Source organism: Dufourea novaeangliae, unplaced genomic scaffold (genome assembly GCF_001272555.1).
Source record: "Dufourea novaeangliae isolate 0120121106 unplaced genomic scaffold, ASM127255v1 scaffold343, whole genome shotgun sequence".
NCBI classification, from domain to species: Eukaryota; Metazoa; Arthropoda; class Insecta; order Hymenoptera; family Halictidae; genus Dufourea; species Dufourea novaeangliae.
The window spans coordinates 971,245-1,031,197 of record NW_015374236.1 but is presented as its reverse complement, the minus strand read 5'-3'; the positions used below and the strand labels follow the sequence as shown (position 1 = coordinate 1,031,197).

The window sequence follows — 59,953 nt, the reverse complement described above, 5'->3', positions numbered from 1 at the left end:
TACACGACGACCTCTGGCATTGTTAGGAAAACGTTCTACAACTGCAAGAAGGTGAAGCAGATCCTGAGGACGCATATGGTCAAGTACGACGAGTTGGATCTGTTCGGCGACGCGGAACTTCAGGCAGAATTGAGGGATCGTTTGGGGCTGAGCACGATACAATTGCCGCAGCTTTTCATTGACGGACAACACATTGGGGTATGTGGACTTCCGACGATATTATTATTATTATTATACCGGATAAAAACATTTTCGATCGGACTGCTAATAACAGAGTAATCTCTACTGATCACGATTCGTGGTTCGCCCTGTGGATAAACAGGAATCCAGTGTAATAGCGTTACAGACAATTTTCCATAGAATCAATAGGTGAGTGTAAGAAGTGACGCTGAACCGTACCTACATAAACGAACAAGTTACACATCCTTCACGTCCAATTAATCCAGTCGACGATAACCATCGATGCTCGACGGAACCTCGTATCGGGCTGCAGCAAATTCACTTCCTTAATTAGCCTGAAAACTCCGTTCTTCGTTCCCCCGTAGATTACAGGAGTAACTCCAAGCAGGCACGTGTTCAGTTCTTCTCGATAAGGCCGCGGTTTTACAGTTATCACCCGTGAACACAGTTGAATAATGAAACGTGAGCATCTGTCGTTGATCGTCCCGCTAACTGCGTTCGACGTTCGTCAAACCGGCTAGTCTGCACGGAACCATTCTCGTTATCGATTTCTCATCTACGGAAAAATGTAGATTTCTGTAAAGAAAAAACAAATGAACCTAACCCTTACCTCACCTCCGTCATACCTCCGTTCATCTTTCACGACGCATTCTTACACGCGTCTCCACTCGAGCGGTCAGCTCAGGTGATTTCTCACAGTCGACACGCCGCGAACTTCTCGCAAGGCCGATGTCGTGTTACGCAATCGGGGCGGCTATTAAACGATCGAGAAAGTCGAGGAGGATGGCCAAGTAAGAAGGGACAGACCGCGAAATGTTAAAGACACGACTCGTTTTGAACGGGCCTGTAGCCGGAAATCTGCAACCGCGGTTACGTAATATCGTGTTTGTACGGGAGAGCCTTTTGTAGACGGTTCTTCATCGATCAAACGGATTTCAACGGGTTGTAACGATGTTTCCACTGCCAACGGCGTATGGACGTTCGACGGAGCGCGGGGCCGATTCGCAACGGTTTTCGCAATTCCAGATTTCTTTCGTGCCACGTCAGCCCCATGTCGCGAGTTGTATGTTTTTGCAACTCTGTGATTCTTTGGCTACTATGAATACCAAATGAACGTTCGATGGGTTTAGTATTTTCTTCGAGCTCTGCATTACTGAGAACGTGAATTTTATTGTCGAGAAACGTTCGAAGGCGGTGTTGGGCACAGTTTTATTCGATTAATACACAATGAAACGCAGACAATTTTTTCTACGTATTTTTCGAGGACAATTGTTAATTAAATTATTCCCATCGTTTCGGGAATGGATCGTGTGCTTCGTTGCGTTACTTCTTTTGGAAATTGAATTCTGGCACACTTTCCACGCGATAACAAAAGTAAAATCATAATGGAATTCTTTGCGGAGATGCAACGAGGCCGCCACGTGAATGTACGCGGTACAGTTAGGTTTTCGTTTTCGGTGTTGCGTTCACCGGAACAGATTACACTTTGCTGCGCGCCATTTGTCACACGGAGCATATGCGATAGTCATTTTGCTGATTATTATACAGCGGTCCCGTGCTGGTTCTCGGGTACGTTCACAACGATCCTCTTACTCGCTCCGTCGAGTGCACAAAGAAAGTTCTTCTGGCTGATTTTACGTTCCAATTTTCCTCGCTAAACACTCTGGTAATGCACACAACGAAAGATGCGAAAACGCTTTTAAACTGGATAAAGATTCGGAATGTATTTTTAAACAAATGAGCGCATACAACGAGGAACGAAAGTATTCAGACGGCAGAATACACAGTGTGCATTATCGTAGGGTACTCTGTGTAGTTTATATACCATGTTAATTGGATCTTTTCGTAAGTTCGTATGAATTTACCGCCTGTCTACTACTACACGCGAACCTTTTTCTATCTACTGCAATACTATGTGGAATTTTAACATAGTACACCTACAAGTAATCTGCGGGTCTGAATTCATTCTGTAGCTTATCACGTGGGCGTCTAAGTAAGAAGATCACAGTATCGGATGTCAAGCATGAATGAACATTTTTGAAACATCACATAATTATATCCAACATATTCACAAATAGAATTCTATCTACAACTCTATTGTATTCTGTCTAATTTTCAATAATGACTTCTGTAATCTCCACGGCGAATAACTTGACGGAATAACACCAGACAGTAAGATTGATGGAAAGAAGTCTTACGCAAACCCCGGAGAAAATTGTGCTGTTGTCCAAGTTTCGAAAAAGAAAATCGCGAACGGGGCACAACCGTGTAATGGGATTCGAAGTTGGCAGCCGTTACCTTGCCCCAATTAACGGGCCGCGTTAGGAACCGTCTAATTAATACATTCCGCGGAGCTGCTCGCCTCTCGGCGACCAATGTTGGTCAATGGTAATAAATGATAACGCAGGATGCTCGTTCCGCCCGTATACACTGTTCGCTACGGGCAGTAATGTTAAAATATTCATAAGAGGCCGGTTTGCATCGAGTCGCGCTCGCGATTCCATTCGCGATGGAATTCTTTCGTAATGGAAATGCGACACAATTACGCGAGTAGCGTTCAGCCGTGTGTATTCACTTTTTCTTTCTGTTTCTTTTTTCTTTGTCACTGAATACGATGTGGTTGTTGCCGGCGATTCGTCTTGCGGTCAAGGTTGCACATTTCCGCTACGTAGGTTACTCCAAATACTAACATTCTTTTGTTGTTACTTACAACAAGAATTGATACTTTCGCATAGCATATAATAGAAATGTGTACTAAATTTAGGAGTGTGCTGTACTCGTTTTAACGTCACGTAAAAGATGTTGAGATGTAGGAGGTTATCTAGTATTTCCAACATTGTTTAAATTCTCTGGGTTTGGTAGACAAACGTCTTAAGACCCACAGTTGTTATCTCCTCCACCAACCTCAGTTACTACACACCTACCTTTATCAAACGTTGATGCGTGGTGCATACGGAGTTTCGAATGACTTCACTAGCATCATGAGTGAAGAGACGCATTAAATTTGTTCACCACCAAGATGAACGAAGTAGGGTCCCTAAGCTTGTCCACCCATTTCCGTTACAGCCTGTACACAGATAAATCTCCTGAGCCTCGCTCAAAAGAACTACGTTTTCCCAAAATATGACACAACACACGAGTAAAAAATATTACACACTTTTACTCACTCTCCCGCGAAGAATCACCCTCATCATAGATCGTAATCCTGCTTCTGTAGCGACCTGTAGAAGCTGTTTAAATCCGATTACAGTAACCCGGTCGCAAAGTTCATCCAATCCAATCGCCGTCTCTCATTTCAGCCGGAGACCAGTTTTATTTCCTCCAACGCCAATAAAATCTATATCCCCGCCTTGTGCCCATTTCATACACCGCTTCTGTGTTCCCGAGGATTCAATAGCGATGGATCCTCCCGAATTAATTTCGCTTGCCGGACACGTACCGACGCCGGAGCTGTTGGAAAGTCGGCGCAGCGCCGCGTATTCAATCATCGCCGCCGCAATTGCCCAATTGCTCAGGACGTCGGGCGGCGTTAACGGCCAACGGATCCTCGTCTGGATCGCGGCCGACGATCGTCAACGGCGTAGATAACCGCGCGTAAAAGCGAAATGACAAACTGCTCCAAGGCCGGGGGTTGTTGGCGAGCTAGAGACAGAGAGAAAAAGGGAGAGAGAAAGGTGAGGCCGCTGCTTGCGTTACACGGCATTACGGCCCTGCTGTGGTTTCGCGCGAGCCAGAGAACCGCGCACTCTGGACTGCATTCCAGCTCGACCACGCCGCGCGCGCGATTTCCATGCATTCGATCGTCCTGTTATGGACACCAAGACCGCCTAAGTTTAACACACCGTTTAGATACTCGACACACACTACCCAGTGTTTGACGTTTCTTTCGTTCGTTTCGAGTTTTGCAAAATTTCGATTACACATCGATCAAACCTGTAGATATCCTGTGTACTCGGGTTCTGAATCATCCTGTACCCACGTACAAGGCATTGTAGCGCTGCAATTCGAGGTGCAATCGACGGTAGGGCAGGCAATTATTTTGTTTGTTGGAAATTTCGCATTGTTTCCATCGATTCGCCGTTCCATTCGCGGATTTTTTTCTTTCGGGGCGGGTCGTTGACGGATTAGAAACTCGCGGGCTCGCCGTTCGGTGAAAGGCATCAATCGTTCCTTTTCGTAATGCCGTTGCGACAGCCGCGCGCGCGAACATCGGACGATAAAGCGCGGCTTTGGAAGTTTCTTTGGCTCGACCCGCGACGCAGAATATTGTATACACCCAGTGTCCTTCGGGTCGCTTTTAATTATGGTAAAGGGGACGAGAAACTTTTGCTAGGGTCGACGAATCGCGCGGCTCAGACGTAGATACCGAGGAATCGTGAAATGTTCAAGGATTCGTGAACTTGGCCTGAAAGGATCATTTTGTGTTTACGCTTGCTTTATTTGAAATTGAAGCTCGATAGTGACGTATATTCTATGGTAATTGAGTAGATATACAATCAAAATGAATACAATACCGGACCATTTAATAGCTTTATTTTCTACTATACCGATCATAATGACTGTATAGAGTATGGAGCACTCTTAAAATTACTGTTCAAAGAAAAGGAATGTCTGGAAAGGAGAATGTCATAAAACAGCTGTATTAAAGTTCGGTTTTCGAACTGTAGATTACTTTTCCGTGATTCGAGTGGATTACCGATCTAGGACTTAAATCTTTTCAGGGACAAAGAAATAAATTTTATGGCATTTTCCTTGGTTTCGATTGAAATTGCATTTAGTTTTCCTTAAAGTTAGAAACATTTAGAACTGCGAGTAAAGCCTGATAAAACCGTTCGACTACACATAACCGTTTGTGAACCACGAAGCTTCATAAAATGTTCATTATCGCTACCGCTGTCGCGTTTACGCGATGCCGCTAAATGGTTAACGATAAAGTGCCGTGAACCAGTGGAAATTGCTTGACAGCAAAACCAAAGTGATTACGGTACTTGTTATCTGCGTCATAAATACTGTAATAGGATTTTCCTCTCGTGCACACGTTAATACAATGTCGACGCGCATAATACGCGCGTCTCAGTTATCGCAACAACGATGTACCACCAGGAGCAATCAATTATTACATATTTTATTAATATAACAGGAATAAATACTGTCACATTCTAAAGAACTGAAGCACAAAAGATTCTTATTACTTTTTTCATTACACTGACTTCTACGCCGGATTACACGGTCACCAGAACTTATTTCTTGTTCCAGGGATTTGACACCGTCGAGCGGCTCAACGAATCCGGAGAGCTGAGGGATATGCTTAAGCCTTACCAGGTAATTAAAACTTGCATAATAATCCTGGCCTTCCTTAAAGAAACCAAATTCTTCTATCTCCATCACCGTATTAACAAACATAAGTTCGAATCTAAATTCAAATTTACTCTACTCCATGAGAGAACAAGTCAGAAATCAATTACATTACCTGGTTTAAACCAACTAATCGATAAACATGTTTCCTCGCGGTTATAATGCCGCTCTCCGGTTACCTTCTGTATCCCCATTAAATCGGAACTTAAATCTGAAACACGAATACAGCTAAATCTTGCTCGATCCTCTCCTGAATTCTTCCCCTGGATATAACTTCGCGTCGACGTGCAATTCACGAAAGACAGCTGTGTCGGAGGCGGCTGTCGATATTCCACCCGATGGAAGAGTTATTTGACCCTCCAGGAATTCCGCGCCGGTTCCGAGAATTCTCCGCGTAACTATGTTCCACGTCTTCGGAATATTTATGCCGCGTAGAAGAATGGAACCAGCGGCGTCGGGCATATATGACCACGCGGCGTAAAGGGAGCCGAGGAGCTGGCTCGCGCTCGTGTACCGTAATCCGTCGCGAACGCAAGGTTGTACGATCCTTTCACTTTTATCCGGCGATATCTGCCTCCACCTTCCTTTTCCAACGCGATCATAAATTTCGATGTCGTACAATTGAGGTTTACCTTGCAGCGTGTAAAGGTCGTTTACACTGTTGCCCGACACTATCACTTTCCTGGGGTGCTCCTTCCGTCCTCGAACCGACTACCTACATGTGGCCCCGCCTTTATAATATTCTTCGTGTACCGAGGACACTGAACTCATTCGATTCCAGGAATCTCGAATAGGTCCTTTGCGAGGAAAAGCGACATTAGAGCGTGGAAACACAACTGAGTCAGCGGGATTTCATTCTTTTCGAACCTCCTACACATTTCATTAGAATTTCTCCCGGCACCTCTTCATTGATACATCGAAGCTGGACGTGTGATGGAGAGAGAGGTCCAGAAGGAATGTAAATGGAATTTAACGTAGTAAAAGTTTCTCACGGAAAGAGATAAAAATAAGTATTTCAAGAAGAATTTGCTTGACTCAGTCGTACGACACGGCACGAGGTTTTTAATGTTGAATGGTGGCGGCAAGGACTAGAAAGTTGTCAACTTCAATGTCTTTTGAAGTAATCGTGCCGAAGGAACAATCAACTTGTCCTGCAGTAATGAACTCTGAAAATTCAGCTAATTAATTTCTTCGGTTCAGTAGTTTTTATTGAGAAAATCTAGAGAATAAGATGGATTGAAGGGGAACGTCGGCAATTTTTCATTCCTCGTTATCGATTAATGATGAAAAAAGAATGAAATCTACGTTATCGTTCCCTAGAATAATTATGCGGTGGACCGAGTGTGTCGGAAAAATACGTAATCAAACGATGCATCCTTTCCCCGGCAATCTTTACGCAATTCTTGCGTAACCTATCATCGCCATTCTCATCTTTCTTCGCACAATAAGCACACACTCCGAGTCGTATATACAGTTTATTTCATTAACGCGCTGAATGCCAAGCGTATCTCGTCATCTAAGCTGTGGCAAAACTTTCGCTGAAGAACCGTCCATTGATGTTATGTCAATACTATTCTGAATTCAATTGATTACACAACGATTCTCCATCGGTTTCGAGAAATCACATCGATGTATGTTTTACCGGTACGCCAGAACAGGAATGTTAGCTTTAATTACAATTCCATTCCAACATTCATGGGAAAAAGAAGTATGTAAATTCTTTGTAATGGAAAAAAAAAACAAAAATTTGCTTCACTTACTTTCCTCGTACGAAGTTTTAGGCACAAGCAAAGTTTCGTGAAGCTACTTGTGGCACACATTATTTCAATGTCAGTGGAGATCCACCGCATTATATGCACACATTGTATGTACTATTAATAGATAGCGTTTTAATGGGTTCTTGCAGACTTTGCACTAGTTATTTCCTTTCTCTAAGAATTAAGTTTTGTAACTATCTGAACATCATTCTACTTCCTGTAATGTCACTTCTGAGGTCCTACTTTTACGAAATAAAATGGGTGATAGGAGGAATACTGGAATAAAAACGTCGAGAGTTCATTGATCCAAATGTCGAAACTTGAATCGAGGAAACATCGCCCACATCGACGTGCGTTTTTCCCGAAGAATGCAGCTGAAAATGTATAAAAGTGAAAGCCAGAATTGCGCAACCGCGTCAGCTGAGCCGTGCACGTTGAAAATTAACGTGGAATCGAGATTGTCACGCTCGTTTTATGGTCCTCTAAACAATTCCACCCTGTCGACCGCAGAACCGAGTCTAGCGCAAGGAACAGCTAAATCTCTCTGTCGGCTCGTTCGACACCATGTTGCCTCCTTCAACTCGTTATCCATACAAACTTGCATTAAACTATATTACTCGCTCTTACGTAGCATTCTACAACTTCGATAACGATGTTATTTCACCACCCTTTTTCAATAATTATCCCGCCCACCAGAACAACCTGACACACCGAGCTACCTACTCGAACGAGATCTTTGATCTACATCGTTCATAATCTTGCCAGTCGACTCTCTCGTTACCGTATATTTTCCTGCCTTTTTATTGTACTAATACTAATTTGCCTATACCTTTTCATGTACCCTCACCCCAATCAATCTACTCGCTCAAATATTTACCTCCGTTTCCTTCAACTTTTCCAAACGTTTTTACGGTATTTATTTCTCTTGTTATATACAGGACATTCGCGCTATTACTAGCTAGCGTTTTTCTTTGAAATAGTAAATATTATAAAAAAATAAAAGAGAGAACAGTAGTACTGTGTTTTGCAAGTAACATAATAGCGTATGTAATTCTTTGCTTTCATATGATATAGAAAAATATATAGCACACGATTTAAAAAATTTAAGGTCACCTGCATTTCCAATAAAAAAATAGTGGAAACGACAAAATTACATACGCCATTATGTTACTTGCAAAAAGCAGAGAACATCCTGTATACTATTGTATGTATTTCCTTGTTACCTTTCGTATTAATTCGATTTCTGTCAGAATCTGGTTCCAAAACAACATCTGTTCGTTTATGTAACGTAATACAATACCATTATCATTGCATATTGTTACAATCCTGCATAAGCCATTCAATCTACGTACTATTAATACCTTGTACCATGGACTTCCAACCAAATTGTATACCAAATACACAATCGCTATTCTATCAACTGACTCCCTCATAAGAAAGTCGTCAGACCACCATTTCCGAGGTACAGGAATAGAATGAATTAGAACGAGAAATATGACTCGTGTCTCAATTTTCAGAGCGATGACGCGTGCACCGTGTGCCTATTCTGCGGTGGCTACCAATGGCAGCTATGCCCGATTTGCAACGGCAGCAAGAGGTCCGTACACCGCAACGACTTCACCGCGGAATTCGTCGCGCTGAAGTGCGCCAAGTGCGACGTGAACGGTCTGATTCGCTGTCCCCATTGCTGAAGGACGAAGGCTCCACACGCATCTCTTTCTCTCTTTCTCTCTTTCTCTATTTAAGACTAAGGTGCTACGAGAAGTAATAAATTTCATTACACAAGTTAAGGACGACGCGCTGACAGAACAGATCCATATCTACGTTTCCAGCGCGATTTTCGTCGAGCGTGTAAGCGTTGTCCCCCGGCTCGAATTCCCTTTTCATCCTACAGATGCGGTTTCGGTGTGTTTCCGTCGTTTGAAAATCTCCACTCACGGGGGGAAAAACGAACGATTCGTAAATTCGAGATAAAGGGGTGCTTGTATGCTCGACCTCGACCACTGAACACGATTCGCAGATACTAATTGCGCGACCCCCGTCAACTGTAAAATAACAGCTAATAAAGCTTATCTAATGTTTTGTAATATGCAACCGATCCGATCGTCGTTCGCTTTTTTTCGCCTCGTCTTCTCCCCTCTTTACTATCGATTTTTACGATTTCTGCGGCGCTCTGATTGTACCTATTGGATGGTCTGTATTTATGGACCGAATTATTATCAGTAAGTAGCCAAAGAAGATACAGGTAAATATAGGATAGTTTCGATAAGGTTGCAGATCTGAAGTTATTCTGTTACAGGTGGAGGTTCTGTTACAGATTGACCATCTGTGATCCACCATTATTCTTCTAGACGGATTCGGGGACTTTTTCACCTTTCGAACTGTATTACAATCTCAAGATACAATGTCAACTTTCAACATCGAAGAAATAACCTAGATTCACCTTGAACAACCCCATCCGTCGAATTTCCCACGCGATAGCTACGCATCCGATCGAGAAATTCGCGGAATCTCATAAAAAGATAAAAACAAAAACAACCCCCCAAGCTACAAAATCACTTCCAGAAGCAAATTATTCCGACCACGATACTTTCCACCCTCTCCCTCTCTCTCTCTCTCTCTCTCTCTCTCTCTCGTGGACGAAACAAATCGTAGATCATCCCTCTGCCATTGGAATAATTCATCCCCGAGTCTTTCCCGACCGACCACCGGTAGTTACCGAGATAATCGTGCGGAAGGAATAAAACGGGGGGACAGCCGAATAGCGAACGATCGAGCGGATTCGACGTTTACGACTCGGCGAGAAATGGAAAACTCTGGGCAGTCTTCGGACAAATGGATTATCTGTTAAACGGCCGCGGTAATCGGAGCACAAAGAGTTAAGCGGCATAGTTAGCGCACTTTCGCTACGTGCATGATCTGATTACTAAGCAAACGAGCCCGCGCAATTAACTCGAAGACCGACCGTTTAATTCATTACAGACGGAGATTTGAATCTTTTCTCGCGTGTACACGCGGAACGAGCGCCGCCGGCCCCGTGATTTATTCGACTGAACTTTTTCCTACGATCCGATTTTCCCGCGGACGATCCAGCGTGTCGAGCACATTTCACTCGCGACAGGAGAACAGTTGTAGGCTTCCGGTTCTTGGAAAAAACTCCTGAACATAGCTTAACTTTTTCGGACGTCAAAGTAGAATGATCCCTTAACGAGCAGACGATGTACACATGGTGAACCACGAATCGTGATCAGTAGAGATTACTTTGCTATTAGCAGTCCGATCGAAAGTGTTTTTATCAGATAACTAATCAATTGAAGTGTATCGATAAACAAGGTTGAAAATACGATCCAAGCGTGGTCTAGAAATGAGAAACGGTAGATTCTCGGAATCGTGTTGCCGGAACAGAACGTTAACATAATTACGAAGGTATTCTCGTGTCATAAGCTTCGCTCAAGATTGCCTTAACTGGCCGTCATAAGTTCCCACGGATTACAGACTCGCGTAATCACCCGGTCTCCAGGCGAACTTAACCCCTCCGTATCTCTGGAACACGGTGTCGCAGTTATTCAATCAATACAGCTTCCATTAAGTTTGCATCGTGAGAAACGATATTCCACCAGGAATTAAAAGAGGGGAACCGCGCACCGCTATTAACCGTGACTCGATTTTCCGTCAATTTGCTTCGGGTGCTTGATTAAGACATTACGCCGATCGGACACCTACGTGTGTGCACCGTTTCTTGTTCCGAACAGTTTTACACTCTGGATACTCTGTTCCACGATTTCATCACGAATGGGCATGTCTCTGCACGCCGCTGTAAAAAGGTTCCAACGGAGTGATCTGGTTCACGATTGCACACGTCATTCCGCGAAAAAAAAAGGTCGGTTTCGAAGGTTGCTTCGGTTAGTAGCGAATAAAAAAGGAAGACGAAGAAGAAGAGAAGGCAGCAGCAGCACAATGGCTTCGTACTCGGTCGCGTTTAATTGCGCCTGGCTGAATCGCGGCGCAAAGTAGGTTTTGTCGAGTCGTTCTATAAAAAAAAATTATATATATATAGGACAGCCCATTCTATGGAGAGCTGTCGCGGCGAGCGTCCAGGAAAGACGCGCTTCCTGTTCTCTCGCAGGCCTTTAATTGCGGAACTCCGAACGGAATAACGTGTTAGTTATTTACGATTTTCACACGCGTGTGAACCACCTCTATCCGTGGTACGGACAAGGTGAGAAATCTGACAGCGGCCCTGGGAAAATCTTCGTGTTGTTTTTACTGTCGAGATACAAGCAGACCGTCGAGAAAAGATTTATTCGAGACGGCTATATAAATCGTACGGTTGAATTATGCATCTTTTTCCAAGGTTTCGGAAAACTTTTCGAATTACAGTGCCCGACGTGTTCTATGGTTTTATATCGTAGGTTGTAAGAATGAAAGTTTTCGAGAATTTAAATGGTTTAAACTTTCTTTATCGTCATACCTTTCTGGACATTAGGTTTTTTAAATGGTAGATGATTCGCACGATTGCATGGCTTTCAGGTATTCCCATCCCTATCAGCAACAGGTGTACAATGACCTCCAACTATACGTGTCTTGTCATGCACTGGCCATGATTTTCATCGTGGGAGTTTATGTTTACGTTAAATCGAGCAGTCTAATAACATGTCGTGATTATAAAGATTAAGCCAGTGAGCACTAAGTGTATTAATAAGACAAGAAGGTAACTGTAACGTAGAAAACTAACCTTGATTGCGGTGAAACTGAATACACAGATCGGAATAAGATAACACAGTAATATAGTAATTAAGAAAGGAACATAATATAACAATTTACAAGAAGCTGTAACAAGTGTTAATACCGTATCTTATTAGAAATATTGTGTCACGTAACTTTGCAATATTCTGTAACCTTTTTATTATCCTGCAGCTATAGAAAATACTATTATTTAAAATTGAAGTTCAATGTTCAAAGTTATCGGTCCGATTTTCATGGGTTGTAAATCGAATGTAAGTAAGATCCGTTAATGATGTACGTTTCCGTTTTCAGACGAACAAACGCAATCTGAGAGCAACACAAAGAATACGTAAATGTGTTTGTTTCCTGTAGATGTAGCAAGCGCAATGATTTAATTAAGTCAATACACGCGCTAATGGTTTTGCGTTCGTGCGTTGCTCGAAACAACTTCGATTGAATATGCAGCAGGTTGAACTTACACTATCCCACGACGCTGCCGAAAAACTGCGTTTACAATGCACGAGGAGCAATTACCAACAGTTTCTGTCACGACTAGTTCTAATTTACGACTGAATTTCAGCAATATTCGCATTGCAAAACCCATATCCGCAAATTCTTTCTGCAGTACTTTGCGTCCATTGCTGCACGTTGAAATTAAAATGGGAAAAAAAAGTGGACACAGAAATTATTCAAACAAAGGTGTATTAAAAAAGTTACGGTTACAAATAATTAAAAAATTTATTTTTTTATCAATTTCGGTATCAGAGTCCGTATTCAACACTCTTGTGATCCATCATTAAATATTCCTACGTCTAGTCATCGGATCATTTACAAAAATACCAGCACCTGGTCTTTAAATTCTACCAAGATGAATTCCAGTCGTTCCAGGAAATAGAAATGGAACTTGTAACCGTTAAAAAATCATCGACTCGACTATGTAAACCCGTGGCCATGGCATCTGAAGAGCGTACAGAACGAAAATCGTGATCCGGCAAGCGAACACGATCGAGCAGCTAGAGTGGCCGTGCCAGTTATGCAAGTTCGTTAGTGACGGATCAACAGTTCTATTTAAATTCAGTTTATTAACAGTTGTTGGATCGGAAGCTTCGTTATATTGGCACGCCTTCGCGTTGTCAATAGAACGTCACGTACAGCGTCTCATGGACCTGCTGGCCGACACCTTCCGAAGGCAGACTTTTCAATCCGTTCGGTCGATCGACCGGCTGACGACGGGGAGGCATAAAAATAAACAACTATATGGGTATTTTTAAATTATAGAAGAGGTTTTAGCAGTAAGCAAACCCGAATCGTGTGTCGTTGGTCACTTCGAACGCCGACTTCGCGTCGATTGGAACTTCGCGTTAGAAATATTACGCGGAAGAATCGATACTCGCCACTATGGGGTGGCTCTAAACTTCCATCCGCAATGCGCGTGTATAGCTCGTGCGACTGTGTATCGATTGGCTGCTTCTGACCATTAAACAATTTCAGTCTCTCGGTCCACGTGACCGGCCACATAGCTAATAACTATTAGTTGAACGCCGGCCTTTTCTTGATTGTATTAAAAACTTCGATCGTGACAGGAGCCAGGAACAAGCGCCCCACCCCCAATTATAGGCCTCGTTACGAGAGTTTACGGTGACATTTAGAATTGTTTCACGGTGAAAACCTTTTAAACGGTGACTTTTGAACGGAGCTTTATCGGTTGCTCGATATCAATCAGTGTTGTATGGTGGATAGTCGACGGAAAAGGTACACGAAGCTGATGGGAGTTATGATGGAACACGTAACGAGACGCTACTGGAAAATACATTGGAAAATATTATTGGATCAGGAAAATTATTTGGATAGGAAGTGTGATTTATATATTGTTGCGAATATAGTTGTTCAGAAGTGTTTGTCTGATAAGGAAAATGGCAAACTGTGGAGACACTGTTAGTTTGTGTACCGAAATGCCTCAGGGGTGCAATCGAACGACAATTCTCTACAGACCTGTGCCTGGAAGGTGTAACTAGACTACAGAAGATTGTTTAGGAACGAGGATAGTGGTAGCTTGCTGGGGCGCCCAATTATCGTAAAAGTATTATCTCTTTGATTGAACGCACTAAAATGAAATATCCATAACAATAGCAACAATGAAATAGAATCGATACGAGAATAAGCTTTAGTATACCTAGTTAACTAATTATTAACTACACTGCATCTATCAGATTCGATAATGAAGGGAACATTCTGCTTGGTGAATTGAATAAACAGAAGTTCTTTCCATTGCATCCTTTCTTAATACTTCGTAAGTACAAAGAAACGGTAAATGGCGTTGGAAGTAGGAACAAAGAAAGTACTAGCATGACAGTGGGAAAAGTTGAAAGCACTATATGGCAGCCAGCCAAACGCACGAATCATGTCAAAAGAATAAAGGTTATTATTCAAGAATTCACCGCGAATAACGTTAATTCTACATTCTCCAAGTTTTCACACAAATAATGTCATGTTCGTACCACATTTGTATCACCCGATCGATCCCCGTATTTCGATATCAACTGGATCCGCAAAACCCAGCCCCGGTCATTCAGCTTAAAAACTCTGAATGACGGCTGACATCGGATACAACATCGTTAACCTTGACTCGCGGTCAGAGAAATACAGCGCCAGTATCCAGGTTGCAGCGGTCTAGGACACGTGGCCGCCAGCAACAGCAGACGCAGAATAGCCTGGCATACACGCGCTCGTGTACAATGTATACATATACATACATACATATATCCACGCCCGTTGTCCCAGGCAACCCGGGGAGAAAACGTCGCGGGATACCGCTACGTCAGCATACAATGAACTCAAATCGATCCGCGGGCTACACCAGTTGCGCGGCGGGATGCACACATCCGTGTGTATGTACACATATGTACATATAATATGCCAGCGACGTATGCACAAATCCGGGCGCAAGAGATCATTCGATCGATGTTAACTATCGCGCGCGAGAGAGCACTCCGGGTTGCAGGGTGGAAGGCGTAAACGGAAGGCCGTGGAACAGGGAAAGTGGAGCGGTCGGAAGGTGGTGGAGGTGGTGGAGGTGGTTGGAGTTGATAGGTGGAAGAGGGCGGTGGCGGCGGTGGTGTCGAAAATCAGAGGGGAACGCCGGCGCGTCTCCCTCCATCTCGTGATCACGACGGGCGAATAAAGACGAACGCAGACCCAGGGAGGAAAGCGCGCGACCTTGGATGATCCCCACCACCGATCGAAGAGGGTCCTTGAAATCCTTGCATCCTTATCGTGTAGCCAGCCAGCCAGCCAGCCCACGTGTCCCGACGTTGGAGAGCTAGACGTAAGGATCGAGCGTCGCGGCGACGTAGGAGGAGCTGCTCCTCTTTTGGGGCGTTGGGTGCAACAAGTCTCGCACAGCCGTGTGGCTAAGGCCGACCGAGAGGGTATGTGGTGCCGCGGCCTCGTGCCCACGTGACGTCCAAACGAGGAGAAAAGAAATTCAATTCTATAAAAATAACAGGGTTCGTATTGTACAAGGGGCATAACAGAAGGGCGAGAACGCGCGAGGGTAATTCGGACGCGTATAGGTTCAAGCACCCTCGCGCCCAGCGTCGACTGTTCAAGGTCGGCAACGTGCTGACGGACGGATTCTCGTGAGAAAACAAAAACTGTTTACAGACACGCGAGTGTCGACGAGATCTTGTTTGATGAAAAAGAAAGCCCTACATTGTCCGAGGCACTTAGAAAACCCAGCAGAACTGCGTAAGAAAACCGAAAACGAAGTGAACTAGAGAAACAAAACTAACAACCTAACCCTAGAAAGCAATAACGATGCCCCAGCGAGTATACCACTGAGTAGGATAAATACTGCTCGGTGGTAGCATCGTAAACGGGTGGAGGGTGAAAAGAAAAGAAGCAGCAACAGCGTCGAAGTATCAAAGGGAAAAACCTCGAGCAAAAAGGATGCATTATCGGGCCACGGGTAGCCGCCGCCAGCCGAGACCTTCACCGAGACCCAGTTGGTCGACATTGCCCCTGTGTGTTGTACCTGCCGCGCACCCCGCCCTGGCTTGCGCCCCACGGGGAACCAGCGAGAGTAGCGACTGGCAGAAGCGCGGCTGAGGATAAACCCCTCCTCGTCCCTTCGACCGTGCCCGATCGGACACGCTGAGGCAGCTAGTCCACCACCCCTCGCCACCCTCTTGGTCTCTAGCCTGCCACTCTGTTCGCCCCTGGCCTAGGGATTGCCTTGCTTCCCCGTACAGTGACGCGTTCCTGGGCCAAACGACGGGGAAGCGGGGCAGGAAGACCAGGGGGGTAGGATGTATACGCGCGAGGGTCAAGGAGGGAAGAGCAGCAGGCTGGCTGGCAGGACGGAGGGCTCAAGGGAGCCGACCGGGGAACGCAGGCGCGAACGCAGACGCAATAAGTCGGCAAAACGGCGCCGAGCATTCCGGCAACGGCAGACAACGCGGCACGATCAACCGGAGGGGTAATCGTTGTGCTGCGATCTCATTACGTCGCATCCTCTTTCAGCGCGTGGAACCGACGATCCGACCAACCGAGGAACCGAACTATTACACCTGGACCCGGACAGACATCATGGGTGTCGTGAAGACCGCATCCGAGAGCATCCTCGAGGAAACTGTGCTTCCCAGCGAGGAGGCCAACTATTCTGTGCAAGGACATACCGGTAAGTTTTGTGTTTTTCATCTCCCTTCACTTTCATTTTTCTGATACGATTAAAATTTTCGCGCGTGTGACATATTGTTATGGGGGATCTACGGGGGAGTTCTGTAACGTTCGCTGTGCACGGAGTATATCGGTGTACGATTGTTTATAAACGAGAATTTAAAGGCGATGTTTTTGAGTCGTCCACACGAGCAGCCACTGCTAACAGGTGTTTGAAGATACAGATATACTGGCTCGCTGACCCGCTTACCGTCTATATGTATACGTTACTTGCCGCGAAGCAAGCAACGGCCGACTTTGCCCACGGAATTATTAAGGATTTCACTCTCGATCCCTTCGCTACGGTGATTGTTCTGCATTCGATCCAGAGGGGCGGAGGGAGGGGGAGGGGGGATTAAGATGGGCGATTAGTGGCTTGCGGTTCCCGTGGAATTAGAAGGACTTTGGATTCTTGTTAGGACCAACGGGCGATAAGACCGCAGGGAGGGACGTTAATCTTGGAGGATAAATGGATGAATTTTATTTTTGTACGCGATCGACGATCGATATTCTGGATTGAAAATTAATCGGACGAGAGGGTTGGGTCGCTCGTGGAGCGAGTGCCGCAAATGTTTACCTTTCGGAAACGTGGCGCAGCGGCACTTGCTGCTGCGTATTATTATTGGGTCTGTGTGTAATGAACTGGACACGCGTACCGGAATGATAATTAATTACGAGAATAGTTTTATCCTTGATATAAATTACATAGAATTTACGAGGCTGATGAATTGTTACGATTCTCGTCTTTTTACAAAATATTATTTGCACGGTAATTAACCTTTGTCCGCGTTGAATGCAATCATTTGGCACTTGTCTCGTGTGGCGCTACCAGTGTATGGAATATACAATTTCTGAACTATAGAGGTACTTCATATTCCACGGTACGTTTGTTATTGTTCAAAACAATCCTGCATTACATTTCACGTAGAATTTTCCGTGTAAATGAAAACTCCCAACACAAAGCGTAACATTGTGATAGTTAAACAAACATTCTTGGGGCTATTAAAACGAACAAGTGATTCGTTAAATTAACAAAGACGAGATGTAAAAGTGGAATAGTGAAAATTACTTTCTTGTCAACTTTCCTAATCCTTTCTAAAACTATTTTACGACTTTCAAGCAACTTCACCTCCTAAATTTGCATAACCTCGATCAGACAATACGATCTACAAGTGTTTGCAAAAAAACAATTTTTGGGATCTAGAATATATTAGTTAGTGTAACATGTCGTCTTTTTATTATGTTAACGTCGTTTTCTTTCCATTCCAAACGTGAATTGTTCGGTGTGAAAGACATCATCAAAGTTTAATAACAAAAGTGACTCGCAAAAAATTCCCCCGTTGGACCGAGCCTTCTTTTCACCGTATCAACGTCTCCCTTTTTTTATTCGTCGAGGCTCGAGGGGGCCGTTCTGACAGATGCTCCTTAAGTTTGACGCCGGTCCAGCCTGGTCAATGACGAATCGTCCGATCTCCCTGGCGAAGTTTCTTTACGCGTCCTCTCGCGATTTATCACCGCACGTTTCAAAAGCGTCGTATTAGAAACAACGAAACGGAAAAAAAAAGAAACGTGTGGGCGCGTCGCGTTTACTCCGATAGCGGCGTGCATCAATACTATTTATATTTACGGTTAATCGATATTGTACGACGTGAAGTTTTTTTAAAGGAACAATTACCGTCGACCGACCGCGGTGAAAGTTGCAAAAAAGAAAAGACGGCGGTACAGTTTGTGCGATCAACGAGTGAAAAAATACGCGCACGTTGTCATGCGTTCATTAGATCAGAGATTAGATCGTAAGAGACTTTGTCAGACATGGTAATTAAATTTCGAAAAATGTGAACGTCGAATTTCTATCGTCGAGGTAATAATTGCTTCGAAATTTATGGCCTCGTAATTCGAGGGCAGTTCCACTTAATGAATTGTGTTGCTACAAACGGAGGTGTTTATACGATAATAGCGATAGAAAGTAAAAAAAATGAACATTTTAACGTTTTAGCATCTTTTTTATTTCGGGGTAACCACTATACACATCGAAATTGTGGACCATCAATTTTCGAACAGACGGTAGCATGGACTCGGCCGTGAAATGTTACTTTTTTTCTCTCTCACCCTCCCTTGTTCTCTCGGTGTAACGTAACTTCCCGTCTGTTTTCAAGGGAAATATGAAAAAGGCGAGCAGCGATACCCAGTGCTCCCGGCGAAAGGAACAAACCGACGTCGTATTAAAGACGCGGAACAATGTGGTACAATCGTCCTTGGCCTCGTCAGACCGCCTACGGCTGACTATGGCCGAGAACTCGTAGTATTCTGGAGCCAGCGGATTTTAAGCGCGCGTCGTCATAGGGAAATATTAACGCGTACCGGAGTCTGATAATCAACGCGCGATACTCTGTGGGCTTCTGATCCGTTTTAATTTTCAAATTGCTCTGTGAATTCTACGCGCGACTGTTTTCCTGTTTTCGCATCATATACGAGGCGATAAAAGTCTGAATAAAAGTTGGTCTCCACTGGCTATGAAGGACAACAGAGTTCACTGAACATCCATTTATACACCTACGACTAAAAATTTTTCATATATTCCATTGTTTCTCTCATATCGAAAATAATATACATCTCTGATATGTTATTTTAAACCGTATTTGAAATTTAATCGAATTAATTCGCCGTTTAGTGGATTAATCTGTATAAATAATTCCGGGAAAATGTATAAAGTACAGGACGATTGACCAAATATGATACCGAGGGATAATTTTGCAGGGAAAACTTGGTTAACGTGTCTGCCTATGACTGACTGTTTCTACTTATGTTAGCGGCTAGAAGCTTTAATATTACTACTATACATTTTTTTTTCAATTACTGTTCAAGCAAACAAACTTTTTGATTAAAACTGACGGTTGAATTATATTAAAATCACTGAAAAATGAAAGGCACTATATTAAGTAGAAACAGTGAGTAATGGACAGACACGTCAGCCAGGCTCCGTACTCGACGAATTTTCTGAATTGATTATCTCGAAGGGTAAGAAGCAACATCTATGTTACATGTTTGCTTACTTCTTCTTTGCAAAAGATCGTCTCTCAATCGGTTTGTTTACATCAAAGCGCCTAATATTTGCGTATTCGCAGCGTGTGACGTTTATTCACGGAGAAATTTGAAATTGGCGCCCCGTGGGTCGGTTGGGCAGCATCAAACGATCCAATTCTACTGGATTGGTCCTTTGACGACTACATGCGCGACGGAATTATTTCCGAGCGAAGTAGCTTCCGCAGCTTCCGATATGGCAATGGTCAAGGACACGGAGCATTCGGTTCGAGAATTCGATCCCCCCCCCCCCCCCCGCCTCCATAATAGATCGGAGGAACCTCATTAACGAAACCGATTAAGCCTCGCCTTGACATTGCGGCCTAATGGACGCCTGGTACTTTCAGATATTCCCGCACTTCCCGCGATGCATATTTAGCAGCAAGGTCTCGCTGGCCTCTGGACCATCCTTTGAACAGCCAACCTGACTAAATCGTTGAGTGGAAAGTTTCTATTAGGTTGTAATACACAGAAACCTTGAAATCGCCCATTATGAAAGTATCCATAATGTTGGTGACTCGTTACCGCTCTGCTTCGTTGCACTTACTTTAGAACTACACGCATTGTTCGGTATCTTTTTCGGAACCTATTTCAATTCCACAGCAGAACCGCTCGAAACAGTCAAAGGACGGTAGTAAGGGGCCGACTGAAAGCAAATTGCGCCGGTACACACGAACGTAAACACAGATGGAAATTCTGGGGCACGAATGGGATCCTTTGGCTGGAACATTATCAACTACGCGCTTACCCTTGCTAATCCCCAAACACCATCTTCGCAGCAAACACGGCCTTCGGTAACAAAGTTTAGTCTCACATTCTCAAATTATTAATTTAATATATACGATCTTCTTATACGTATTACCATTAAGGCTTTCTGAGTGCAATCTGCGGAAATATAGTCTCACAGTTTTATCAAGCTGTCAGCTACCATCATTTAATCTAGTACTACTGTTTTACACCCGAAAATCTCAACAGTATCAACTATACGATACTACAGCGTGATAGTCTCAAATCTGAATTATAACTCATTGCACATTTAATGGAAGTTCCCCAAAATACATTGGAATACTGTAAAACGACTGAAACACTACGAGTCTACAATCACCCGAAGATACTAGCCTTGCAAAGTCTTCAATTTCACATTCTGCACTCTGTTCTCTGCAACAGCAGCACAAATTTAATCTTCTGATCCCTCCAATTATCCGAACAATGTTCGACTCAAAACTACAACATACTAGAGGGCTCGGGGGACTTTGTCGAGATCTTGTGTCGTGTTAGCCGAAGACGACGGACCGACGTGTAGGACATTAAGATGCGTGGATCATCAGATTACAGGAATACCGGACTAGCTGGCTAAATATTGTCGTTGTACCGGTGGGTTCGTGGATTAATTAATTGCCCCTACTATTTCGCCAAACTTGGTGATACCCCAAGGGAATACACGTCCTCGTGGAAGCTTAGCAAACGTCGTCCCCGTCAAAGTCCATGTCTCCGTCGTACAGAGACTCTCCCTCTTTCTCCATCGATATCACGTCGTCGTAACGGAAGCAAGGTGTAACGCACGGTTTCATTTTCGTATCACTTCCCCCAAAATCTGTCGATAAGAGTTCGCGCCGTATTGGTTTCTAAATCGAAATTAGTTTAAAAGTAAATCTAACATACGGGTGCAAACGTCCTCCACGCTGCTGGCCGACGTCTCCTCGGCGTCAGAAACGTCGGCCTGTTGCTTCAAGAACTCCTTCACTTTGTCGTCGAACTCCTCCGCCGGCAGTAACTCGCCCTGAAACTTCTCGATCGCATCCAGGACCGACTTCATCGTTTTCGTGTAATCGGGCTGGAACATCTTCCCTTCTGGATTCTCTTTGAACAGGTATTCAGCCTGAAACAACGAGGTTTCCGGGGAATGATTCGAACGGCGGGGAGGGGGGGGGGGACGGGGAAGAAAAGTCTTTGAACGACGAAACTGTTCTGCGCTGCTTCACTACCATCAGTTATCTTTATGAGTCTGACGGCTGGGATACTTAATGGAACGGTGTCTTTTAACCCGACGCGACGACGGGGCGGGGCAACCTTCACCCTGGATACGGAAAATAGGAGGAATACCAGTGTCGTTTATTTGAATAAAGGCGCATACGCGGCGGGTACGCTGATTGGATATTTGATCGGAAAGAGGCATGTTGGTCTTATAAGAAAAAATTTCATCGTATTCCGTAAATTCTTTTGAAAAATGGGTATTTCCAAGAGATAGATAAGGAAGAAAAAACGAATGGGAGAGATAGAATTACACGATTATAGAACGCAAAATGTCATTGGATATCCCGTATCCTGATAGTAAAACTGCACCTCTTTCACAATTATTTCCCGAAGACAATCGTTTAGTAATCTTTTCCACGCGATCGATACTACACACGTTACAGTCAAAAAGTTAAAACCATTCATCAAATTCGAAACTTTTTACAGACAGAGCAAGAACATTGACTTAATATCGTGTTTCATAATTTTCCAGAGATCCTCGAACAAACGAGCATCTACATTGTGCAATTGCACGTGCACACCGTTCTTTATTCCGCGTTGTTACACCTACTAATAAATCACGCACGATTGGCACAGGGCTTTATTCTCAGACAACTCCATTTCCATTCCGAACGAGCAACGAACGCTGGTCTTATTGACGCGGTTACGAAAATGATACAGCGACGAGAAGAGACGCTCGATTGGAAACTCGGGCGTGTACGATCGAAATACCCGATAGACAAAGCTCGGAAACGGAATATATCTCGATATTCTTCCCGGTGAAACGCGATGCAATGCTCGTCGGGCCCGGGTGCACAATGGCACGTGTTTACCGGTCCATTTAAAAATGGGTCGCCTCTACGTACCCACAAGTTTCCGACCCACTTCCCCCCCCCCTTTAATCTCGCCCGCGTTTACATTGTTTTCCCTTTACAATGTGTAACTTCCGACTATCGACGGACGCACGTTCTCCCTTCTTTCACTGTTCCACTCGGATCGGAATTGACCGAGTGAAAAAGTATACCCCCGAGACTATAAAACGCATTCGAAAAACTCTCTCTCTCTCTCTCTCTCTTCTCGTATTAGATCGCAGGAGAGTTATATCAATTCGCACCGTTGAGAGTTAACTCGGTTCGAAGCTGGAAAGTTTGATGAAAACTCGGGGAACTGGCCTCGGAATAATTTTCATTGATAGAAAAACTTTGTCTTACAGTTTCTAGGGTCGCTAATATCTCCGTCTCACCGTATATAGGGCTAGTCTGTTGGGTTGTCCTCGTGGATTCTGGAGACTTCAAAGTCTGGGTGGGATCCTAAAGACCGCGGAGACACAAAGTTTAGTAGAAGTTACTTAAGTTATTTCGGTGGTCAGTAAGGACACTGGAATAATGCCAGTCGGTTCCTATACCAGTTCCAGAAGTCCTCCTGGGACCTTAGAGGTGCTGAAAGAACAACTGTGTTACATGGATCACGTAACATCGAAGTAATGCAGAGATGGTAACAACGGATATGTGTCAAAAACAAAACTGAGCAAAGTTCTATTCTACTAGGGGTTTGAATGCAGTGATAACGAAACGTGAATACTATTAAATTTGACTAAAATCTTTATTTTATCACATTTTGCAAGTCAGTAAATGTTGTAAATGCATAAACATCCGCGGTCTAGTAATAAATGATCAAAGATGGCTAAACAAGCTGGCGATTGTCATTTCGAGAACACTTACAATTACACCGAGAACGAAAAATACAGATTGTCCAACATTGGAATCAAGTTTATTTTTACAATCAAGTACACCTACGAATTTCTTTGTTTCGATAGTTCGTAAGGTATTTGTAGCAGGTACAGTCCGATTAAAGCCATCAGAACTAAGACACTAAACCCCTTCCAGCCCCTCGGAATGATCCTGCACATTCTATTATTTCAAGCCCCGTCCATCATTTAATATACTGCTTGAGGAAAATCGATACCAGAAACACGTTTTCTTGAGTAGACCCGGGAATTATGGGAGCCAGAGAGCTGACGCGGACATTTCTTTCGGGGTGGCAGTGACTATTCGTTCTTTTTTTTTTTAGAAAAATGAAGCTTTACTGGGAATCGAATCACAAAAGAAATCAGAGAATAGAATACCGTGTTGCGCACGAAACATTTTCCCAGGAACAGTCATCATCTTTTCCTTTTCTATCGAACATATTGGTTGTATCAAATCAATATACTCGCGTTGAATGATATACACGCATTGTAATCTCTTAATAAATATACAAAATAATTTGAAACTAATAAGAAAATACCATCTGGAACATAGAAAACAATACAAATTGTTTATTTTGAGCCTTTTTTGTCAAGAAATGAAGAAGTTTTCCTCTCGTTTCTCCATGGTCGTTTCGAGACCATACCAGAATAATATCTGCTTCGTGTCAGAATACAAATACCACCACGAAAGAATAAATTTAATAAGTCGAGACAAGTTACGACTACAAGTGAAAAATGGAAATTGTTTAGGCAAACGAGAATCCAGATCTTCATCGTTTCGAATTTTATTACCATCGCATGGTTGAATAATGGTCTGGATGTTGCGTAACGGGGGAGACATTACGTGACGATACAATCACGAAGAAACGTAATAGCGTCCGTAAGATTGATATTCGCGTTTTCGATGGTTGTCACGTCGTTACGTCTCCGTTCCTAATTTGAACGGGTACCCTGGGACATAGGGACAACGGATCCACGCGGGCTCGTCATTAATTTCCAAGCCGGGCTCCAACGATGTAACAGCAAACGACAGAAGTTTGTTTATTAAACCCCCAACGTTACGTTCCATCCACGTCGCTATCTCGTTACCTCTCAGAATGTATCCCGGCCATTACCATTTCAGTCGCGATATCGCGCCGTGAAATTTCTGTTCCGTTTGTCTAACACCCGGGCGAAATTGAACGCTTAACTAAAACGGAAACTTTTACCACATCCTCGTGTTTGCCTCTATCGAATCGTTTCCATTGGTTGCCTCTCACGGGCATCCGAAGAATTTTTTTTTAGAGTTGAAAACGTTGTAACCAGCGTCCTTTAGATACCGCGAACGTACCTGTTTGTACTTTCATTTATATGGATACAGTGTTGTTTGCCAGTCGATAGCGTTGGTAGAGATAAGGACAATGGGATTGGGATGTAAAAGTGTAGGAAGTGAACAATGCAAAGATTAAATACAGGGTGTTCGAACAAAAAGATTTCAAGTACTTATAGTACGCATCAAGTGGAGTAAGAAAATGTCTAACCATCATAGGTCCTAACATCGATACTTTTTATGAAAAATATAGAAGTTTAGTTTCACATTTGTCAGAAATATTCGATATGTTTTTCTTCTATTTCAATATAAAACACTCATTCGCGGATCAGAGATCGACGTACATTTTCAGATATTCCTTCCGTATCTCGTATGTTCTGTTGAACTAATGTACTTCTACACTAATTCTTTTGTTATATATTATCTATATTGCTAACCCAAATTTATGACATCGAACCCTCGTAAATATAAAAGTTGACTTTACACCAAAAGAATTTATTTAGGACTTATGTTGATTCGATATTTCTCCTCCACTCTTTTTTCTAAAAATCCTACATACACTTATCTATGGAAATCTATTCTCATTTGGTCTGTAAAACTTGATTTAGTAATACATTAGAATCCACTCCGAAAGTATCTGTTACAAACTGAAGAAGTAACTAGAAACGAATAATTTTGCAAGAAGATCGGCGCGTCCGATCCTATAAAGAATCTCAGAATTTTTAATTCCATCCCGGCCGTGTAACGCCACCATGCAAGTAGTATCCTTGTATACCAGGGATCTTTATCATTTATTATTAACAGCGTCCCTGCCCCAGACAAGGTCCGCTTTACCCAAATGAACGTCCACGTAAAAGCACATAAAATCCTGGAAAATTGAGACCGCGTCGCGGTCTTTATTCGCGAAAACTCTTATCTTGCATTTCATTTACGCGATTTACCTCCACGAGGGAAAGTAGTTTCGCGTAACGAGAAGATCGTGGCTTCGCCGACGAGATTTTTTTTCCCCCGTGAATCCTCTCTATCTCTCTCGGGCGTAGTACGAAATACAAAGTACGGGCGGACGAAGTCACCCCGCTTCACTTTCTACGGTTTTTATTTAGCAGTTGCAAAATTACAAAGCAAATCTACTATTTTCTATACTAAAACATGAATCTCACCGCGGCGGGTAAATCATAATAAACGCTCGCGCCGTAATATCGCGCGTACACTTTGATTGCCCACGATAACCACGACTACGTTTAATGTATATGTATATGTAATGTAAGAAGCTTATTGAATAATTCCCGATAGGTAAAAGCGTGAATTCATTCTCGCAATCAAAGCTTGACAAAACAAATCACGACCACCCAGTGCACACCTGCCGCCCGAAATACTCTCGCAATGGTCGTTATTACGAGTTTACGGGCGAATTAGTAACCGACCCGCGAAACTTTCACTGTTACGGCGAACGATGATATCGTAAAATTCCATACGCCAAAGCGTACATTGAACCGTGTGTGCGCACGTTATAGCAGAACCTGAAAAACGCTTTTTCCCGTCAGTCTGACGCAAACAAATGTGCCTGGTACGGGAAAAAACGTCGAGTAAATACGAAAACGTATCGAGTTGGGAGGCTTTTATTGGAAATGTTCGAAAGTTTCACATAAGACTGAAACAGACGGTGAAAGATAGGACACATGGACGAAACGCTAGCTCGAAAATCTTCAATCTCGTTCGCTTTTATACCGTGTCTCGTTTCCCCTAAGAAAAATACGGGACATGTTTTCGAGAAAACGTCGCTGGACGAGTCAAAAGCAAGCTGGCCCGGTTTTTCCTATGATCCCGCGGTGTTAGCAGAGGCAAACTCAATTGACACGTATGGGAAGACGATTTTCCGCGAAGATTGAAAAGATGTCGGGGAGCACACGTGTGTTCCCGGAACTCCCTGCCGTGTCTCGCACCCTATTAAGCTGCTTTGCAATTATAAGCACCTCCGCGCCGGAAGAATTTGCTCGAAGAGGATTTTGTGTCATTCCGTTCCATGGAACGCGACGAGGTGCAAAATGCGCACAGGTGTATGCGCAGAGTGTGTTTATTAGTGATTCTTCTGTAGCCCGATCCCGGGGAAAATTGTTCCCGTCTCGGTTGCACACCACGCGACGACCTTGAAGGGTCGATGGAAGTTCAAGGCAAACATAGACGTTCAGGAAGGGGAAGCGAAATGGGAGATGAATAGATGACGAATCGAGAACGGCCTTCGATGTTCATAGTCGTAAAATGGGGAAACGTATGTGGAGCATAACGCTTTAGAAGAACGAGTGTTACCGTGAATTTGTTACACCCAACCGACTAGCCTTCGAATAGGGAATATTGCCGAAGGTCGTGAAGCGAATGGAAGAAAGAAGAATGCTCCCCGTTTTGCTTGGAAATAAGGGAAGCTGGGAATAAGAATGTTATCGAGAAGTTGCAAGAGAACGAGATTTTTACCTGAGCGTACAATGTACTTTTCTTGAAGTGTGAACGTTTATTTTGGGGGATTCAAGCCATGTGATTTCTGGTATTAGTGCTGTACCATACTTTTTCAGTTAGAATTATTTTTTTATAGTGAACGCGTTGAATGAATGAGAACGCAGAGGATAATCTGTATTAAAGACACAGAAGGGAAAACACTTTATCGAGGATACCGAGAATGATTCTAATAAAATTGCCCGAAGGTGAAGACAGTTTACATGCTGGAACGATGCTGAAAATATACAACAAATGTTTACAAATGGTCCGTGTAACATTTTCAGCGCAGAGGGACGTATACCGAGTTTCTAGCCTGAAGCGAAACGGTACGATAACGCATGAACCTTCGAGAGAATATTGCGTGCAATATGCGACACCGTCGAAATATTCTCTCAGTTTTGTAGATGCATTGAAAAATTATGGTCGTAAAACTGTAAAATGTTAACTTTAACCAAGGTGCAAAAGACACGCTGAATAATTTTACCATTTTTCGTTTCATTTATTCAGACCAGATCTTATCTTGAAAGAAATTACGAGAATTCACTATACAAGAGGAAGCTGTCTTTGAAACACAAAAGGGGTAGAATACGAGGATTCAGAAAACCCAAAGGGTATGGTAGATACGTTACATAAAATTCCATCTGTTAAGTAATCGAATGTCACGTCGAAGGTCGATTTGCGAAGTACGAAACGATAATTGCACGAAACCCGTCAGCCGATATCGTGGATAATAGGAGTTTACCTTCGTCGATATTTCCCTCTTTTTTCGCTACGGCTGTCTGCGTCGCCCGGTAGTTTATCTTACATAAAAGCGGGGTGATCGATACCGCTTCAATGCAAAACTCGTACGCGTAGGAGAAGCATCATCGATCCCATCGAAGCTTTCCTCGAACGGTGAAAAGAGATCAAGACATCACACGGTATAGGGGGCTTTACCGTGGTCGACTCCACGGTTAATCCGGGACTCGTCACGCTCCCATTCCAATCGCGGTTCGATGTCCCGGAGCGAATCTATCTAATCGGGGGACGAGATCTATCAACGCTGATAAAAGAGAATCTATATCCATGGAGATCTTCATGAATCTTTGCTCTTCGCCGAGAATGGGCGTTCCCCCTCTACGAACGACGTTAGAAGACAATTCGAATAATTCGATGGTTTCATAAAGCTTAAGATACCGATCGAGCTGTACGATGGGGTGGTTCACGTAGAAATGAGATACTAGTTTTCTAATTTTACCCTATCGATAGCTCATCGAAACGCTTACTTCTCTGTGACTTAATAATTACGCTCACCTCTGAAGTGTTTAATGTTCTTCGAATAACATTCATTTATTTAACGAATAAAGGGAATTTCAAATTTTCTCAGCGTCCGTGAAAATTGAACTGAGTTAGGTAAGATCTGAGTTAGGATCGAGGTGGTACGGTATTAATTTATCCAAACGGATTCTGTAGAACGCAAGATCCATTTCCTCTTTGATGGTGCTTCGCGATCATCGGTCACCGACTCTGCCACGCAGTCGAAATTTAATACCCCCTTCTGAGCAAGCCACACCGTTTCGGTTTACAACGCGGATCAATACATTACCTAAAAAATATCCGCTTTAATCCCCGTCCCTCTGGCGATTAGTTTCGCTCGACTTGAGGAATGAGCGTCGGCTGTTACGGAATTTTAACGATGAATCGCATGAAACTGATACTGTATTTATATAGATACGATGAACAAATTTCTGCGTCGATATTATACCATGATTTTATACACTGGGAAAAAGTTTCTGGTAGGATGAGTTGCATGGGCGCTCCCGGCGATGCGGATCGTTTTTTAAACGACGTTGCTCGACTCACGCGCGGCTTTTCAATTTTTAATCGCTTCGACCCTTTCAACGTCCGACCGTGAGACTGCGAAAGGTCGATTATTTTCACCTTGTTTGAGATTCAGCTTAAATCAGGGAACGCACTTCGCTGAAAAAAGCTTTCGGTGTATTTCGAGCTTGACCGGCGCGTCGACGCGTATCGTCACTTTGATTCTCTAAAAGCGTTATTTACACACTCGAACGCGCGAATCTAACCCTGCCTGGTTCACTATCAGAAAAAAATTTATAACAGTATTAAAGTCATGAACTTTTGAAGAAATTTACTGTTCGAATTAACGGAAATGAAATAAAGATCTTTACAGCACTGAACGTCGTACTTCGAGAAGAAAATCTGAAATCGCAAATTGGTGAAAGACTTTTTGATTCTTATTGTCATCAGGGGGAGGGAGTTTCATCCAAGTCTCTGCCAAATGATAAATGATAATTCATGCAAATGGTTTTAAAGACTTTCGAGAGCAACAGGCGTGCTTCAGCGGTACGTACGATTTCGCAAGCAGCTTTTAATTACAGAAGCCAAAGGAAGTTCGGGAACAAAAGAGGAGGGAAAGGAAACGTGAAAGTTTCTCAGATAATTACAGCAAAAGCATCAAACGCATTCTTAAGGCGTAACAATGGCGCAACAGTATTCGATGGACTTACGAGAAAGTCGATCGGGTCGTCCGGTCGTAAGTTGGCAACTTCTATGAGGCCTTGCGTCAACGTCGGGAAGATATACTTGACGAGGTAGTGTCTCAACGGCATTCCCATTAGGCACAGCCTTTCTTCCTCCTCCTCCTTCAGTTTTTCCATCAGGTTCGTCTGCGAACACGAAACTCTCTTGGGATATTGTTCTCAGGGACGAACTGTCGCGTTAATCTCTTATCGCGATTATACGAACGATATGTATACATATATATTATTTTTAAAATTATTTAAAATAATGGTTTCACTAAAGAATGACAATTTTGAATGTTGGACAATTTGAAATATGACGAAGAATAGTTTCAAAGGCTAATACATTAAATCTCCTTCGTACGGGTATCAGTTACCCGAACGATTTGTACGACGTTCCCTATTGATTTCCGATATTCATCTATCGAAATAGGAAACCGATGATTGGCATTTTCCGATAGCTGCCACTCAATGATGAAGTACTAAGTATTCTTAATGAAATCCTGACTTTCAGTTGGGGTATATTATAGTTAATACTGGATGCTGTAAGTATATCCTCATCGTGAAAATTATTTGGCGTTAAGAAAATAATTTAGTGTAATCGATTATGAGAATTGTTATAATGTAGATACATGTATGCTTGTTTTTAACGCTCAACGGTCACATGGGGTCTGTTTGACCCCAAGGCAAAATTTTCTGTAAGTAGTTATTTGAGAATAGAACTTAACCCCCGCAATAGATCAGTTTACTTCTGACAACCGAACGAAGTGAACGCTTGAACTTTTGGGTAATTTTAGGGTTTTGTTAACTGTGACACCAGTGTGACTGTTATGAAGCTCCAGTGAAGTGTGATCGTTACGGGTTAATATTTGCAGAAAGTTCGCAATTTTTTGTATCATTTTATCGTATTTACCGGGATTGTTGTAAATATTTTGAAAAAGGTCAAGGTTATACATTCACAAAAAATGTGAACGGAACAGTTTTAGATTTTCCGTTCAATAAAAAAGGGATTAACTCGGACTTCTAATCCCGAAGAATGAACTCTTACCCATTCCTGCATCTTCTCCTCGCGTTCCCTCTTGCGTTCCAATATCTCCTTCTCCTCTTGCAGCTTCGCGGCGGCTTCCGTCGCGTGTGCTTCCGCTTGGGCGCGCTGTTGCTCCTTCATCGCTCTTTCTGCGGTTAATCCTGCGCGCACAAAAAGCTCCGTAGAGATTTACATGCTGACAGATGACTGTAAACGACTGTCAGGACTATGTGCACGACTTCGTATTGGTATCAACGAGATTGAAACTTACAGCAGTCAATTTACCTTATCGTGCATGGGAGCGGAATAAATTTACCCTGTATAAAGTGAAGTGTACTACAGATTTTAAAGAGTCTGCGCAATTGTTCCACAGTGCAATAATTATAATTAATAGTCGATTTTGTTTTCTCAAACATTAAAGAACCTGTATACCTAAGGGCAACAAATGAGACTTCTAGGGTAGCCTTGCGCAAGGAAGTTTATCTCAATACACCTGCTTTCTCTGAGAAAAAAAGGACTGTTTCCCCCGGGTGAAATAAAAAATGATAAATTGGGTAACACTGGAAGTGTTGCCCTCCTCACCGTAGGCCTTCGGTGAGCCCAGTCTTTCGAGACACTGATAAATCGTCGGGAACATGTCGGGACAAACGTCGTCCTCTATGCCGATGATGAGCGGGTGAATTTCAATTTCATCGAAAAACTGCAAGGGCGTGTTCTCGTCCGTGTTTCTTTTCCTAGGAAGTGACAAGATCGATTTGTCGCGTTCAGGAAAGGCTACATCGAACAGAAGTAAAATTGGAACGCAGTAGACTTTTATTATACTTTATATTCGAACAGATACAGTAGGAGAGGTATATAAAATTTCAATAGATTTTTGCATACAAATACCAAAATCGGCTGTTTTCGTTCTGTTTAGTAGGTGATGTTAAAAAAAATGCAATGAAATTGGACAACGATTCGGTGACATCGAGTATAAATTTGCCATGAAAACGAGATCACTGTCTCTCCGCTCGCGATACATCAGTTTAAATTCGATCTATAAAAACATAGGAACTATTGACTTGGACACGATACACGATTCAGTGGTCCGCGCAATGAATGCTTTCAAATTGTCACGGTTAACGTGTTTTCCGATTTAATAACATTTTCCGTCGCCAATTATTAACGTTATTCGAAAATATTTCCCCGTGGACCACGATAATTTCGGACATATTCTGTTCAATATTACGGCATGCATTTCAAGAAGAACGTCACGCGAGTAACATTTTCCGTTCCCATGGGTTCGTACCCAGGAAGAGCTGAATTTCAAAATTCAATTATAATATAAACATAAGTTGCCTGCATAATAATTTGAAGCAGACAATATCTTCATCATTATTGGGTAACTTTAGAATTTAGAATCATAAAAAAAATATGTGTACAGACTTCATACGTGCATAATAAATATTTTTCTTTTAATAATACTACTTGTCAACCTCCCATAATACAACATACATATAACCACGTTTTTATAAAACACGCAGAGTCTACTTCATTATAAGTTCTCTCCGTTGAATGAAAAACGAAATGTTTGTCACCAGATACAAACTCCCGGTCCATAAATTCTCTTCGTTACACAATTCAACGAGCTATTAAAAATTCCGCGAACCACTCAATTACACCGAGATTTTTGTGTTAATTACGCTTGTTACAATAGACTCTTTTACGTTTTTCGAAAGGAAAGAAAAACCACAGTAAAAGATACTAGTTCCGACGAGTGTTCGAATTCAATTACCGTTTTCATTAACGCTCTTTTCCTCTCTCAACGACGACGGTGGAGAGAACGTCCACTTAGCTGAAACTAGAAAGAACAACGGGGCTGTCTGGACCTCGCGTTCCATTACCTGTACTCCTTCAAACGACGCATCATGTGTTCCTCGGTGTAGTGGGTGCCCTGGATCTCCCATTCAGGCCGTTGAATAATTCGTTCTATCAGGAACCCGTCGGTCGCCTCCAATGATACGACCAACTCGGGCATGATCGAGTAATTAGCATCGTCGGTATCAGTCGCCTCTTCATCGATGTCACCTTCTTCGTCCTCCACTTCCTTCGAATTATCCCCACCGAATAGAATCTTCGCTTGCTCCAATGTCTTTGGGTATCCGTCCATTACGTATCCCTGGTTTCGACACTCCATCGAGCGTAGCTTCCTCAGGAACAACCTTCGACAGGGTTATGTACAGGGCGGTTCACACAAAGCAGTCGTGCTATTAGGTTACTTCGAAACTTTGAGTCTCGGTGAACATGTAGTAGATAGGATTTCAAGGTCGAGTCAAGGTCAATTAAGAAACGATTAAGGTCGTGGTACAATAGTTTATGATGTTAAGTCACTCGAGGATCGTCAAAAATAGCGTGTGATCTAATAAGACGAAGTAATTGAAAATACAATGACCGATGTCTTGACCCTCAGTAACTATACACGAATGACGTTCATTTAGGTGGGGCAGAGACAGTTACCAACCTAATAACTGGGCATAGCACGCGAATGTTTTGGTTATTTTTACTGACTCACCTCGTTGAACGAACAACAGTTACGTGATCAATATATCATCGTACCAACTGAGCGTTAATATCACTCCTGAATAAAGATTGTTAAATATTAACACTAGAACTACCAAACCAGTCAAAATGATTGGTGAATACGCTCTTACAACGACGATTAAAATGTTATGACAATACATTTTCTCAGATATTTTGCACCTTTTATTACGATATGAGAGTGAAGAAATTAGTCAATTTCGAAATTTCGAAATTTTCAAAAGTTTTCCACGTTTATCCAACGATCGAAGCAAGTATGCGTTTATCGTCGGTAGTTCTAGTGTTGATACGATGGTACTGACAGTACCATGGTTGCGAAGGATAATGTTTACAGGCCTGTTTTACTATTGAATATATACTGATCAACGTATGCATTTCTGTAAACGTGGTTCATTGTATTCACGTAAGAGATCTATTCCTGAATCAGGCCACGCGCGCATCGCGGGGCATCCTGTAAAGTCCAAGTTCCGATAATAACTCGGGAAAGTTAATTTTCCGAGGAGCAATCCAGGGGAATGCGACTGCTCGTAAAAGGAATCGATCGCAATTATACCGTAACCCCGGCTCGGTATCCAGTTGCTCGACGACTCCCACGCGCGCGTCTCGAACTCCGTCGAAAAGAATCGACGGGGGGGCTCAGCGTTACGAAATGCAGTTCTATTAGGTCGGGTAATGAGTTCGGTCGGATCCTTTAACGGAATGTCAACTCGGGTTACCTGCTCCTCTATACACGATGATTAATCAACGCGTGCAGGCACCTTTTTTTGTAACTTCCTGATCACCTGTCTCGTGTCGACAGATTTCGCGCTATTACGAAAATGGAGGAGAACGCTGAATCTTTTCTGTAATCCGAACTCTTCCCTTATTGAAATATCTGTTATCATTTGCTTGGAAGCTGGCTGTATGTACTGGGTTGTTCATAAATATGCGATGGTATTAATAAAAATTACTAACGGAGAATTGATGTATCTTTTAATACTTGCTATAGCGAAATATGATGTTGTGACACAAACAACGTTTGTGAAGCAACTTGTAAAACAGATAAATGCTCAATGTACAAAAAAATTCTACACATAAGAAATGAATATTTAAGGCAGTAGTGCAGGAATATACTGCTAAAGAGACGAGAGCAGCGAAAGTATAGATCGACAAGCTTGAAACAATCCAAGAGGGAGTGGCGATGCCATGGCGGGATAAGCAGTAGAGCGAAAATATTACGAAGCTCGACAAAGTTCCGATTTCTCAGACAGACACGTTTAAATACAGCAATATCGAAGCTGAAAGAATTGTCGAATAAACAATAATATTAAGGCCACTGATATATATTCGGGAATTAAGTTTAAAAGAGCCACGTTTATCCGTGTACACATAAATGAACCAATCAATCTCCAGCTCCGAGAGAACGCTCGGTACGAAACAAGCAGTACGCATCGACGTTAAAGAAATCATCGTATCGACAAGCTTACTGGAGTCCGAAGAGCAATAAGTTTCTGGATGAGTGGGCAAACAATACTCGACAGCGAATCGTTTCGTCGAATCCGTTGAAAGGAACACGAAACAAGGTCAAGGGGATTAAAACTGGAGTCGTAGACTTTATTAATTTCACGGATCCTGACGATTTAACTCGTCAAGTATTGTCACGCTAACGAGAACGAAAAGGCTGTCGAGGCTTCTTTGGATTTTCAGTTCAATGAGATTTCTCGGCTCCATCCATCGGTTTTTCATTTTTTAATGGCATGTTTAGCCGGTTTGGATACCGAGAAACGATACCTGCGCAAAGTGTAAACGACCTATAGACGGTCCATGGAAGTCGAACCGAGGGAGCAGCGTTTGAAGAGGCTTTTAAACGGACGAGGGAACTTGAGCTGAAGTGCGAGCAACCCGGCAACTTTTCCGGAGGGAAAATAGCTGCTCACTGAGAGGCATACGACGACTGAATTAGTTCCTAACGGAAGTGCTCCTGATTTACAGGGAAACACCCGCGAACAGGGGAGAGCCTCATTGAACATGAAAAGCAAAAACGTGGAGATAACGTCCTCCATGTTGGAATTCTGACGATTCAATCACTTTGAACGAGCCTATGATTGGACGAATAGAGGTTTCAAAATGAAACAATTTTCAAAGTCTCCTCAGCAGTGAACATTAAATAATTTATAAACTAACGACCATATCTGTCTGAAACAAATTTCATCGGCTTCAAAATTCCAAGCACGTTAAAAAGTCACCGTTACACCTGGAGAACCTCTCGTTGTCAGTGCCGAGGAGTCCTCGAACACTCATCCAGGATTTACTGTAATCTATACTTTTAATTTCACCTAAATTCGCTAACTTCACCACAACTAATTTAACATCTTATAGTACAACCGTATCTCGCAGACATCGTTTACAGGTGATTCCATCGTCAGATATTTATCACAGTAAAGGCTTGATGGAATTTTTTACGCGTGGCGAGTCGTACGCGTTACAGCTGCGTAACCACGCACGCATCGACGACCTTTCAAACTTGCCGATGGTTCCATTACGCGATTACCGGGCGCCGAGGCACGCTCGATAAATCAAATTGCGTCCGGACCAACGAATACCGTAACTCCAGCCGCGACAAAGGCCGAGTGAAACGGTTAGCTAAATGACCGTGGTTCTCTGAGTACCGGCTTAATACACGATTCACGCGACTTATTCGGTATTCGACGGCAGTGGCCACATAGGACGATCGATGATCGAACCAAGCGTAATCGCGGTTTTGTGAGTGCGATATTTAACGATTGAACAAGTCCATTGGGGAACTGGTGTTTCGACTGACTTGTTCAGAATAGAATCGTCCAGCCGTCCCTTGTTCCTTTGCATGTTCTGCTCTATTTCGTCTAGTAGTTCCCGTAGCTCCTCGACGCTCTCAGCCCTTTCCTCCCCGTCTAGCTCCTCCTCGTCTTCCTCCTCGTCAACGTCGTCACCCGCACCTGTTTCTTCGGGATCGTCTCGTTTTGCCGGGGACGTGGCCTCCTCGATCTCGGCAGTCTGTTGGAAATGGACGTACGGAGAATAGAAAGGGGTTGGTTTTGGTTGTAGAGAAGATCCTTAACGTAATGCTGGCTAAATGTCTGGCTGATGACAACGATCCTGAATCTTTTGTAACGACAGCAGGATAGACACAATGTTATTTATGTTGTTATTATATTCATTCTCGGTGGTAGTCTATGAATTAATATTTAATTATTTCGAAGGAACTATTCGTTTTTACCGAGAATTTCGAAAGAATCGTCACTCGAGTACTGATCCGATACGACGGTTTAGAAGACTACCGGTTTCGTATAACAACCAAGAAACAAACAGAAATGTTTTCAGGCGTAGTAAAATGGTTTCATAAATTTCATAATCCTCCGGTGTGCTTTAGACGGTATACCATAGCGCCCATTAAGCCACTTAATCGAGGTCCTGCTTTAGAATTTATTGTTCCATGGGAACGCACGATAAGTCTACCACAATACGTTCCACGGTTTTCGTTTTCTTTTCGAAATTCTTTAGCAGAGTAAAATACCATGAATATGATACGATCTTTGAATAATATTCCGACGAATAATTTACTCCAATTGCTAGAATCTCCTATTTACGGTAAAATCTATTTTATCTTGCACCTGGAATGTAATGGCTACGTTTACGTACGACCACATTTTATCGTTCAGACAGCTTTTCTATGTCACTAACATAAAAATTCTCTAGTTTCAAGGTTCAGAAATCAGTGAAAAAGCTACATGTTAATGATAATGTAATAACCACAACTAACCAACTTTTGAACTGTCTCCTCGATCAGCGACTTCACGTGGACGTAGTGTATGCCATAATAATCCGCGAGATAACGGGCGACGCGCGTTTTCCCGGAAACGGGAGGTCCTAGAACGATTATTTTCAACGGATGCAGACTCCGAGCTATTCTGTATTCCTTCGCGATGGCATTGATGTTATCACGAAACGGCGTATCGTGACGCCAGGCTATCCTGTCGGTGATATACTCGGGCTGGACATTCAGGTTCACTGTCATCAGATCGTACGCCTGTTGCGTGACTTCCGATAATAGAAAAGCTTCCTCCTTGACGATTTTCTTCACCTTTCCGGTGCCGAGCGCGCGGCTTATTCTCTAAAGAGGGGTACAAAAACAACCGTGGTGATTACGGTGTCACGCTCGGCACGGTCAAATTGTCACGACACGATTGGAGTCGTATTTCATTAAGTAATAACACATCATTTTCGTCCATTTCATCGGTAAATCGTCGAGGTAACAGAGGTACCAGTATAACGTGGAAAACGTAATTGAGTTGTAAATAGGAGTTTAATGAGCATACGTCCAGGAACATATGGCAGCCTGAGAGATATTTGGCTAGTTAATTCGCGGATCAATATTTCTCTATATATGTATAACTACATGTACGGTTGTGGAGTGACTGATATCACATGAGAGATTTGCTTGTCGTCAATTAATAGATGACCTCGAAATGGATACGTCCTCTTTACACCATTAGTCTGTTCGCGATCCCAATGGTATCATGATTTTGCTCCTGTTGCTCGTATCATGAGAAATGGTATTACATTCCTTGACGTATGTGCGTGTGTGCGTTTTTTACCCTTTCGGTAACCTTTAGCCATCTTCAGCTTGGTAGCTATAATTCATATGGAATCAGACACACACCGTCTACCACCCCTTCCTTGCTGCTAATTGATTAATCAACCAGGAGCGACAAAGAAAAGTTAGGAAATGGTGATTAATGACGAAAGAGCTGACAGCGTTTAAATGACAGATAGGTCGAGAGTTGACTCGTGTTAGGGAAGTTGCAGAATTGTAATGGACAGGATTACGTTAACGTAAACGAATTAACAAGTATAGGCTGAATCGAAAAGAAACGAATCTAGTACTTTTTTTTATTGATCTAAGAGAACTAACTCGAATTTAGTGTTTAAATTTATCAGAAATATATGTATAACTTAAGAACAAACTGTATTCTAGGTAATAACAATAATTTCACGCGATGACCTTGATGTTGAATAACCTGGAGGAGTAATGTCATGTAGTTGATTATAGGTAAACCCTGTGGACGTAATAAGTAAAATAATAGTGGCGATCCTTGACAGTATATTGACAAACACATACATACAACATTCTGTCGCGAGGAGAATACATTCGAGATAGTTACCTTTAAATCACGAAAGCTTTCTTATTATAAACATTCTAATTCGAGGTCACATTTTGACGCATGACTGCACCTGCCTTCGTGTCAACTATTACACGTACGGGATAAAAATACGCTGTTTTATCTAAAAAAAAAAAGGAAAACCTTTGCTGTCCTTCATAACTCTGAAAAAAAAGTGGATGGACGGGAGAACTTTTTTCCGCACTTTTTTCCCCTAAAGTTCTGCACATTGCTTACATCAAAATGAAATATACATATACGGTAGAAAAAGGTGTCGGTGACGCGTTCTTTTTCATCGTTTTTATAATACCTTGACAATAGTGGTCTGCGACGACAATCCTTCCTCAGTGGCTACGATATATCTCAACGAGGGCCAATTTTGCAGTACATCGATCACCACTCTGCGCATCAACGAAACCAAATAGGATGCGTTAATACACCGAATTGATTATACGTTACTGTCGACTCGTCAGCCGAGATAGTATTTCACTTCACAGTGAATACCTCTATACGCACAATTGCAGCTGAATGAAAACGATTCGACGAATATTGCCTCTAAACAAATGCAAATGTTCTACTGAAAATTAGTTCTATACTGCATCTATACGTACAAACTTAAAACTGGAGTAGCCAATAATACACATAAATAAAGAAATAACAATAAAACAAAAATCAATGCAGAAATAACTAAAAATGACATGCAGAAATCACGAGTTAAATCTTCCTCGGTGAACAGGTGAAACGCGATCAGGCATTCGCGAAATGGGGCGAGTCCTGTTATTCAATGACTAACGTGGACACGCGAACGTATCTATCAGGCGGTTTAGTCGGCTCTAAATCGCGACAAATGTTACAGTTGCTCTCGGTTTAATGTGTAACCGGAATTAGAGGTGTGGGGGGAGACGAGTCGTTGATGCAACGTGCCGCGAAATAGCTTTGTTCTCCACTCACGTGACCAGATCGCGTACATGCAACAGGGGAATTTTATTGGTGCCATTCCCGAAAATCGGCAGAAACGGCTCGTTCATCCACGCCCTCTTGAACAGATGGTGCAGAGGACCCTCTTCCTCGCCGTACGTGATACCCGAACAGATCACTACGGTTTTCAGTTTGTTCTTCAAGTTAAGCTTCTTCTTCACGACGACCACATCTTTTTCGCACTGGATATGCTCCTTAAAGTTCGGATGAGGTTTTCGTTTCCGGTAATCGTCCTCGGTGAACGCTAGTTCCGGCTCGTCTGGACTCAATGGCTTCGTGAAGGCCCAGGTCATCAGGGTGGATATCAAAACGAAATGTCGCTGGTCCTCGTTACGCTTGAAAGCTTTCGGTGCTTTTTGCTCCATCCTCTCTAACTCCCTTATGATGGCTAAAAGTAATAGGTAATATGACGACCTTATGAAACTGGTGGTCGGACGATCCTACAGACTATCGCGTGACAATAGCTCCATTTAGGGATCGATTCGGGGCAAAAAGGTAATGACAGGGATCCGTGTCTGGGCACGTACTACTTATCTCGTGTCGAAATCGTAGAAGCAAGTCTAATCCAGAGAGTAATCCTATGTTTTTAAATTTCTCAGGTGTTAAAGTGAATTGAAAAGGCTGAAGAAAAAATATTAACATGGTAGAAATTTCAAGGCTCCGCAAGATTCATGTTTTTTTTCAAGGTCTCCGATGACTTTTTTTATATAACTTTAAAGATTCTTATTGCCAGAATAGGGCAGTTATTGTCGAGACCAGTTCAACAACTTCATCAACGCGAAATTGAATCGACTTTACAAGGAAAGCATCACTGAAATGGCATTCGAAATGATTTTCCACTCAATTGACCGCATTGGAAGAAAGTCGTATTTTAAAATAAACGTTTTATCTCGCCCATTGCAGTAAGTGAAACTTCATATACTGCTTAAGAAGAATACACGCGAAAAGAACAACATCGCGCCGCGACATGCATTTCCGCCTCATAACGCATTGCCCCGCATGATCGAAACGTGCCTGCGTTAATTTCTCTTTGTTTTTAGACGAAATTAGAGTCCACGGTTTCTCTGCTCGATGCTTTTCCATACGTGAAGCGTGTGTTTGCATTCCGCCCGAGAGATCAGCTCGTGTTTATACTCACGAGGAACCGTTCGCATCGGTTTTATTATGTTCAAGAATCCGTCGAGTCCAGTTACTTAAATCCAGAATAATTAAACATTACGCTCCGCGAGTAAACAGGCGGAATGTTCTTCTTCTCACTTGTTCTTCACATTCAATCCCATGGAATAAAATTATTTCAAACTTGGAAATAATTTGTTCTTAAGAAATGGGAGATTCAGAAAAAGTAAACGTAAAATTCAAGTACGTCGGATACTAGACGCAAATATTAAAATACATAATACCTATTGAATTATAATCTTCATTTCGGGTCACATAAACCCCAGGTGAACAGCAGGGTTAAAGTGGTCCCTGTTCGCGATTAACACGTTGACTCTCTTTGTTTGAAATTATACCGAGGTGTTAATTTTAAATAATTAAAATAATCCAGAGCCCTCTTTGTAACATACGTGCCACCCATATTCGGATGATGTGGCAGTCAAACGTGTTAATTACGGGCGCGCGAGTCTTTTGATTTCAACCTTTCAACGCCCAGCGAGCCTCCTCCGCCTGACTCCTGTCCTCCGTGATATCGTATATCACGATCCCGCAGTTCATCAGTTCGGCCAGCAGAGCGTCACGATCTCTTGCGTCCTTTATAATCATAGTCACGTCCTCCGGTCGGGGATACTGAAAACGGCGAGAACGATATTCAAAAGGGATAAAAGCGAATCGACGTGTATCGAGTCGGGGTCCCCTCTTAACGGTTACAATGGGGCCAGATCGACGATAAAAAACCAGCGAGAAAAAAAATGTGTTGTGTGGACCACGACGACGTGGCTGCGAGTGGCGCCATTGAATTGGCGGTGGACAAAAAAAAAAGAGAGCGGAAGAGAATATCACGGGATTGGTCATTCGACGACGAGACGGTTCGTTCTCCTCGATCGCCGCGGAACAAAGAGGGATTACACGAATTGCCTTACTGTTTTGGCCCCACCGCGCGCGACCAGGAGAATAAATTCACCGAGAAACGACGAGACACATTGAGGATAGCGGGGCCTCGGTGGATTACACTAGGAAGCAACCAGGCGTTAATCAGACTAAAAGGGAGCTGCAAGTATTATTTACCTCGGGGTCTGAAGTCGTACCAATCACCTCGTACTTTTTCCCAGCCCCAACATTCAGGGCTCCTCGGCGAAACTTTTCATTCCCGGCCTCGGTTTCCTCCTCATCCACCTCATTTTCCTCCTCTTCCTCCTCGTCTTCTTCTTCTTCTTCCTCACCCCCCTCGTTGTCATTTTGCGGATTAACATAGTCTCGCTCCGCTAAGAACTGAAATGTTAATTTCCACTGTCAGGACTTCTTCGTGGCTGGGTCCGTGATACGGATGCCTGGAGGGCTGCTGTCTTGGGGAAATAAGGGATATACAATAGTCCCTGGTTGTTGAACACTCGTGTAGGCCTTCTGGCAACTTTAACTAGTAGATACTGTCGAAACAGGCACATTGAGAGGTAGTGAATAATTTCTAGATTCGATGTACTCTGTCTGAATAGATAATCCCAATCGCTGCTACCATTGTAATCCATCTTAAGTACCAAGTTTAAGTACCAAGTTTTCATAAAAAGGTGGTCTTATTTTGATAAAAAATTTATGTGTATACATTGTATATTATGTATGTAATATATGCACTGCGCTGAATTGCGAGTTTTGTCACTGTCCCAAAAGGGATGCTCCCGGCAGCTTAAAGGTGTTTCCATCAAGGATATTTCCCACATGAAATGGTATCATCCATTGGGGATCTCGATATTGGGAATCGTGATAAAAGGTTTGAAAAAAAAAGCACTTTAACCACCACATCAAAAGTGACAGAATTTTTGGTTCCCAATTCAGAATTAATCTTTACGGGAAGATACTGAACAAAACAAATTCTGCAAAGCCCTGCGAAATTCGATACTGTCAACCAAATAACTACTCTGATAACTCTTGGTTTACAGATAGCCGTGTAGTTAAAAGAATCGCACTTTCGGTTAGTAGCCTTTTCATGGATGATTACCTTAGCTCTTAACAGGCAAACATCTGATACCGCTTATTCGACCTGGAAGGGTTACCAAATTTACACATATACACCGAAAGTGTTATTTTATTCCTCGGAAAGGAGGTCGTCTGGGAATCTGTTTAGTGTCGGGCCACGTGCAAACTGACCTAAACCCGTCTCATTATCCGTCCCCGAGTCGGTGACGGCTGTCCTCATTCTACTTAAACGCGGGAAGCTGCTTATCCGATCGATGTCGACGTCTCCGTTTCGGTGGGAGCACCCCAGACTGGGCATTGGAGAACTTTATCGCGGGGGCGGCCCGTTGAAGGTCGTTCGTTGCCCCTGACGTTTGAATAAACCAACGAAACGCGTTAACCTCCTATACTGGGTGAACCGTGCCGCAACGACCCCGACCGACGGTTTCTGCATTGAATTCGGTGGCGTTATTAAATCCGTCGTTTTGACGGGACCGGCTATTAAACATCTATTTAGCTCCGACGACGAGCTAATTGTAACGATCGTGTTTTTTCACGGGGAAAGGGAAATTGGATTTCCCTGAAGGTAACAATGTTTTCTTTCGCTATTCCGCGGGCAAATTGCGTCGTCGGTCGGGAATAAACGAGGTAATGTCGTTGGTAATGAGTTAAGTGACCGGATCGTTGCCTCGTGGTCTGCTAAATAAACCTATAAGGGCTAATGCAGTTTCGAGGGAACAGAACTTATGTAATAAGAACTTTGTCCTGTGTGAAAGCATCGTTGTAATAGGGATCATTTTCTTTCAGTTTGTTTTCTTTTCTAATATATTTATGGTCATTCTGGAGGAAAATTGCTACAAGAGTCCGAAAAGTAAAGTTTATGTGGACCTTAATTCGAGGGTACGACTTTTTCATGTTGTAAAAAACAGACTGTCGAGATGAATCGCTCGACGCGCGACAATAACTTTCAAGGGGCTGTCCGAAAGTCTGGTAGATACTTGGAGCCACGGTCTTGATAAATTTCTCCACCTGGTGAATAATTAAATTCTGATAATCATTGAATCATGAATTTTTTTATTTCGCACGAACTTGAAATTATAATCATCCCTGTGGAAAACTTAGTGTCCTAATTGTAACTTAAATTTCATCGAATATTCAGAGTGTAACTACTGTTAGTACAGTACATATTGGTGGTACTTTACAAACTTCGGGGCGAAACATAAGCAAATTATAGATCGGAGAATATGTCCCCTCCATCGATCAATTTGCAGAAACACGATACCAAGGAGCAGCGGAGCTTTAGGTTACTCCATTTCAGTGTACAAGTAGAACTAACGAGACGGAGGCACTGACATATTCGCAATAATTTTCGATAATTAATATATCTGTCCAGAACCCAATTATTGGTTACAAAGGTTTCTGGATTTTCCTGTTCCCAAGGTAAAACCATTGTAATGTTTAACAAGAACCTCCTTAAATATTCATCCCGGAATCACCGAGAATATTTAACAAGCGCCTATTAACTCACCGATTTCATTTTCCTAAGTATACATCAGTTCCATTCACAACAAAACCGTACTACAAGGATAAAATACAGTGGAGGTGATTTACAAATATTTTACGAGTCCCTATTGTAGTCTCTTGTCCAGTAATTACCCACCGCCATCTGTATCCGATTCTTGTTTACTTTTCGTTATTGCGAATATAAAAAAAGGGGATCAACCGTTTGAATAAATATATAATTTTCCGAGGAAGCCACGTTGCACCGCAGTTAAAAAAAGACTCTACCTGTAGGACATTAAAGGGGATGTACCATAACTAATTCGAAATCGATACTTCTTTTTCCCCCTTTCCGCCACTCTCGTCGAGGAGCGCCGATAACCTAGACATTGTACCGTAATTGTCTCGTCGATAGTTCGCTGCAAAGCGCGACGGGGTGGTCGACGAGAAAAGACGGAACGTGCGTCGATTTTGTCGCGGTAACGAGATCTAATGATGCTTACGTCAGCCAAAATTCGTCCGTGGTAACTGTCAATGTGATTGATAAACACACGCCAGGGCCTGAAAGGGGACTCGACAGGTTCGTCTGTCACAGGAACCATCGCCGGCTTCGAATCGTTCTGTTCTTGGTTCTCATACTGTCCCATTAATGACTGTTCTGTCGACGTCCTTTTCAACATTTTACGAGCATAACGTATAAAATATACTAGTCGAGCTTCATCGGTGCGTGAAGTTACGTCGATTCGATTGATGTGAATTTGCGTCGTTTAATCGTGTCCAACATGTATGCACGAAATAGAATTCAATTTGTAAATTGAACAATGATAGACACAATAAGCTTGAGTTATTTCGAATAGAATGTAGAGTGTGAAGGACTGGTTGAAAAATGTACTTTTTATATCAGTATTTTTCTCATACAAAAGGATCTCATGATGTGATGTATTAAAAAAAAATAATGAAGTTATTCTACCGTTACGTGTGTCAAATCGCTCTTTCATACGAAACGGTGACTGTCTGGCCAATTAATCTTCACGCATGTTCAGAGGGTTTCCACCGTTTCTTGGTAGCATGATCGAAAATGTGTAAATGTGTCCTCTAGCATGACTCGCCAGGAGCTCGGTGTCTCGTGCGATAGGGGTTTAAGGGGAATGGGGTCATTCTTCATGAAAATTTATTGCCGTGATTCACGATAGCCTACCTTCGGTATATTATATCCACTTTGCGCGTTTTATGTAACTAAAAAACGGAAGAACGAAAAGAATATACCCGACCACCATTATGTTCACGTTAACCTTCCACGTATCTATTTACGGGCACGTTCTTGATAAACATGAAAATACTGATTTATTCATACCTATAAACCAGTGATGGGCAACTCAGCGCCCGTCAAACTCACTAGTAGGCAACAACGTGCAGCATGCAGGCATATGGCAGTGGTGGGTGAATTGTGGAAATGAGAGCACGTATCTATCATTTTCTTCACACACAAATATGTCGTGAATCACGACTCGTGACTCGTGATGTGTCCCGCTTCGCAACCCCTCCACAGAAGTCCGACATCTATCGTATGTCCCCAAGAATGAAAATTTCGACGACAACAAACTTGCAGGTTTTTCGACCTGGTGGGGGCCTAGAGACCCCCACAAACTTGTAGCTTTTTCCGCCATCTTGGATTCAGAAAAGTGCCGGAAAAATTTGGGAATTTATGGGACATTTAATGGCGCCCCCACCACTTTGGTGGCGAAAATTGGAACTAATTCCAGAACTTCTTCCAAAACTTAAAAGTTTTAGAATTAATTATTTCGTTATTATGTATTATTTCTTATTACTTTTTTGGTTAATTGATATTAGGAATAGGAGTAGAGATAGTGCGCGATTAATGACTGTTTTTTATTGACAAATCGTAAGAAAATATACAATTTACAATGGTATTTGTATAAATTTAATAACAATTGCTTTAAATACTACTTATACATAATACTACTTAATATAAAGGCACCATTTTCGCATAGCCGACACAAGATCAGGTTGCTTCTATCTGTTTTGGAATGAAAAGAAACATAAATGATTATTAATCTACACGAGTGATACGCTAGTTTAGATTAAAATGCGCGAGAAGGATCAAGGAGCCCGCGGCTGCCCGCCACTTGCCCGTGCGAGCAACATGTTGCCCATCACTGCTATAAACCAAACGACATACCACCAAAATATAGTCACAGGCCTACATCTAGATAAACATATCCAGGCGATAGTCATCACTGATTACACGATAACTGTCTTAATTCCACGCTTTCCAAAATTAGCCAATAAATCCCGAATTCAGTGCCCACAAGCCTTCCAGCATCAACCCTCTAATATCGTAATTCAACATGGGTCACCATCATCGGCGAATGATCACGGACAGCAAACGGAATCAGGTAGCCCCGAAACGAACGGCGACGTCATATCTCGGTGAATGCGGACGAAACGTGACAGTCGATGGAATCCACTCGGAGATTACACCACGCGCCAGGACTGGTAAGGTCAGGGCCGTGGTATACATATATTTCGTCACGGCGTGATCATTGCGTCACGTAGCGGCTACGACCATAAAATTCAATCGAGAGAGCCGGGCCTCACCGATCCAGGCTCCCATAGGCACCTGTAACTAAACATCTATCGATTAATTGCCTCGAACGCGTCTACACCACCTGGTCTCGCGATTTTTCCCTCCCGATAGTCGAAGACGGAGACCAGACGCTACCAACGTCGTAAAAAGAGAGACGCGTATGTAGGTAACGCACGAACCACCCCATGGCGGCCTCGCTGCCCACGCAACGGGATACCGTGGGTCAAGGCTGCCGGAAAACCCATGCGGAAGATGAAAAACCGTGGTGAATCGATAATTGAGCCAGTCGACAACGGGAGGGTTAGGACAGCAATCGTGGATTCGCAAACGGAGGACTTGTGTATGGAGCACACGCCAATCGAAATTGTCAGTATTTACTCGGAAGTGGAATAATTGATTTCACTTTTTCGAAGGCCATCCGTTCGGATTAATTTGTCCTGTTTCGAGGACAGTACTCTTTGTACGGTGTGCTCTACACATTTTTTGCTGTTCGCGGTCACGTTCGCTGATGGCAGGAGTTAATGAAAAATAAGGAAGGATTGTTGTGTACCTATCTGGATCGATTGAAGGTAGTCTTACTTCTATCAAGAATTGATTGTCGGAATAATCTAACGAGCAGTCTATCCGTTTATCCATGTGGTTCAGGGAATCATAGAGACGGAAATCGAGTGGGAAGACGAAGATTGGCCAATGATGGATCGACTTCAGCGAACAATATCATCGATCAATTGTAGAATCATTCCGTCACCCTTTAACATTTGTATCGAAATAGCTACCGCCCACAGTCCTGGACAGGATAAATCCAACAGTTTCTTCCACCTAGTACTTTCTTCGACGAAGATAGGACGCGTGTGTGTTTCCCGTCCAAGTGGTCGCGTAACACCTGTTAAACTCAACGGGGTTCCGAAGTACCACGGTACGTACGAGTTCACGAGTGAGCTTTAGAAGCTTGCACCGGTACTTTCCACGGATAGTAAAAAATGTAAGAGGTGGGCCGTGGGGGGTGGGGTCGCGCAAACGAATATTAACAGTCGGGCAACAGAGGCGGTGAAAGGCGCAATTCGCCGAGACTCATCAATCACTTAACTGTGTACGACCGGCAGGCAGCCCCGTGGCTGTGCCGGGCACGAGCTGCTGGGCGACGAAGAGGCAAGCCGTAAATCGAGTTTACGCCCCGAACACCTTTACCTGTTATCGCCACCGTCATGCGATTATTGGTTGTTACTTTCTGGCCCGTGTGCGCATCGACGATAAAAATGATGAGGTTCTTGGGGAATGGGGATAGCTTAATGTCCGGGGTTTTTGTAACCTATACCAACTCGGATTATGCTTCGTGGCTTTACGATTCAGTGATTTTTTTTTCGTCGTCGTGATACAGCTGAAAGAAGTGACAAATACATGGCCGAGAAGGTCACATCGTGAAGAAGTTAATGTTCGTTTTTAGAGAAACGGAGGCTGATCGAGGTAAACGGCAGCCATGTTGGAATCGTCGTATTCGACGAGAACGGATGTGTCTGTGTCATGGGATGGGAACAGCTAAGTGTTAAATTAACTTTCGAAAGTGATTATCTCGGAGCACGAGGAACTAACTTCCTAAAGCAACGAAACATTCTTCTCTACGAAGGGGTTATCATAACTTGAAGATGTCTTTGAGGTTAGAGATCCACCATCATACGGAAAACTTTGATGTTTACCGTGGATGGGGGTTCGTTTCTGTTAGTCTAAATAGTGTACACCAAGTTATTGTTTATTCTGTACGTTATCAAATCTAATATGAGGGTGCAGTATTCATAAAGAACTGTTTTATCAAGATACCTCGATGTTTGTGTAAATATCCTTAAAGAGAAAGGGATCCAAGTTCAGTCTTCACAAATTATTTCAACCGGGCCTGTCATGTTTTTGTTCTTTAAACTTCCGTTTTTCTTTTCAAAGTCTTTCATTTCAATACGACAATTTCCAGTCCAAGCACTTTTAGTTTACACTATTGTTTAACAACTCGACGGATCAATTCCGTTCTTCGTTGGGTCTCGGAGCGGTATTGCGTTCACCACCAAGCAAGGTTCGGGTTTAACAAAGTGACCAAACAATATCAAAGCCTAGCGACGACCTACATAGCCTAACTGGTTAGAGCAGACCCGCTGAAAATGAAAAATCGAAGCTCGACCCCCTCGGGTCATACAATTTGATCATCCAATCCCTTTTTTCCCCTCGATGAAATCTTCCACACAACCTTCTGGAGCATCAGACACCGTAAGACGATATCGCAGGCAAGGTATCCTTCGAAATCGGTTTGGAAAGCCGCGTCGAAATGGCACGATAATGGAAACACAATAGCGGCACGTACAATTCGAGCAGATGACAATAGCGACGATAAGCATATGTAGAACATATCACGAGTAAATAGATTAAGGTGGAGGAAACGGTTGCGTATGTATTCAGGGAAACAACAATCGCCAATGGAATCGTGATCGGTGCCTAAATAATGAGAAATTATAACACTTAGAAAAAAAAGAAAAAGAAGACGAAGCAATCTTCTTTATAGAGGGTGGGCCAAGTAAACATTTACAAGAGCTGGTCTCCCCGAAAGCCACTGCAGATATCGATTTCACTTCTTTTTACATTAAAATAGGATTTGATATAAAACCAATTTTTTAGGGGAACTTCCTATAGGGACAAAACTGACCTCCTTCGTTTCCTGTTTAAATAGACCGGCGTATTAATCATTTTCTTTTCGGATAGCTCTTGTAGAACATAATCTCACATCCCTTTCATACAGCAACCACGTTGGTCATTCGTACGAAACATGCTGCGCCCATAACAAACAATTTACAGAGTAATTTAACGACATCAACTCCTCCCCTATACAATCTCCCGAAATTCGTTCACGTGAACGCACGCGGTTTAGCTAATACGGTTACGAGTTTCCGAAGCAACGGATAGAATTTTAATGGAGCGTCGCGGTCCATCGCGGGCCCGGTACGTCCGCGGATAAATCTTTGAAATGCCGATGAATCACCGCCGGAATAACGTAATTAATGGAATAAAGACGAGGATACGAATTCCACCTGGAGATGGGGCGTGGAATTGAAGTTGTCGAGGCGTCAACCGAAATTATTGTTCCGCGAAAGAGACGTGAATAACTAACGAAGGGTCTTCAACCACCAAGCGAGATCCGTCTTCTTATTTGCATTATATTTCTGACGGTCGGTGTATTGTTGCGCTGTCTGACCTGGCTGAATGGAGTTCCTGTCATTAGGGGGTTACGTACCTTTGACAGGTCGAAAAATAGGGTCATCTTTATGAATTTTGTTCTCGTTTATAAAAAAAGGAACGTTTTATATACATCCTTTTTATGTAGTAATAAGAGACTGCTACGGTATCATTTCTCAAGGTATTAAATTCCTTCTAATAAGAGAATAAGTTTAATTTATACACAAAAAAATGTACATATATCTTGGGTTTTAAATAAAACGTTCATTTATATTAAAGAGAATTCGTATGATAACCCTGTTTTTTGAACTATCAAAGATACGCATTTCGTTCTCACTGTTGTCATATGGCTACGTATTAATTACGAATTAAAATATTAGTATCATGTATGTCTTTATATCTGTGAGTATATAATAGTTTCTTCTAGTCTTGTATAAAAATTATAGCACAAATTTGAATGTGCAATTAAATCCTTACGAGTAAAATACGACATTATTGGTCCTCTGTCTTATTCCTTTGATACAATTCAAGGGTTGAACATTGTTACAAAACACAAGAAAATGTGTGTTTGGTAATTTTTATATCATTTGGGAATGAAAGGGGTAAGGACGCGGTTGGCAGATTTGATGGGAGGAATCGCGCGATGTCTCGCGAGAACAGGCGTTGGTGTTCGTCCGTACGTTCGACACAACCAAGCCAAGGATTCCTCGTTCGCTTTCTCTTTGGCTCGTAGGCCGTCGCACAATGCCCGTCGGTGTGTATCTTGCATTAATCATTAAGGCGTACGTGTGCATCCCTCGCGTTGGACGTTACTCTTGATTTGCATCGTCTTCGCGAGAGGGTTGCGCAACCTCGTCTATGATTTTTTCTCCGCGGATGGAACGGTTGCGCCAGGCCTGGATGCGTGTAAATGAATCACCGACGTTACCGTGAGCTTAAAAGGCGCGGACAATAAACATTTTCTTCTTGTCTGGTTTCTACCGGTAACGAGCAAACGTAAGTATTCTTCGAGTGAAAATGGGACGTCCCAGTTGCGACGGGCCGTGTTTAGATTTTCTTGGTTAACGTCGAATAGGTTTCTGTGGCCTCGACACCGTTGGAATAAAATGTTACGATAAATAATGAGTTATGATCCCCTGGTGTTGTTGAACTCGAACGAAAAGGCATTTGTCTTTTGTTAATTAAAATTTTCGACCACGTTATCTTCACAGATCTTTTATCCAAGTTAATTAAGTATCGCGAAACAAGGTCTGAGAGGGGATCGAGAGTAATTAATGAAGAATTCCTTCCTAGCTTCTGGGGGGACTAGATCAGCGAACAAAGGAGCGTATCGGTTTGAAGAATTGAACGTCGGAATGTTGTACTTAGTTTCATTTTACTTTCAAAGAAACGAGAATTTTTCTTCCGAGATTTCAAGTGATTCGCGAACGAGTTAAAGGCTTGTGAATTTATTTTCAGAAGAATGGACGGAAACGTTCTCGTATCAGTTGCTGGTCGGGACTGGAGTAGCGTTGATGGTTTTATTATTACTCGCCGCTGTGAGCTTCCAATGTTCGTCCACTTGGCGATGGGTTATGTGGGTGAGATGGTACATGAAGGAGGAGGATGGTGAGAACGACCTATCGCAGCAGAACGCTATACGTATCAGCCATTCCCTGCCGGATCTTCAGTCTGAACCGATCACTCACGAATACGTCCAAGAGCAAAAGGATAATAAGAAGGTACCGGAGATATAAACCACGTGGATATACTTTATGTTAGAGGAAATTTCTTATTCCTGAAACCAATGAAGAATATTAGACGAATTTCTTCGGTAGATGATGTTGTCAGGAAACTGCTTAACACTAAACCTCCCACGACAGGTCAAATCGTACCTGTTTTACAGTTCCAATACCAGCAGGTTTTAAGGGTTCGTTCGGTAAGTTCAGTGTTAAATGATTCGGTAAAAGATATTTCAGGGAAAAATATATCTAGATTCTACATTGAAATGAACCAAGCTCACGCTCATTCCTGAAGTTAATCCGAATCATCAATTCTGTTCATCCGACAGTATTAACGAGTATAGATTTCAAATACGTAATGGTACACAAACGTTCCCCTTTTCCAGAAATTGTATTATAATAGCATTGCACTACAAAACTACAAAATTTCTATCAAAAGGACTGAATTGTCCTACATATCGATTCGATCGCGTAGCACTTCCCAGATCTTCCAACAAACATATGAAACATCTTCGAACGTCGCTGACAATCGCAAACACCTGACATTCAATATTTCATACCGAAGCGATTTCAAGCATTTTACCTTCATCCTCGTCCGTTCGTCAAAACTTCCAGCTCGCACTTAGAAACTTCCGAGAGACGTACATAAAATTTTTATCCGTGAAAACCGCTCGTTAAACAGCCCCGCGGAAGTTTCTTCGTCGTCGACTTCCGGAAGCTCTGAAACATCAAAACCCCTCGATGGACGTATCAAGCGATGACTTTTTTATAGGTGCTACGCCAGACAACTTTGCCCATTGTCCCGATGAGACACCAGAGTTTCCAAAGGCAGCTCTCACATCGACTCGACCTGCCGAACATCAAGTTCAGCATCTGCAACCTGGAAAATCGCAGCGATTCCAGCCTGGGATTAATCAAGGTACGCGATCCTCGTCGACATTCTCCCTCTATCTCTCTCCTCTCTTTCCTAACTCCGCAATCTTTTCCGCGCCCAAACTTTCACGTTACGCAATTAAGCGAATTTTCTTCTCGTCTCCCTCCTGGAAGAGAACCCCCACCGAACAGTGGCTCGCGGGAATAGAAACACAACCGACAAATTCAGTTTATCCGAAGTTTTAACTATGCGCGATTGCAGCCGGAACTCTACAAGAAGGAGCTCCAGAGGCAGGAGAGCGCGGAGAGCTCGAGCACCACCGAGATGGAGTACGCCGGAAAGCTGCACTTCGCTCTTCGCTACGACAAAGAGAGCGAGGGACTGGTCGTTAAAGTGAGTTTCTCAATTTTCCTAATGGACGTTCGTTTGCACTGGATATTGCTAAAAAGAACTGAGTCAATTCATTAAAAGTGCCCTTCCAAAATGGTCGTCGGTTTCTTATAATGTCACGACGTTATTAGAAGCATCTCAATTCCCGGAACACAGAATACCATCGGCGATCGCGGTGCATCGTAGGGTTTTCTTTAAGCGACGCACGTACCGCGAAATCAACGTAGAGGGGCGCGCAGAGGCGGCGGTGATGAATTCTTCCCGCGCAAACGATGACCGACATTCGCGTTCCAGTTTCATTCGATTTGCTCAGAATTATATCGGTCTCTCGATTTATGATATATACTCGATCGCGTGCGGTTGCATTGATGAAGTCGCGGCTACGTGTCTCAAGGCTATCGATGAAAGATTTTTCCGGAGAGGAGAATGCATGAAACGATCGCGAACCGGGCGAGGTTTCATCGATGAAACGTAATTCATTCGGTATTCCTTGTCACGCGAGGGATCTCGTCCTTCGTCAATATTTGCTATGAAATTAGAGCATGATGACGTATTTGTATTAATATAGATATTTATCTGGTACGCGAATCCTATTATACCGTCCAGTTTTCTTCACTTATAAACGGGACAGAGTCGCGACGGTGTGTCTGCCTTGTTAATTGCATAAACTACTGGAAATTTTATGCGACTACTGCCTTCTTAAATTTCCCTTGAATTAGAGTACGGTCTACATATTTGTTGTAAAGAAAGGTGTATAGATAAAAGAAGCGTAGATTCTGTCTGGTTTCTGGAGAATAACGTGTCTGATTCGTTCAGGTATAATCTACTTAAACCACCGAGGCATGTGTCGAATGTATCTTGCTACCATTACGCCTAGTAACTTACATTCACGAAAAAGAACATTTTATAATAACTTCATGAAGATTAAATTACTCTGGACTTCATGATATGAGTATTGTATCCAGTCGGAATAAGAGTACTTATTTATACAACTCTCTGTAGAGTACACTTATCAGCTTATTACCATCAAAGTGCACGGTACTGAAGCTTTTCGAGAATCATCTGAAACTAAATTTTCAGTACACAATATCCCTCAAATGCAGTTCACAGTCGCGCTCTCGCCCGGCTAATTGCACGGCTGCCATATTTAGCGCGTGTTATTGGATAACGATAATGAAGTGCGGCCCGTTGGACACGCGGCGTCCGCAGCTTCCGTTCGATTACGATTCCTCGCCGATTAGGTAATACCGATGCCGATGTATTATTCTTTGCTCGCCGGAATGGAATCGACGGTGAATCGAGTTCGTTATAAATAGGGCGGTGCCCACGTTTCGTGACACAGAAATATAAATGCGTGCGCGGGGCGAGCATCTGGTTCATTCATAAATGTAGCGGAGAACGGGTGTATAAAGAAACATGGACGTTCAACAACCCACGGAGACCTGAATTTCTCTCCTGTGGCCGTGTGATTATGGTAACATTCGAGGATTAAATGGCGTTCCTTGGAATACCCGACAGACTGACGGAACCATTACCACCCTCGTACATTTTTCATTGAGATAAACGCCAGAATTCAGTGCCTACCTCTTCGAAAGGACGTTTGAACGAACGAATTGACGCGGTTGCAGGAAAATTCATCGCGTCTTAACAGTAGAACATTAATGATTAAACCTTTCGTTCCCACTGTTGCCTCGTGGCTAGGTATTTTAAATTACGAAATACAATGTTAGTGTCATGCATTTTTTTCATATCTCTGAGTATATGTATACAATAACTGTGATAAAAATAGAAAAAACGCCAAATGGCAACAAATGAAATACAACATTCGACGGTTCAAAATGTCAAAACGTTCTCGTGAATCACTTGTATGTCAGATAATATACACAAAAATACAACGAAATATTTCTTTGATAATTTTTAAATAATTTGGGAATGAAAAGGTCAAGGGGATAGAATGTATGAGCATCTTTATCTAACTAAAATATTAGTAAATATATTTTCTATTTACCTACGAAATGTACAATAATATCGATCGATCGTTTGTTCCAAGGGGAGTAACATCCTGCGTCGTGTGTTCTTTACATGTTTATGGGACTTCTTCTATTCACGTTCCTCATTCTTTACTCATACGCGCAGCGACGTCGTTGAAGCGGAAATTGCTATCCTAGGGTGAATTCCACCCCTTCGCGGAATTTACAAGTTGAATTACTTCAAAAGTAATATTCAACGCGTCCCGTACTTCGCGTTTTCCCAGAACGAGCCATAGTGGTTTCATACGACGACCTACGTGACTCGACATGTGCAGGGATGGCGAGATTCAACTTTGTAGATCTCTTGTACCGAATTGCAGCTTCGTCGTTGAATGTAGATTCGATTCCTAAGACGCCAACGGAACGAGAAAGTATACGGCAATTTAGTCATCTTCGGTCCTTGAATTTACCGAACCACCTTCCCCTAAAAGTTATTTCGGACGATTCTGAAAATTAAACTTTGACAGTATTTGATTTCTTGGTGTACATACTAGAAGGAAAAGTTCAATTGGCATGAAAAAACCAGGAAACATGTTCGATCTTCCTTGAGTCCAATCTAGCAAATCTTTTCTGTCGTGTATCAGGTCTTGGAAGCTCGAGAACTACCAGTGAAAGACGTGACAGGCAGCAGCGATCCCTACGTAAAAATATATCTCCTACCGGACAGGAAGAAGAAGTACCAGACGAAAGTACACCGGAAAAATTTGAATCCAGTATTCAACGAGACATTCATCTTCAGGTGAGTACGGTTCATCCAACGATCTATTATACATTCCTTGACAAATATCAGCATCGCCTTGCCTAACGTTCTCAATGGTGGAAGATACACGATTGTAAATAATAACACTGTCAACAATCTGTCACCAGTGTATCGTACGATGAACTACGGGAACGATATCTCCAATTCTCGGTTTACGATTTCGACCGATTCTCAAGACACGATTTGATCGGACAAGTGGTACTCAAAGGATTGTTAGAGTTCACCGATCTCTCTCAGGAAATTAAATATATGATGGACATCATGTGCGCTATGCAGGTAAAAAATTCGTCGATTGTATAGCTAATAATATTACAAAAAATATACAACAGTAATCTTAACCGAATCGTTCGTGCATTGTTAGGACAAAGTCGATCTAGGAGAGTTAATGCTGTCGCTCTGCTACCTTCCGACCGCCGGTCGACTAACAGTGACCGTCATCAAGGGTAGGAACCTGAAAGCCATGGACATAACAGGAACATCCGGTAAATTGATCTCGATTGTTAGATAGAGTCCTTTATAGAATCCTTTCGCGAATTGTTTCGTAACGCCTTACGCAATGTCGATCCACGTAGTACGTAATGGCGTGACGCTGTTTGCTTAAGTGTTCTAACGCCGTGTTCTGAAACACACTGAGCCGTTGTTATATCGACACAATACGCTTTACATATGGAGAAATTGTGAAAGTGAAAACAATAGGCGGAATGGTAGTGGTAGAAACTGAGTAAACTAATTTCTAAAGTTATTCAACATTCTAAACTCATTGACACTGAGACTTTTCTCTCGTACAATATTATTCTCTGATAATTTCATTTCCCCTTACCTTAAACACATTAATATCAGTATAGACAACATCTCGAAAGGATACACGAATTTTCAGATCCTTACGTGAAGGTGTACCTACTCTGCCAAGGCAAAAGGATAAAGAAGAAGAAGACTTCGGTTAAGAAGAACACGGTGTTCCCTTTGTACAACGAGGCTCTAGTGTTTGATGTGCCCGAGGAGAATATCGAGGATGTCAGTCTTATAGTTAAAGTAATCGATTACGACAGGTAAGCGAACGAAAAGCAAAGGGGTCGCGTTCTCTTTCGCACGCGGCGTAGGCGATCCTCGTGTTTCATTGTTGGTCTCGATTCACTTCGTTTAATTTTTGTTTGCAGGATTGGCTCGAACGAATTAATGGGCTGCACGGCGATTGGCTCCAGTTTTATTGGTATCGGACGTGATCATTGGTTGGAGATGTTGGATAACCCGAGGCAACCGGTGGCGCAATGGTATCCCTTGCTGGAGACTATTGCTGGACACATTCCGTCTGAGAATTCGGAACCGCTAGCGATGAGTCTGAGCTGCTTAAATAAGAGGTGAGCTAGAAAATTCACGAAATACCGTTCGACATAAAATCTTTCGACTTATGTATCAATTTAAAATTTCAATTACTAACTGACAAATGGATTACACTTTACATCTAAGCCTCAAATGAACTTTTAACTGAAATAGAAATTTATATTTAAATATATGAGTGTAATTAACTAGTTAGTATGAGTTTGAAACACCACGAAGTGACTTCCAGAAAACGTAGTTTTACAAATTCAACCATTTTTAAATATTTTTCCGTTCCTGAGTAACATCGTAATGTTACTAAAGCTAGAATTAAATAATGCCGGTTAAGCTTAACCGGATACCTTCCATTGCAGATGAAGACAGCGTGACCGAAATAAGGTTTGCGGGAAGTCGCGATTTTTGTCAGACGTCGGCTGGGCGTTGTTTCCTTCTGTCGTCATTTAATGCACACCGCTTGACTGACTTAAATACTGTTTCTATCTCAAACGGCTCCGAAGGAACAAGTAAACAAAAAAAAATATTACAAAAAAGACACACACACACGCACACACACAATCATAACAACAAACTCTGTGCTTTGGAATATAATCATGTGGCGAGCGTGGAATAGTAAACGGACAGGTAGATCATATTAGAATGTTTGTAAAAGCGTAGAGTATGATAGAGACAAGAAGCTATGACGGCCGAGATTGCTCAAACTATAACCCGATGATCGAGTGTTTAAGAGAAGAAAGAGAATATACTAAATAATAAAGAAATTAGAGATGAGAGAATGAGAGAGAATGATAAAGATAGAATAGTTTTATTTTTCGACGACGAATCCAGGCTGGCCCTGTATTCAACCGTACACATGAATATGGACCCGTTTGCCGTCTGTACTTACACTTTATGAGCGCGAAAGAAAGAGAGAGAGAGAGAGAGAGAAAGAAATATGTATACACTCAATTGGACGATTGCGATCGAATCGATTTTCACGCGGCCAATTTAAGAGCGTGTAACAGTTTTGATTTTCGAAAAGTTGTTGGTCTACGAATTGTTTATAAAATCGCGACGAAGCGCTCGCACAATGGCAGGGTGTCGACAGTGATTTCGTTAAATCCATGAAAATTTTACTCAAAATACGAAAGAATAATTATCCAAGATGTTAGTATCGGATGCACCCTACATTTTTTCTTTCCAAATGATCGTAATCCAGGACAAATGGTTCACAATTTAAAACTGTGAATCGAACACGTAATATCCTTGAATTAGGTTGCTTTTCGTAACAGATTATTTATATAATTTCACTCGATGGTTTGAAATTAATGGAAATATTCTTCATCGATCAGGTGTTCATTATCAGCGCGAATGCAACCTATTCCCTGTGTATACCTGCTTAATTTGACGAGTACAGCGATCGAGGATATGCAATCATATACGCGAATAGTGACACCGATCTGTTGTGTTACTCAGTTAAGCAAAGAATGCTGTAACTCGATGGTAATCGGTAGAATAATTTCAACGGAATGGTTTACATACGTATTTTCGTTATACAGTCGTCTGGTAACTTTACGAAAATGAGCAGTACGACTTTGTAAAGTAATACTTCTAATTAGAAGTCGTACTGCATTCTTTGCTGAATCGAGTAACATAGTACCACATTCTCGAATAATAAAAACATATCAATTGTTTAAACGATCGACTTCTGGCCCGAAAATATCAAAGATGACTATTTCACGTTAAATTAATATACGTTTATAAATATACTTACAATACAAAATATTTCTGAATTTTATTACTAATAATAAACACGGCGTACAAAAAGACCCTAGCCTAGCTAAGAAACACAACAGATCGTTGTCGTTACTCGCGGATATGATTGAATATTCGCGTTCACTATACTCGCCAAATTAAGCACGTATATGTATAATATCGAATACAGTAAAATTCAGTGTACGAAGTGAAATATACGTGAAACATATGGTAAATGCCTATTACTTGCTACAGTGTACTATAACGCTACTAGTATACCGTAACGTATAAAGAATTACTTCCAATGGTGAAATCCTCCGAAGACTCGGGCGAACGACTCTTCTTCCGTGCTTCCGGAACAACCTCTCTAGGTCATCGATCTGTGCATGACACTCACAAAGAGAACGTTCTGACGACAATAAACCCTTCTCCTCTTACCCTCCCGAAGTAACCAGACGAATCCTTCTCTAGTCTCGTAATAGCAATATTCCTAAACGGTAACGCTGTATCGATGCGAAAATTGTGCAGACCAAAACCGGACGAAACAGTGAGATCATCCAAATGACGGATACGTAGACGTTTACTAATTCACGCTCCTTCTCAGCCACTTTACGCGCAAATGTTCTTGTTTACCGCGATACGTGTTTTAGGTATAAAGCTCGTCGGAGGGCACAGTTTGTGATAACACGCTGTATATGTATACAGACACTTTGCAAGCCATAGCTGCGACCACTCTTGTCAATCATGGATCGACGACGAGATTCGTCGAAGCACGTACAATCCGTTCCGTGGATTCGATTCACGTGAAGGGAAAGTTACTTTGCATTTCTAGGCAAAAAAGTAGAAATATGAAAAAATAATTATTTCAGGTCTGAGTAATTGGATACCATTAATAATGGGCTCAACTTTATTTAAAGACTAGATGACAAGTAAAAATAGTAAGGCTTTTGTATATCTAGTCATTCAAAGTAAAAAATTATTTTATCATATTTATACAACGTACGGTGATGTGATCTTCTATTCATCATTCGA

The 59,953-nt window shown here is 42.5% G+C and overlaps 2 protein-coding genes across 2 annotated transcripts in view; both read left to right on the top strand.

Annotated features, from left to right (window-relative positions):
- Nucleotides 1-9,383, top strand: part of LOC107192455 (putative uncharacterized protein DDB_G0293878) — a 29,528-nt gene extending 20,145 nt beyond the window's left edge. Inside the window, exons 3-5 of the mRNA XM_015581713.1 lie at nt 1-198; nt 5,437-5,502; nt 8,810-9,383. Coding sequence (XP_015437199.1) covers nt 1-198; nt 5,437-5,502; nt 8,810-8,983 — 438 coding nt within the window. The 3' untranslated portion in view covers nt 8,984-9,383. The remainder of the gene's footprint in view (nt 199-5,436; nt 5,503-8,809) is intronic.
- Nucleotides 9,384-16,604: 7,221 nt separating this feature from the next.
- LOC107192457 (synaptotagmin-10-like) lies at nt 16,605-58,102 on the top strand. The gene is made up of 10 exons (XM_015581716.1): nt 16,605-16,695; nt 51,536-51,798; nt 52,571-52,717; nt 52,934-53,065; nt 55,677-55,831; nt 55,960-56,128; nt 56,214-56,334; nt 56,730-56,901; nt 57,010-57,210; nt 57,544-58,102. The coding sequence occupies exons 1-10, from the start codon at nt 16,605-16,607 to the stop codon at nt 57,545-57,547; spliced, it is 1,455 nt and encodes a 484-aa protein (XP_015437202.1). The 3' UTR covers nt 57,548-58,102.
- The last annotated feature ends 1,851 nt before the right edge of the window (nt 58,103-59,953 follow it).

Coding starts and splice junctions, on each gene's coding strand:
- LOC107192457 (XM_015581716.1), top strand. CDS start 16,605: ATGGGTGTCGTGAAGACCGCATCCGAGAGCATCCTCGAGGAAACTGTG. Junction 53,066..55,676: donor GCGAGGGACTGGTCGTTAAA/GTGAGTTTCTCA, acceptor GTCGTGTATCAG/GTCTTGGAAGCTCGAGAACT. Junction 56,902..57,009: donor AAAGTAATCGATTACGACAG/GTAAGCGAACGA, acceptor TTTTGTTTGCAG/GATTGGCTCGAACGAATTAA.